This window comes from Oncorhynchus masou, chromosome 11 (assembly GCF_036934945.1).
Source record: "Oncorhynchus masou masou isolate Uvic2021 chromosome 11, UVic_Omas_1.1, whole genome shotgun sequence".
NCBI classification, from domain to species: Eukaryota; Metazoa; Chordata; class Actinopteri; order Salmoniformes; family Salmonidae; genus Oncorhynchus; species Oncorhynchus masou.
The window spans coordinates 19,856,711-19,928,799 of record NC_088222.1 but is presented as its reverse complement, the minus strand read 5'-3'; the positions used below and the strand labels follow the sequence as shown (position 1 = coordinate 19,928,799).

The 72,089-nt window shown below is 41.2% G+C and overlaps 1 protein-coding gene across 1 annotated transcript; it reads left to right on the top strand.

The window, feature by feature from the left end:
• The first annotated feature begins 42,730 nt into the window (after positions 1-42,730).
• Positions 42,731-66,140, top strand: LOC135547920 (fibroblast growth factor 10-like). Its single transcript, XM_064977128.1, has 3 exons — positions 42,731-43,942; positions 63,985-64,088; positions 65,249-66,140. The coding sequence occupies exons 1-3, from the start codon at positions 43,618-43,620 to the stop codon at positions 65,438-65,440; spliced, it is 621 nt and encodes a 206-aa protein (XP_064833200.1). The 5' UTR covers positions 42,731-43,617; the 3' UTR covers positions 65,441-66,140.
• The last annotated feature ends 5,949 nt before the right edge of the window (positions 66,141-72,089 follow it).

Below are 72,089 nucleotides of genomic sequence, written 5' to 3'. Positions count from 1 at the left end.
GATCCTGATTAACATGATAAACATCCCCTGCCTCCTTCACAAATCCCTATTAACATGTCTAACCCCCTCTGCATACTTCACAAAAACCATTAACATGTCTAACCCCATCTGCACACTTCACATATCTGCAAAAACATGTGTAACTCCCTCTGCACACTTCACAGATCACCATTAACATGTCTAACACCTTCTACATACTTCGTACCTTCTTCCACCATTAAACATCCCAAAGACCCAAAGACTGCTTTCATGGTTGTGACTGAACGCATGGACATATATAAATACTGAAACAAGCCAACATGCTGTGTCCCTGTTGTTAGCAGTTGATGTTATTCGTCAGTAACACAGACCCTAAAGCGAATCAGGGGGAGGAAAATAGGTTTATTCAAAGAGAACAAATCATGTGGGAAGGTAGATGGTAGATGTTCATGCTCCCCTGTCCTCAGTGATTCTCTCCACAGAACAAAGGGACAGGATGTCGTTTTATAACCCAGCCCTAGCCTGTGGTTGACCAATTAGAATTCCTTGCAATAAAACTAGGCCAATGACCAAATAAAAAGGATATTATTTCAGCTTCAAAGTATAAACAATTTGGACCAATGAGAACTTGCCATGTAGCTATGACTCCCGGACTGAAATTCCTCCTATGTCTCTGACCCATTGATATTACAGGAAAACACTATTTCCATTGATAATTAGTACTCTATTGACCTCTTGTCCTCTGCGTTGTGTATTTATCTTCAAAATAGTCTTACACTGTCCATAAAGTGAATGCAGTGCACGCTAAGGTTAAATAAGCATGTTTCTTTAGCCATGTGCATTGGGCTAATCTGTCAGGAGACTGACCTGAGAGCGTCAAAGGTGAGTTTAGACCAAAGTCTCCATATGGACGTAGCCTATATATGCGATGACTCACAGGAAGTTGGTGGCACCTTAATTATTTGGAAGGACAGGCTCCTGGTAATGGCTAGTGCGGAATCAGTGGAATGATATCAAATACATCAAACACATGGTTTGATGCCATTCCATTCACTCCGTTATTATGAGCCGTCCTCCCCTCAGCAGCCCCCTCCCCCCTGCTGTGACTAAATCAAATCAAATTTTATTGGTCACATACACATGGTTAGCCAATGTTAATGTGAGTGTAGCAAAATGCCTGTGCTTCTAGTTCCGACAGTGCAGTAATATCTAACAAGTAATCTAACAATTCCACAACAGCTACCTAACACAGAACCCAAACCGTGCGCTATCGTGCATAAATGTATTTTGTTCCCCTACACCAAACGTGATCACGACACGCAGGTTAAAATAACAAAACAAACTCTGAACCAATTACATTAATTTGGGGACAGGTCCAAAAGCATTAACTTCTTTGGGGTAGGGGGCAGTATTTTCACGTCTGAAAGAATAGCATGCCCAGAGTAAACTGCCTGCTACAAAGGCATAAAAGCTAGAATATGCATATTATTAGTAGATTTGGATATAAAACACTCTGGAGTTTCTAAAACTGTTTGAATGATGTCTGTGAGTATAACAGAACTCATAAGGCAGGCAAAAACCTGAGAAAAAATCCAACCAGGAAGTGTGAAATCTGAGGTTGGTCGATTTTCAACTCAGCTCCTATTGAAGATACAGTGGGATATTGGTAATGTTGCACATCCTAAGGCTTCCACTAGATGTTAACAGTCTTTAGAAGCTTGTCTGATGCTTCTACTGTGAAGTGGGGCCGAAGGAGAAGGGAATGAGTAAGGTCTGCCATGAGCTGACCATGCTCTGACTATGCACGTTCACATAAGAGGGAGCTCTGTTCCATCACACTTCTGAATACAATGGAATTCTCTGGTTGGAATATTATTGAAGATTCGTGTTAAAAACATCCTAAAGATTGATTCAATACATCGTTTGACATGTTACTGACTGTTACGGAACTTATTGACATTTTGTCTGCTTTTAGTGAACGCACGTCGTGACTTTGGATTTGTTTACCAAACGCGCTAACAAAAGTAACTATTTGGACATAAATTCTGGTGGAAGTGGGAGTCCTGGGAGTGCATTCCGACGAAGATCAGCAAAGGTAAGTGAAGATTTATAATGCTATTTATGACTTTTGTTGACTGCATCATGTGGCAGATATATTTGTGTCTTGATTGGGCTCTGAGCAAACGACTCAGATTATTGCATGGTTTGCTTTTTCTGTAAAGCTTTTTTGAAATCTGACACAATTTGATGCACTTCTATTAAGTGCATCTAAAATTCCATGCATAACAGTTGTATCTTTTAGCAATGTTTATTATGAGTATTCCTGTAAATTGATGTGGCTCTCTGCAAAATCAAAGAATGTTTTGGAACTTCTGAACGTAAGGCGCCAATGTAAACTTAGATTTTTGCATATAAATATGAACTTTACCAAACAAAACATACATGTATTGTATTGTGTAACATTAAGTCCTATGAGTGTCATCTGATGAAGATCATCAAAGGTTAGTGATTAATTTGATCTATATTTCTGCTTTTTGTGAATCCTCTCTTTGGCTGGAAAAAATGGCTGTGTTATTCTGTGAATAGGCACTCACCTAACATAATCGTTTGGTTTGCTTTTGCCGTAAAGCCTTTTTGAAATCGGACACTGTGGCTGGATTTACAACAAGTGTATATTTAAAATGGTGTAAAATACATGTATGTTTGAGGAACTTTAATTATGGGATTTCTGTTGTTTTGAATTTGGCACCCTGCAGTTTCACTGGCTGTTGAAGAGGTGGGACGCTACCGTCTCACGTACCCTAGAGAGGTTAAACATGTATGGCAATTTAGCTAGTTAGCTTGCACTTGCTAGCTAATTTGTCCTATTTAGCTAGCTTGCTGTTGCTAGCTAATTTTTCCTGGGATATAAACATTGAGTTGTTATTTTACCTGAAATGCACAAGCTCCTCTACTCCGTCAATTAATCCACACATAAAACGGCCAACTGAATCGTTTCTAGTCATCTCTCCTCCTTCCAGGCTTTTTCATCTTTGAACTTATATGGTGATTAGCATCTAAACTTTCATAGTATTACCACGACAACCAGCAAAACAGTTAGTCTTTCAATCACCCACTTTGTTATAACCAATGAGGAGATGGCACGTGGGTACAATGAGAAGATGGGAGAGGCAGGACTTTCAGTGCGATCTGCATCAGAGATAGGCATGACTTATATTTTAGCCCTTGGCATCGCAGACGCATGTTGGCGTGCGCGAGCAGTGTGGGTGCAATAATTGAATAACATGGATTTCTAAATGTATTTTGCGACGCTCGCACATGCAACGTGTCCGGTGTGGTCAGCAGTACATATAAATAAATGGATGAGCGATGACCAAGCGACATTGGCAAGATGCAATAGATGGTATAAAATATAAAATATACATATGAGATGAGTTTGTAAGAAATGTAAACATTATTAAAGTGGCATTATTAAAGTGACTTGTGATCCATTTATTAAAGTGGACAATGATTTTGAGTCTGTATGTAGGCAGCAACCTCTCTGTGTTAGTGATAGCTTTTTAACAGTGATGGCCTTGAGATAGAAGCTGTTTTTCAGTCTCTCGGTTCCAGCTTTGATGAACCTGTACTGACCTCGTCTTCTGGATGGTAACGGGGTGAACAGGCAGTGGCTCGGGTAGTTGTTGTCCTTGATGATATTTTTGGCCTTCCTGTAGGTGCTGTAGGAGTCCTGGAGGGCAGGTAGCTTGCCCCCAGTGATGCGTTTGTTACAGACCGCACCACCCTCTGGAGAGCCTTGCGGTTGTGGGCGGTGCAGTTGCCGTACCAGGACGCTCTCAATTGTGCATCTGTAAAGGTTTGTGAGGGTTTTAGGTGACAAGCCAAAATTCTTCAGCCACCTGAAGTTGAAGAGGCACTGTTGCGCCATCTTCACCACACAGTCTGTGTGGGTAGACCAAACTTTCCACCTTTTCCACTGTTGTCCCTTCAAGATGGATAGGGGGATGCTCCCTCTGTTGTTTCCTGAAGTCCACAATCATCTCCTTTGTTTTGTTGACGTTGAGTGTGAGGTTATTTTCCTGACACCACACTCCAAGGGCCCTCACCTCCTCCCTGTAGGCCATCTCGTCATTGTTGGTAATCAGGCCTACCACTCTAGTGTCATCTGCAAACTTGATGATTGAGTTGGAGGCGTGCATGGCCACGCAGTCGTGGGTGAACAGGGAGTACAGGAGAGGGCTCAGAACACACCCTTGTGGGGCCTCAGTGTTGAGGATTAGCGGGGTGGAGATGTTGTTGCCTACCCTCACCCCCTGGGGGTTGCCCGTCAGGAAGTCCAGTACCAAGTTGCACAGGGCGGGGTCGAGACACAGGGTCTCAAGCTTGATGACGAGTTTGGAGGGTACTTTGGTGTTAAATGCTGAGCAGTAGTCAATGAACAGTATTCTCACATAGGTAGTCCTCTTGTCCAGATGGTGTTAGGGCAGTGTGCAGTGTGGTTGCGATTGCGTCGTCTGTGGACCTATTGGGGCGGAAAGCAAATTGGAGTGGGTCTAGGGTGTCAGGTAGGGTGGAGGTGAAATGGTCCTTGACTAGTCTCTCAAAGCACTTCATGATGACGGAAGTGAGTGCTACGGGGCGGTAGTCGTTTAGCTCAGTTACCTTAGCTTTCTTGGGAACAGGAACAATGGTGGCCCTTTTGAAGCATGTGGGAACAGCAGACTGGGATAAGGATTGATTGAATATGTCCGTAACCACACCAGCCAGCTGGTCTGCGCATGCGCTGAGGACGCGGCTGGGGATGCCGTTTGGGCCTGCAGCCTTGCGAGGGTTAACACGTTTAAATGTTTTACTCACGTTGGCTGCAGTGAAAGAGAGTCCGCAGGTTTTGGTAGCGGGCCGTGTCAGTGGCACTGTATTGTCCTCAAAGCGAGCAAAGAAGTTGTTTAGTCTGTCTGGGAGCAAGACATCCTGGTCCACGACGGGGCTGGTTTTCGTTTTGTAATCCGTAATTGACTGTAGACCCTGCCACATACCTCGTGTCTGAGCCGTTGAATTGCGACTCTACTTTGTCTCTATACTGACACTTAGCCTGTTTGATTGCCTTGCGGAGGGAATAGCTACACTGTTTCTATTCGGTCATGTTTCCGGTCACCTTGCCCTGGTTAAAAGCAGTGTTTTGCATGAATGCTGCCATCAATCCACGGTTTCTGGTTGGGGAATGTTTTAATAGTTGCTGTGGGTACGACATCGCCAATGCACTTGCTAATGAACTCTCTCACCGAATCAGCGTATTCTTCAATGTTGTTGTTTGACGCAATGCGGAACATATCCCAATCCACATGATCGAAGCAATCTTGAAGTGTGAAATCAGATTGGTCGGACCAGTGTTGAACAGACCTGAGAGCGGTAGCTTCCTGTTTTAGTTTCTGTCTATAGGCTGGAAGCAAGGAGGGCGGTGGAGGGCCTTATATGCGTCGTGGAAGTTAGAATAACAATGATCCAGGGTTTTACCAGCCCTGGTAGCACAATCGATATGCTGATATAATTTAGGGAGTCTTGTTTTCAGATTAGCCTTGTTAAAATTCCCAGCTACAATGAATGCAGCCTCAGGATTTGTTGTTTTGCAGTTTCCAAGAACGAAAGCAATGGACCTTGTGAAGATGCTGGAGGAAACAGGTACAAAAGTATCTATTTCCACAGTAAAATGATTCCTATATTGACATAACATGAAAGGCCGCTCAGCAAGGAAGAAGCCGCTGCTCCAAAACTGCCATAAAAAAGACAAACTACAGTTTGCATCTGCACATGGGGACAAAGATCGTACATGTTGGAGAAATGTCCTCTGGTCTGATGAAACAAAAATAGAACTGTTTGGCCATAATGACCATCGTTATGTTTGGAGGGAAAAGGGGGAGACTTGCAAGCCGAAGAACACCATCCCAACTGTAAAGCACGGGGGTGGCAACATTATGTTGTGGGGGTGCTTTGCTGCAATAGGGACTGATGCACTTCACAAAATAGATGGCGTCATGAGGAAGGAAAATAATGTGGATATATTGAAGCAGCATCTCAAGACATCAATCAAGAAGTTAAAGCTTGGTCGCACATGGGTCTTCCAAATGGACAATGACCCCAAGCATACTTCCAAAGTTGTGGCAAAATGGCTTAACTGTATATACTGTATCTAATACTCCACTCGTATGCAGAGTGGAGAAACCTATGCACCATAAACCTGCATATTCCTGGAGTAACTCCTTGTCAGAGAGACTGGTTAGAGGGTTTTGCCGGAGGCCCTGGGACAATGGGAGGTCAGGGGTGAGGGCTTAAGGGTCAGAGGGAGTGAGGAGAAAGTTACAAACAGGAAGATACAACTTGAACCACAGAGTAAGGCTACCTTCAAAACAAAATGTATTAAATGCATGTCCAATGCATTTGTTTCACTCTTTTCATTTATTGATGCATAGACATTGAAAACCATTGAGTTTCTGCATCTTTTACACATCCATTTGCCTGAATGGAAAGCACCCTTATAGTCCTCAATAATCAACAATGTAAACGTTAACTCTTTTGCTCTCTTTCAAGAGCATTCAGTACCCCTATCCATCTCTCTACAGGTGCTAGAAACAGACTGGTCCAAGGACCCCCAGAGCCTTCTGACCAACTACCTGTGATCTCTCCAGAGCCCAGAGAAGTAAACTCCAGTAAACTCTTACCAGTATACCTGATGCACTATGTAAACCTCCTTCACTATGGCAGTCTGCTTGTATGATGCTAACATATTGTCAAGGGCCACTGGTTGGATTTGATTTACTGTACTGACTCCAGAACTTATGCGCTCTTCTCACACTTAAAGTCTCCCAGACTTTTATAAAAACTATTGTGTCCGTCCCTCTATTCCCGGGTCATTATGCTGGGCCATGGAACTTTAGAGCAGCACATCAAAAAACGTGCCACCCTGTTGTCAGCTATCAGTCAGTTCATTGAGGAAGGATACAACTATCAAGGCTTTAAATTGTCAAATTTGGGGGGATGACCACCAAATTCAATAAAGTTTTGTATAAACTACTAACCCTAAGACTGAAGAATAGGACAAATAGGCTGTGTTTAGATAGGCAGCCCTGGGCCTCCCGAGTGTTGCAACGGTCTAAGGCACTGCATCGCAGTGCTAGAGGCGTCACTACAGATCCGGGTTCGATCCCGGGCTGTGTAGCAGCCGGGAGACCCATTAGGCAGCGCACAATTGGCCCAGCATCAGGACGGGGGGAGGGTTTGGCCGACTGGGATGTCCTTGTCCCATCGCACTCTCGCGACTCCTTGTGGTGACCGGGGGCATACATGCTGACTTCGGTTGCCAGCTGTACTGTACAGTGTTACCTCCAACACATTGGTGAGGCTGGTTTCCGAGCAGTGTGAAGAAGCAGTGCGGCTTTGCGGGGTCTTGTTCCGGTGGAATGGGAGTTGTAGTGATGGGACAAGACTAACTACCAATTGGATATCACGAAGTTGGGGAGAAAATGGGGTAAAAACAACAACAACAAAAAAATAGATAGGCAGCCCAAGTCAAATCTTTTTTTCACTAATTGTTGACTAATCAGATCAGCTCTGAAAAAGAGCTGATGTGAAAAGATTGCTGTGATTTGTCAAAAGAACAATTAGTGGAAAAATGATCAGAATTGCATTTCCTGTCTAAACGCAGCCAGGGACAAGTGAATATAAGCCAGTTCTTGTGTTTGTAGCAGTTTAAGTGAATTTGAGTGGCTACATACTGTACATGTCAAATGGCTGTGAGACAGATAAGGAGACAGATAAGTGAAGGTACCACTGAAGGCCCTAGTATTCAGGCAGGCAGCTTGAAGTAGACGTGTGTCACCATCCAGGCCCTTGTCACAGCATGCAATGGTCTGATAGGGAGATGACAATAACTACATTATGTACATTTCAATGGGCATTTCACATACAACATCCAGTTCATAAGCATTGACTGTAATACCTCTAGGGTCTTGTAGTGGTCTGGCAGCATACTGCTTTGTAGTGATCTTACTCCCTCTCCACGTGAAATGCAATAACAAAAACATGAAAAACAATAAGCCTAGTCAGTCAGTAACTTGGCTAACTAGGCTAATTAAACACTCATGTAAATGTTCACATCAGCCAAATGATATGCAACCAATTGAGTCTAGTAGTCAATTTGCAGTTCAGTTGGGAGTGACATTTTTCTTGCCAACTTTTTCAGGCAACATTTAGTCAATAAACAGGCAGGGGAATGCAGTAGTTTGACAAGTGTACAAAAGTCAGTAAGAAGTCTTTAAGATATAGCTAGCAAATATTTACAGTGGGGAACAAAAGTATTGAGATAAACTTTTGTTATTGACCAAATACTTATTTTCCACCATAATTTGCAAATAAATTCATTAAAAATCCTACAATGTGATTTTCTGGATTTTTTTTCTCATTTTGTCTGTCATAGTTGAAGTGTACCTATGATGAAAATTACAGGCCTCTCATCTTTTTAAGTGGGAGAACTTGCACAATTGGTGGCTGACTAAATACTTTTGTGCCCCACTGTATATATTATCCAGCCACTGCTTTCCCCCAACAGTTTAAATGTAGCTAGGTATCTAGCTAGCTAATGGCATTCATAATCAATCAGATGGTTAACTAGCAAAAATATTAGTTTTCCCCGCGCATCTAAATCTGCCTGATAAAGCTAACCAGTTGATAGCTAGCTAGCCAGTCAAAGCTAGCCAGCTATGATGAATGTCTGAAGCCCGCTAGCTAACGCAATAGAGGCTGTCAATGCAATGGCTGGTCTAAAGTTCGTCTGAAATGTACCATTATATTTCACATGATAATCAAACTACTATAATGCATTTTCAGAAAAAAATATATAGATAAACACAGATAAAATAAACAAATACTTTCAAGGAGTTTTGCATTTATTTACGTCATCCTCTCTTGTTTATGTGGGTAGCTACTTCCTGAGATTTGATTCATGGCATAATCCAGCCAATGGATAGGCGGCTGTGGTTTTGGCATGGGGAACTGATTGGTCAAGAGTAAAAGGTCCTTCCCTAGATGGCAAATCAAATGTTTACTTGCAAATTTCTTTCTGCAAACGTTCAACACTCTTTTTGCGAGTTTACAAATATTTTGTTAACGTGACAAGAGTGACAGAACTCCAAATGTACGCAGATTCAAAATCTGCAAGAGTATTTTTGATTCACAGAAGAATATTCATACTCGTAAATGGACTTGTAATAATTGAGAAAATAGATTATACCTGCATATTTTATTGAATGTATTCAAATGTCAAGTTACAAGTCTGTGACCGTTGTTAAATCTTTCACACCTCATGATACAAGCTCGCAAAGTTAAATGACATTTGCTAATAGTACTTGCAACCACGAATCTCAATGTGCAACCACGAAATTCAAAATACAACTCACGTAGTTCTGTCATTATTATAATCCCATATATATACATTTTCAGAATATTGAAACACTTTTTTTGTTTTAAATAGATTGGTGTGTATTTTCACTTTCTAATTATGGCATGGGGTTGTTCAGTTACAAACACGTATTTGTTTAAAAGCTATCACTTGATGGTTTCATTTCAGAGATAAATAATCACATTTGTTGCTAAACAAAATATATCCATCTCTGCAAGGTTATACACAGTTAAATTTGACAAAAATAAGATTGTTTAATAAAGAACTGTACAAATCATACATTTGTGATGTCATTATTTAAAAAGTTTATATATTTACAAATTAACCAATACAATAATATGAGATTTGAGCTCTGGTCAAAAGTAGTGCAGTATGTAGGGAATAGGGTCTAACTCTAACCAAACACTAAAGTAATATTTTAAACACATATGAAGATACCCATAAGAAATCATTTCTGATGATAAAACAGAAATTTGAGAAGTTGATGGATATCGCATTTTGGAAATAAACTCTCCATATGCATTCATCATGTCTCGGCCCAACTACCTAAATAACATGATAAATTGCATTGCAGTGTTATAAATAATTGAATTTTGGCCATAGCGGAGCAGCAATTAATCAAGTACTAATCAGAAAAATCTGTTACTAATCAGCTACTGTATATGAGGTAAAAGTGAAGTTAAACAGATGCAGCTATTTATGGCTCCCTTGCTGACTTGTTAATCAATTGCATTTCTCTGAAATGAATCTGTTCCTAATTGCGGTTTACTGATGACTGTGCAAATTCACACATTTCTGAAATTCGCAGGCTGGTGACCAGATCATTGGTTCTGCCATTTGGAGTTAACATTGTTTTCCTCACTGACCATGTTTTCAGACTGGGTGAAACTCAAACTGCGTGGCTGTGAAATATCAACACTCCAGCTGGATGTCTTTCCACACTGAGAGTTTGCCATGGCCTGTTAATGTTGTTTCATTTCCCTCAAGCCCGGAGATGGTCAGTCGGAGAAGATATGATGGAGTGGATGAATGATTTGATAAAAACAACATATGAAATTATGTTAGCTGGAGAAAAATAATACAGATTCCAAAAAGATTCCTAAAGGGCACATAAAATAATTATACTAGCATGGCCATAATAATATCAGGAAAGCAATCTCCCTATGTATTTGTGTTTTTGCTATGTTCTGTTTAATTTGTTTGTTTTGTGCTTAAGATGGAAAAATTTAAATTTATACAAAAAAAGTGTTGAGTGAATGACTATCATCTTATGCCTGTCTCTGGGCCTGTACACAGTGCAATCACCATCCCCGAGCTTCCAACAATAGTTATTTATCCCATTATACTGTCTTCAGCTAGGGATTAAAATCCTAATGAGACGGGATTTGATCAGGTTTTTAATTGATAGCCCACTGAAATATGACCATAATCCAGCTATGTTGGGGGATCATCAGAACCTCATTGTTTTATTTTACTCACAGTGGGTCTTAGGTTATGGGGCTCCAATCTAGCATGCAAACACTAATTGTATTAAATCTGTTGCTATATGAAATATGTTTTTGTAAATTATGTATTGGAGAAATACTGATGGAAAAATATTAGTCCTCACAATCTCTCAATAAAAATGGAATGGACATTTCAATGTATTTACAAGTATTGATACAACCCACAGATTAAACATAAATTGTATGGTGAACCCTCAGAGTATATTAGTCTTGTCATACCCAGTAGCTGTGCATGGATAAAATCACGGAGGAAGCCAAGCCAGTAAAAAAAGCCATATTACAACATGTGTTGTGATAATTGCATTGTTTGCTCTATAACCCATTAGTTCATACACCACTGTGATATACAAAAAGGCCATGACAATAAAAAGTTAACAGTCAAGTGGCGGAATAAATTCAACTACACATCATTTTTGTTTCATCACAAAACTGGAGAGCAACATCTGTCCAGTGAACTCGACAAAGCAAATATTGCATGTAGAGTGCATTTGGAAAGTATTCAAGACCCCTTGACCTTTTCCACATTTTGTTATGTTACAGGCTTATTCTAAAATTAATTTAAAAAATAATGTTCCTCATCAATCTAGACACAATACACCTTAATGACATAGTGAAAACCGTTTTTTTTTAAACATTTTTGCAAATTTATGACAAATAAAAACAGATATTTTATTTACATAAGTCTTCAGAACGTATGAGACTCAAAAATTGAGCTCAGGTTCATGCTGTTTCCATTGAACATCCATTAGATGTTTCTACAACTTGAATGGAGTCCACCTGTGTTAAATTCAATTGATTGGACATGATTTGGAATGGCATATACATGTCTATATACAGTTGAAGTCGGAAGCTTACATACACCCTAGCCAAATACATTTAAACTCAGTTTTTCACAATTCCTGACATTTAATCCGAGTAAACATTCCCTGTCTTAGGTCAGTTAGGATCAACACTTTATTTTAACAATGTGAAATGTCCGAATAATAGTAGAGAGAATGATTTGTTTCAGCTTTAATTTCTTTCATCACATTCCCAGTGGGTCAGAAGTTTACATACACTCAATTAATATTTGGTAGCATTGCCTTTAAATTGTTTTACTTGGGTTAAACGTTTCGGGTAGCCTTCCACAAGCTTCCCACATGAAGTTGGGTAAATTTTGGCCCATTCCTCCTCACAGAGCTGGTGTATCTGAGTCAGGTTTGTAGGCCTCCTTGCTCGCACATGCTTTTTCATTTTGCCACAACTTTGGAAGTATGCTTGGGGTCATTGTCCATTTGGAAGAGTCATTTGCAACCAAGCTTTAACTTCCTGACTGATGTCTTGAAATGTTGCTTCAATATACCCACATAATTTTCATCCCTCAAGATGCCATCTATATTGTGAAGGGCACCAGTCCCTCCTGCAGTCGATATAGGACTTGTTTTACTGTGGAAATGGATACTTTTGTAGCTGTTTCCTCCAGCATCTTCACAAGGTCCTTTGCTGTTGTTCTGGGATTGATTGCACTCTTCTTACCAAAGGACGTTCATCTCTAGGAGACAGAACACATCTCCTACCTGAGCGGTATGGCGGCTGTGTGGTCCCATGATGTTTATACTTGTTTATACTCACTATTGTTTGTACAGATGAAAGTGGTACCTTCAGGCTTTTGGAAATTGCTCCTGAGGATGAACCAGACTTGTGGAGGTCTACAATTTTTTTTCTGAGGATTTGGCTGATTTCTTTTGATTTCCCATGTTGCCAAGCAAATAGGCACTGAGTTTGAAGGTAGCCCTTGAAATTCATTCACAGGTACACCTCCAATTGACTCAAATTATGTCAATTAGCCTATCAGCAGCTTCTAAAGCCATGACATCATTTTCTGGAATGTTCCAAGCTGTTTAAAGTTACAGTCAACTTAGTGTAAACTTCTGACCCACTGGAATTGTGATACAGTGAATTATAAATAAAATAATCTTCTGTAAACATTTGTTGGAAAAATTACTTGTGTCAAGCACAAATTCGATGTCCTAACCGACTTGCCAAAACTATAGTGTGTTAACAAGAAATTTGTTGAGTGGTTGAAAAACAAGTTTGAATGACTCCAACCTAAGTGTATGCAAACTTCCGACTTCAACTGTATTTAAATTTGATATTTCAGTAGATAAATAGATTTTTATTTTGTCATAATGAGGTATTGTGTGTAGATTGATGAGAAATAAAAACAATTTAATACATTTTAGAAAAAGGTTGTAACGTAACAAAATGTGGAAAATGTCGAGGGGTCTGAATACTTTCCTATTGCACTGTAAAAAACAGATGCATCACCTGCAGCATAGTCAAGCAAGTTAATGTTTTTGACAGTTTACTAAAGAACAACTGATTTAGAACCACGGAGTTACCGCAAATCAGCACAAAGACAACAGGAGCACTGCCTCCGCTATTCCAGCTCCATTTCAACAAACATTTAAACATCATCAAATCAACAAGACCATATATGCTTAGTTTAATAGACTGAAAGCAAACTTAAAGATACCAAAAACTATTTAGTCCGATCAATGTTGCTAAATATAATGTGGCTGTCCGTGGGACAGATTTCTGTGAGTGCGCACACAAGTATAATAGTTCGTTAGCCTACTAGGCCACATCTAGTCTACATATTGAACTTCAATCGTCTCAGGCCATTGGCACAACATATACATTTTTGGCTCGATCAGAATCACTGTCATAATCATTGGCCTGCACAGAGAATTAATTCTATACCACAAGTCCAAATCCCCATCTCCAACCATGACTTAGGAAAGGTCGGATTTATCAAACTAGCTACTGCATTACATCAACACAAGCAGACCAGAAACAGACACGTTTTTCTGAAAATGTGGTTTTGCTTAGGAAGTGATTTGATTGGTGTGAAGTCAACTGCAAACTGGCCTCCCTTGGGGGGAGTTTTGCCGCACCAGGACAACCCACAAATGGGAGAGGGTCAGGGATGGGGGCTGCTGAGGGGGGAGGGGGGCTGGGCTGGGCTGTGGGCTGATGGAGGGGTTGGGAGAGGGGTGGGTTGGGAGAGGGGCGGGGGTATGGATGTAAGGGAGTTGGCAAGGAGGTAGGCTCAGGGCCTCCCTGATGGTACCAGGCAGAGGGGGTCAGCACGGGGAAGCCATGTAGCTGAAGGATGGTTCCTGGAGTAATGAGCTCTGTGGTAGAGGAGGAGGCAGGCTAGCGCCTGTCAGAATGAGCAACAGTCCAGTCTTCATGAGACTTGCCAGCGCTCCCACTATCACCAGACAGGATTCTCTTTCCCTCAACAACCCAAATCACATGCAGCAACTAGAGCCGATTGATTGTTCAGACAACAAAAAGGGGTCCCATAGGGGACTAGGAGGACTGGGATAGAGTGACATCATGGGAAGGGGGAGACATGTTGACGGCATGACTTGAGCTCATCATTCTGCATAAAGGGTTATTTCTCTTTGCCTGGCTACCCAAACTCCTTGCTCCGGCCAAACACTTAGCCACTCCTACAGACGTTAGTTTCTTCTCCACAATGAGTCTGGATCTGAGTACCTCCCGGACGATTTCAAGAATGGCAAAAACCTTCTAACCGTTCTGATTGTTCCTAGAATCCGATGGGTTAGGCCAGAGCCAGAACACACGTGGGTAAAGCAGTGGTTTGAAAATGTGTCATTGGCTTTTATACACTGATAGGTTAGAAATGTTCCAATCACTGTTTACTTTGTTTAGTACAACACCCCTCATTTTGGCATCACTACAAACAAATTAAATGATGGCAGTTTCAGACGATAGAGCAGTCTGAGTCATCAGGCAATATTTCTCTTGGGAGAAGACCTACTTGTCTCAATACAAACCGGATGCTAAATCCTACTGTTCCAGTGTTAGTCAGTAATCCAGGACCATTTCAAGGTGGTATGCCAAGAAACAGATATCAGATGGATATATCTCCTTTGACATATGGCAGGGGCCCATTGGGTGGCAGCGTAGCTTAGTGGTTAGAGCTTTGGACTAGTAACTGAAAGGTTGCAAGATCGAATCCCCGAGTTGACAAGGTACAAATCTGTTGTTCTGCCCCTGAACAAGGCAGTTAACCCACTGTTCCTAGGCCGTCATTGAAAATAAGAATGTTTTCTTAACTGACTTGCCTAGTTAAATAAAGGTAAAATAAAAACTAAAATAAATATTCCTGGAGTGATAGGTATCTGCATATGGCTCATAGATAATGTGTGAGCCATTTTACAAGCCTTTCAGTGGTGTCCAGATAACCCCAGTAGATTATGTTGGAGGATCCAGACTTGTTTATAATGGTAGCATGTGTAGCCCACCCGGAAGCCCCGTGTTGGTTTAACTACAACCCTCACTGACAGGACACTTTCCACTGGTATTGACCCTAACGGATTCTTTAAGTGGTGTCTATAATAAAAAGGCTTTGTTTCTTCATAGCAAATGGAATAAAATGTTTACAATAATAAATAATCTTTTTCTGATTTATAGACCATTTGCAAATTAATAATAAACAGTCTATAACCTACATATGAACCCTTTACAAATCCTTTAGAAAGGCTACTTTAAAGTGGTAACAGGTTTGCTAATGCAATACTATGACTCAGCATCTGAGTTCTGCTCATTGCTTAGTCACCCTCTGATGCCTTTGCAGATGTAGGATCTTAATTTGATCACCCTGTTTCAGGAGAACAGGACATTTTAGATGTGTAGTGTATTTGACGTTTAAAAAGGCTTCTGAAGTTTGTAATTTCCACTTTGAACGGAAAATGTATCAACCACTGCAAAAATGTCAATTAATTATAATCCACATAATAATCCACATTTCCTGTTGCTGCAGGATTATTTTTCTGATCCTACATCTGTAGCTTGGACAGCAACCAGGCATTGACTTGTGACTCATAATAATTGTTTTTATGTTTTGTAGTGCACAGTCATTTTCAATAAAAAAAAATTATGTTAGGAACATGATACAACTAATTAACCAAGGAGTTGTGCAATCATTGGATGAGGCAGCACTGCTGTGAAATCCACTCCTCAGAACATCAGCCCTGAGTCATTACTGAGGGAACTGCCATTTGTACTGCAGCACCAGTCAAGTTGGGGGAGGCAGAGAACATCGATGCACACAGAACAGAAACTGAGACCAGGAGAAGTTTCAACGTCTCTGTTGTGAAGAATCTTGGATTGATCACCAAAGGAAACATGCTGCCTCAATGTCTTTCTCTCTGCTCTGTCATTGCTAATCATTGCGGTATGAATGTTTGATGTCTGTGTTCTGCTTATTTCAAGGTGTCCGATTCTCTTGATGAGGCTATTGGGCCTTGTCATGTTCCATTGGGTTTGATATGTGTTTTTGACTTTCCTCAAGTCACAGAAGCTTACATTATAACAAGGTGCTGAAGCAAGGATCAATGTCAGAGTGAGAGAGAATTAACTTACAGGTCATGCAGCACAGGTTTTGTATACTCGCACAACCCAAGTGTCTTTCATTTGGTTAGCGAGAAAACCTTTCCACTGGCTACTACTGTTTACCTCATTTCACCAAAGTCTTCTGTGCAGCCTGCACCAATGCCCACATCACAGACAAACAAACAAACAATAAACCACTTTTGCCTGTACAAACATGCACGTAACATGTGTTTGTATGTTATAAATCACGCCTGTGTTATTAAGTTCCATGTTTCTTTATCACAATTATTTGCTATCCATAATGTCTGTCATGTGGTTTGCATATGAACATCAAAGCGCAATGTGTTTCCCTCCATGTGGGGAATTTGGCCACCGTCAATACATTCTTGCTAAAGGACATCACAGTTGCAGTGAAAATGTCCCCGATATGACCCGTCTTTGAAATTCACGCAAATATGTGAGTGGTGGCTTTTACCCCTTTATTAATACCATTGTAGCAACAGGACCCTTTCAAGGAATTACCAAAAGTCTGTTGTCTGTCTGCCTAAATCAAATCAAATCAAATGTTATTGGTCCCCAACACGTGTTTAGCAGATGTTGTTGCGGGTGTAGCAAAATGCTTGTGTTCCTAGCTCCAACAGTGCAGTAATATCTACAGTACACAACAATACACACCAATCTAAAAGTAAAAGAATGGATTTAAGAAATATAGAAATATTAGGATGAGCCATGTCTGAGTCCGGAGTATATATCTACAGTACCAGCCAAAAGTTTGGACAAAAGTTTGGACCTACTCATTCAAGGGTTTTGCTTTCTTTAAAAAACAACAACAACAACTTTATTCTACAATAATAGGGAAGACATCAAAACTATGAAATAACACACATGGAACCATGTAGTAATCAGATAAGTGTTAAACAAATCTAAATATATTTTATATTTGAGATTCTTCAAAGTAGCCACCCTGTTCCTTGATGACAGCTTTGCACACTTTTGGTATTCTCAACCAGCTTCATGGGGTAGTCAACTGGAATGCATAAACAGGTGTGCCTTGTTAACAGTTAATTTGTGGAATTTCTTTCCTTCCAAAGCATTTGATCCAATCAGTTGTGTTGTGACAAAGTAGTGGTGGTATACAGAAGATAGCCCTATTTGGTAGAAGACCAAGTACATATTATTACAAAAACAGCTCAAATAAGCAAGCAAAGAGAAACGACAGTCCATCATTACTTTAAGACATGAAAGTCAATCTGGAAAATGTCAAGGCCGTTTAAAGTGTCTTCAAGTGCAGTGGCAAAAACTATCAATGATGAAACTGGCTCTCATGAGGACCGCCACAGGAAAGGAAGACCCAGAGTTACCTCTACTGCAGAGGATAGGTTCATTAGAGATACCAGCCACAGATTGCAGCCCAAATAAATGCTTCACATAGTTCAAGTAAAAGACACAGCTCAACAGCAACTGTTCAGAGGAGACTACGTGAATCAGGCCTTCACGGTCGAATTTATCTATCTATCTATCTATCTATCTATCTATCTATCTATCTATCTATCTATCTATCTATCTATCTATCTGGGGGTGTGGACACAGAGCTAGGGTTGGGGTTCTGTCTGTCTGTCTGTCTGTCTGTCTGTCTGTCTGTCTGTCTAGGAATGTTTGGCCCTATTGTGCTGTTGACATAAAACCCTTGAAACTACAAAGAAAATTGACATAGGGAGGTGGTGAGTTGTTTGATTGGACTTCTCTGGCGATGGGGTTGAGAGAAGGGAGGTGGGGATTGTCTTTGGAGCTCCTGATGACTTGATGGTGGTGGGATGTGATGAGGGGAAAGTCTGACAGACAGTAAACCCTTACCCCGAGATAACAGAGTCTCACTGACACCAAGGGCTATAGCCAAGACAAGAGGGAAAGTGCCAGAGAGCAGCAAGTGAGCTTGCATTTGATTCCATAAGGGGAAAATAATGACATAAACCATCCAAACACAGGCACATGGTCTAGGAGTAACAACACCACCCCATTATCAGCAAACTATTTAGTTGGTGAACTAACGCTTTCATCTGAGTGTATCCTAATGTGGTGTTGTTATAGTTACGACTTAATAGTTGTTGTGTCCATATGCTTTGTTTTGCGTTTGTTGTGGCCTTGGTTGCTTTCATGCAGAATGTTTGCTATCTGAGAGTAGTGGTTTATCGTTTACAACTACAGTTAAACATATTCTCCGGTACTTTTTTACACTTTTTAGATCTGAAAGTAGCGCTCATGAGTCAAAGGTGGTCCCCGGAAATTGCGTACTATGTTACAAATGTGCAGATATGTGCACCACATCATTGCTTTCTCTCTGCTGTGTGTGTGTCTTGCTAGCTGTCACTCAAATGGTGAGCAGTTGAAGCTCATTGGCTGAAACTCGAAATGCTAGGGGGCTGGCCCATGTGGGGGTAAATGTTGGGAAAATGAACAACACGTTAACACATTCATCCCAAATAAATAGGTTTAAAAAAAGACTTACTAGCCGCCAAAGTACCGGAGCATGTCTTTAATGAGAAAACATTTGTTGTTAACTGGAGCAGGCATTGATGGAATTATGTGTATAAACTGAATGAAAGAATGATATTACGCAAAGATTTTGTATTAATCTTGATTATCTTCCTTGTTTGAATCCATACTGTGCAGACAGACTAGACTACTGTACTGTACAGCTGGGCCTTGAGTCCATGGGCCATTGTTTGTAGGCCTACCTCAGAAATGTTACAAACCACTTCACAGGCCTCAGGCTCTTCTGATCATTTCAGGAATTCTCATTTCCATACCATTCAACTTCTTTGTCTTTTCTACCTGCAAAGATAGTTATAAGAGGAAAGACTGTAAGAAAAGATGATGAAAAGAGCCTCTGGGTAATTTGTTCTTAGTGTTCCACCCCACTTGCGCAGGGAGAGACTGTCTGTGTGATTCCAGTTTACCCCCAACATGAAAAGAGAAATGTACTGTGCCGAAGGACGCATTTAAGAGGAGCACAGATCTGAAACTGAGTCGTATAGTGAAGAGTCTCAGAGCCTGGGATAACAATAGCTTTTTCTAGCCTCTGTCCTGTGTTCTAGAGGATTTGATATTGGTGGATGAATGGAAACTGGACACCTCCTCTGCTACCAGCTCACGTCGGTTTGCAGCACAGCAACAGGGCAGAAGTTGCAATCAAAGATGTGTGTGATGCGATCCTCTCTAGACCTGGGGGTTTGAGGGTTTGACATGGTGTCCCACGCTAACTCAAATGGCTCCTCTTCAATGGCCCGCCCTATTCACAATGCTGCTTGTAGCTGAGAAAACAAAAAGGAAGATTGTAGACAAAGCGCAGTGAAAAGGCGAGCTACATGTTATTGTCTGTGATGAACTTGGTAATGGAAGGAGTGGAATAGGGCAATTCCATAGGGTATATTTAGTTTGCAAAAATGCCAGGGACAGCTGATCAAATCTGGGTAATCATACTGTCTAACATGTAGAGTAGATAGTGGATACAATGCAGCAATGGGGAATACTTCTTAAGAAGAATATGGGAGGCATCATAAATAATCCCATACTAGGCCACATCATCCCCTTATATTCAACCCATTAGCCAAAATGTCCCTCAAACAGACTATACTGTAGGAAGATGGTACCTTGTAGAGTCGCAAGTGTGATACTGGATACTGCTGTATATCAATGGATACCTAGGTTGTACTGAGTGGTACACGATTCAGTTCACAATTCCATTTTTTATTTTCTCTTTTACACGGGTGTCCTGCCTCTTTTTCTGTTCTGTTTTTACACAAGTTGTCTGTGTTTATAACAACAGTCTTCATTGCCGGTTTAGTTGCCAAATTTGAGAGACTGTGTTTACAAGGGAGATGTTCTGTTCTATCTTATTAAATTGCCACTCCTTTTCAATAAAAGGTCTGTATACAGTACTTCAATTGTTCTATCAATAGTGTTTCCAGTACTACACACAGCAATATTGATTTCAATGAAAACAGCTGAGGATTAACTTCATGCATATATTCCACTTTTCTGAGAATCAAAATCAGTTCAGAAAAGTAGTGTTTTGTCTTTAAATGTGTATTTACAACCCCAGTAAACCCTCAATTGAATACATAGTTTTAAAAAACACACACATATTCAGTATTTGGTATTAAACATAATGTACTTGAACATACAGTATATAATAAGAATAACAGAATAAATAATTGTATGAACTGACTAGGAATGTGTATAGTGCAGTATCATGTATTTATTCAATGTCTTTCTGAGAAAGGTTACATTGGATAAACCTTTGTACTGAGAGGCCCAGCTGGTTTCCATCATGTTATAGGGGCTTGGGTATAATCCTGACAAGGCTATTAATATTAGCAACATATTTACCTTGTCACAATTAACAGCTTAATTGTACTAAAATGTACTAATCAGCTTTATTATACTGTAATAATAAGTCCCTAAATTCCAGAGACAGGTTTGAAATGTTACTGTAACTTGCAGTTGTGTAAAGTACATAAGTAAAAATACTTTAAAGTACTACTTACTTAAGTCATTTTTTTGAGTATCTGTACTTTACTTTACTATTTATATTTTTACTTTTACTTCACTACATTCCTAAAGAAAATTATGTGCTTTTTACTCCATAAATTTTCCCTGACACCCAAAAGTACTTGTAAAATTTTGAATGCTTAACAGGACAGGAAATGGTCCAACTTACACACTTATCAAGATAACATCCCTGGTCATCCTTATTGCCTCTGATCTGGTGGACTCAACAAACACAAACGCTTTATTTGTAAATGGCGTCTGACTGTTGGAGTGTGGCCCTGGATATCAATTATTTAAAAATAATAATAATATAAGGAATTGGAAATTATTTATACTTTTACTTTAACTTTTGATACTTAAGTATATTTTGGCAATTACATTTACCTTTGATACTTAAGTACATTTAAAACCAAATACTTTTAGACTTTTTACTCTTTTACTGAGTCATTTTCTATTAAGGTATCTTAATTTTTACTCAGGTATGACAATTGAGTACTTTTCCACCACTGGTAACTTATGATATTGAAAGCATGAAACGATTTCATGAAGTGCAAAGTTTTTGCCATTTGGTATACAGCTATGTGATGTGCTGAACAAAATGTAGTGTGGTCTGTCAGCCGACCTAAAGAAGTCTGGCCCAGTTTAACCTGATCCCTGAAACAGAGCCTAACAACTCTACGGAGGAAAGAAGGGTGTCTGGTTTCACCTGAGAGATGATAAGGATGTGAGGGGTTGGGTCGTGGAACACTGGAACACTTGCACAATTTAGCTCAGCTCTGTGTGTGTTTGAGAGAGAAGCTGTGTTCGAATATTCATACTAACCGCACTAACCGTATTATTTGTGACGTGAATTGAGTATATAGTATGCTTATTGGTCATAGTATGGATATAGTTAGTATGCCAAATGTCGTACTAAATTCGCCAAAATATAAAGTATACACACAGAGGACACTATTTCCATACTTTATGGCCCATGATGCAATTCTTCAGGAAATGGGTGTGGCTTCACATCATTTCCAGATTTGAAAAAAAATGCTGGAAAATATGCAGTAAAAGTAAGACAAGAGCGGATACAAATTCATTGCTTTAACTAATTATGACAAATGTTAAGAAAATGCTGAGAAATGTAATAAAGTAATGACTTTTCAAATAAGTTAACTCACACATAATATCGGCTGATAATTTGTTAGCTATGCTGTGCTTACAAACCACATAGTGTATCATTACAGCTGTATGAACCGGTATGTTGTTAGCTAGCTACCTAACGCTCGTTAGCTACTTATACATCAAACTTGCCAGTATATTAACTATAAGCTATCCAACTAACTATCCAATGTTTATTGACTTGATTATTCCCGTAATTCTTAGCTTAGCTAAATGGTATAGTTGTTGTGCATTCTCAATGGACATTCGGGTGCTTTCATAAATTCGCTCTGGCTATCTACTCCGAGTGTACCAGAGCTCAGAATAATTTATTTACTCGCGCTCAATACCCATTGAATATGGTCGGTGTCAGTAAACGTTGGTAAAAGAGCGGAATTAAATTGTTGTCAGCATCACTGTTACAGTCACCTACGTTCTGGATAACATGACAACTGCCTAACTAGCTCTGCAAGGGGGAGTAAATGGTCAGAGTGGTCACATTGGTGACTGGAAGTAGCTAGTAAGCTAGCCAACGTTAGCTTGGGTGCTTGACTGCCGTTGTAAGGTCAGAACGCTCAAATCAACCATACTCATCAGCCCGAGCATCCAGTGTGCGCTCCGAGAGCAATACGCTCTGAATTTACAAACTGGGAAAGAGAGAGAGAGACAGTGAGAGAGATAGAGATGGATACTTCTCCACATTAGTACAGCAGAGCAGTTAACCCTAAAAATGGTCTATCTACACACTCATTAGAAGAGATAGGGGCTAAGCACAATGAGGTAAACTGTTCAGGTTCTATGAAATAGACATCTGGAGCGGTATCAGCAACTTCAAATGATTGAGCACTGAGCAAATAGAATAGTTTTATTTGTAACTGATTAACTCGAGATTAACGAATATGGTGCAACTTGAAATACATAACAATAATATTGTAATAGTTGAAGAGTCTACACCAGGGGTGTCAAACTCATTTCCCCCCGGGGCTGCATTCGGTCTTCAACATGGTTTGGAGGACTGCACTGATTTAAAAATATATATATTTTCCTCACTGTCAAAATTAGCAAAAAATAGTCTTCTATTCATTGTTTTGGGAGTTTTCAATGATCCCTGACTGTCTAGGACAGCAGAGTCAATCACCACCTTCCGGAGACACCTGAAACCCCACCTCTTCAAGGAATACCTAGGATAGGATAAGTAATCCTTCTCACCCCCCCCTTAAATGATTTAGATGCACTATTGTAAAGTGGCTGTTCCACTGGATGTCAGAAGGTGAATTCACCAATTTGTAAGTCGCTCTGGATAAGAGCGTCTGCTAAATGACTTAAATGTAATGTAAATGTCTAGCTTTCTTTTAGGAGATTTTTGACGAGCTGGAGACTGTCAATAAATTGTATGGAAGTAGGTCCATTATTATTTCTACACAGTTTAGATTTGGTTTTAAGCATTTTAAAGTATATTGAGTTTATTTCCCCATCCCGAATAGTTCTTTTCAAAAAATCTTTTATTTTTTATTATTTTGTTATTTGACTCAAATCACCCGTGGGCCAGATTGGACCCCCGGCCGGATCCAACCCATGATCCATATGTTTGACACCGCTGGTCTACATGTTTGAAATGTGACCCAGAGAGGTTAAGAGTTGACTGTACTGCAGTTGAACCCTTCAACCTTGAATGCTGATAAATAATTGGAGTGAGGACACAGCAGCCATGTGCGTCAGTAACCCTAGGCAGGCACTGATAGAGCTTCCTGTGTGTCCCCATCCATCCCCCCTCCTCCCCCCTGGCCCTCAACAGGGCCACCAACACCAGGGTGACAAAGAGCCAAGACCTCCCGAGACAATGATTCCATTACCACATGCCTCAGATTTCCGTTGACTCAGGAGGGCTTTGTTCTGACAGAAATAACCCACAGTCCACTGTGTAAAGGTGTCCAATAGGATCGGCTGCTGGAGGAAATGTACTGTATTATTAAGATGTTGAATACTAGATATCTGTGCCTGACATACGACTTGTTACCTATGAAGTGAACTCATGGCTCCCATCTATTGAATCTGACCTATAGGAGGTCTCCTTATTCCAGAGGGCCTGTGAGTGTTTTGGCCTAATTGCCCCTAGCCTCTTCCCACTTACGCACACCTGGCGCTCATTTAAGAGCTTCCGTTCCTAGGACTCCATATATGCCATAGAAGAGCTGGACATCAGTTAAATCCACGTAGGGGAGGTGAAGCTTGCACATGACGGCTGACGCAATGATTAATCACAGAACCTAGAGTCCGATAGGAATGCCATGTCTGCCTCCCACAGCTTAAACACTCCACCACCTCCCACAATTAAAGTACATTTTCTTGAACTGTACCCAACCTCTGGACCAATGTTAAAGGGATAGTGTCCTCAAAATACAAGTGTACATGATGTTTCACTTATCTCGGCTCTAGGCGATGCCTAGAGACAATTTTGGGATATTTAGTTATCTTCCTGAGATACCGTACTATATAGTCATTGCACGGGTTCCGATCACTTTGAAAATATATATAAAACATCTTACAAACAAGCTAATTCAAATGTTATCATAGGTAAGTAGACATTGCTTTTTTTGAAGGTAATCTTCAGGCAGGAAGCAGAACTTGAAACAGAAAAACAGTTCTCTGTAGCAACAGCCTTCTAGGGGATAGGGGTGTGAGTGTATATTAACATTTCTAAAGCTCTTTATTATCCTATCAGCATCACTTCAGACATTCCCCGTGACTTTGAAGGCAACAGTCAGTCAGACCTTTATGAGTCACATAAAATTATATGAAAGTTATTTGAAAGGTCTCACTCTGCTCACTTTTTAATGATATCACCGATGATTGGTTACAGCCTTTTGCTTTGAACTTTCCACTTAGTGAAATAAACAATGGTACCAAGAATAAAAACAATCAACACATGTTTTATTTTCATAGTTAAAAAAAAGAAATAAAATAGATACCACAACCCCTTGCCTACATGACTTTTATGGTCCTGTAAAAGTCCTGGAAAGTATATATGCTGATTAAACCACAAAGTCTGTCCATCGCCTCTCCCGATTCCCTGAAATTGAGGAATGGCTTTGTACAATGATTAATTAATCTGCTCACTCGCTTTCCCTGAAACTAGAACTAATCCTGCCAATGTTACGTGCCTCCTAGAAGGAGGGAGATGCAGGAATCAGGAGCAGGAGAGCAAGGAAGTCCCAGTGGCACAATAGTTTATTCAGAAGTCCCAACTCAACAACAACATGGGGGGGAATACGCCCAAACGAGGTCGCCACACACAGGGAAATAAACGCTACACACGGAGGAGAAAACTCTACTCCAAAACATATACCAAAACGGTACAACTGCTGTGAGAAAGAAAACCCTGTGGTGCAGACTCGCACCCCTAACAAAGTAACCACAGCAAACAATCCCGCACAAAGACTAGCAGGCAACGGAGGTTAATAAACCCACCGAAATCAACTAATAGGACACAGGTGTAAACAAAACAGACAGACACAAACGAAAATTGGATCGGTGGCAGCTAGTAGGCCGGTGATGACGACCGTGGATTATTCACCAATAACCAACACTTCCACCATGAATATTTCAGCACTGCCCATCTAATGTTTTTCTCGTGAGGTTTTAGATCACTTATTGGTATGAGATAGAGATGGAAGGTTCATAGAATCTGTGTGTTATTTTAATCCCAGGAAGTAGAAAAGTGACCACTCATCCTTGAATATTTTCCCGGTGTTTACAAATGTTCCATCCCGAGAATAAATCACTGTTCTCCCAGGTAACCCGGTATTTCCCGCCAAACCCGTAAGTGTCATTCAAAAGAATTATAAAGCATATAAATGTCTGGATTAGATTAGAGCTTTGATCAGCATGAAAATTCAAATCTAATGTTACCTGAACCTGATGAGCCATATATTAAATACATTTTGTGAGCCCTACATTAACCACATTGAATGAGCCCAAGCCCCAAAAAGCCCAAATGATTGTGCCATTATCCAATAGATATATGATATAGGCTACTGCACATTACACATGACAGAAAAACATAAAAGCCCATAGATGTAGCTAGCTATATGCTCTCTTGGTTAAATAAATTAAACTCGCTCCAGTAGGCTAATCTTTTTGAGCGTGAACTGTATTACTGTACTGTATTGTATTATGCTGTATTATGGAATTACGCACATCGTAATTTTTATTTATTTATTTTTATTTCACCTTTATTTAACCAGGTAGGCTAGTTCTCATTTCCAACTTCGACCTGGCCAAGATAAAGCATAGCAGTGTGAACAGACAACAACACAGAGTTACACATGGAGTAAACAATAAACAAGTCTATAATATAGTAGGAAAAAAATAATATATATACATTGTGTGCAAACCATGATAACGCAGAAGAGAACATGTGATTCTGGTGCAGCACATGTGTCCCTTAAAGTTACAAGCATAGGCTAGCAAATTTGATTTGAATTTTGAAATATAATAGGTCCTATTTGTATAATTAGTAGGCTGAGACATATTTATTCTACCTTTCATAATATTTCCCCTAATGTTATTAACCTATACCTCGTATTTCTCTCTCTATTATTGCTTCATTCCTCCCTCACTTTTGACAGTTAAATGAAATAAGTTTTGTTGTCCTTATCTTCATCCTTCCAATGTCATCCTTGAATAATATAGGAGTAGAATTAGATGCAGAAGGCTTTCACTTCTGTTCACGAAGATTGAATGGTTATGGGTCTGAAAGAATAACTGCTATAGCCTACCGCCATTGCGTGTTCGCTCTTCATTCAATCTACCCGGGAGTTCTATTCACTGCTGTAATTAATATTCAGCAAAAAAGAGCTTGTGTCCCTCTTTAAATAGTCTATTGGTATAAAAAAAAGTATGTCCAACAAACTTTTCTAGTCTAACTTTTCCTGCATGGGACTCCAAGAGCTAAGGAGCTATTTTTAAGGAGAGGCCAGGAGAGCACAGGTGCTTACATATCGCACATGAGATAGAGGCTAAAAGTTATAAGCTTATTATGCATAACCCATCATCAATTAGCTAAATATAAGGCTAATACTGCATTGGATTTATAACCTGAACGAGGTAGGCTAAGACATATATATATATAAGGCTATATATCAATCTAAAATTGGATCCAATTTCAATGGAGTTGATAGAGAGAGAGAAAGACTGCTAGAGAGTGCTCGCACGTGCACTGATTTAAAGCAATGATATTCAAGAGATAAGCTGTTTTAAAACTCTGGAGCTGCAATTAAAACAATTATAATCTTAAAAAACAAGGTGACCCCTGAAAGCTGGATGGAGCTGGGTAAATTAGACTCGCATTCAGTCTTTATATTACTGTAGCGTAGGCTATGCTGCAGCAAATGTAGGCCTACCGGTTACAAGATAAAAAGTTACCATGATGAGATGAAAGGTCTACATGCATTGTGAATTGACTCCATACTGAGATGAACTGTCTGTTCCCACCCTGAGCGTTGATTCATCATGCAGAGGCCGTAGGGAAGACAGATTTAAACATTGCATAGAATTTAACAGTTCCATTTCACGCCATGCTGTTCATATAAATAATTTATTATAATTTACTGGTTTCTCACAGTTACTTTTCCCGGGAAAGGTGAGTAGTTTTGGGCGGTAAATCCTGGTGAATCTCGGTAACTGGGTCCCCGCCAATCAACCCTAATCATTACATCTATTTCAGGACAGTTTACATAAATAGAAAATTATTTTAGATCAATAGCAGTGTTTTAGAAGCTGATTTATACCTCATGCTTCCTCTTTCTCTGGTGTTTATGTTTTGAGCTTGCTATTGTTTGACTGTATGGATTAGTGTAATAACTCTGTTAGTATATGGATACCAAGACAGATGTCATTGAATCATGTCTTTGTAACAGATGTCTTTGCATCACATATATAATTAAGACCATTATAACCTCATTTTGAGTCATAATTCTCAATATAACTTATATAATTAACTCACTTTACCAGATATAAGGAATAAATATTCCTGTCATCACAAAACTCAATTGAGCACTAAGTAGCCTTGTTGATAATAGAACTGGGTTGGACGCTACTCTTACCATTTTTGTGGTTTAGTTATACAGGTCTAGGCCTTGGGGACCAGTCATAACTAACAGTCATCTGTTTTGAGCTGGTGAAGGACAATAGTACATGCTTTGTCATCCTATGAATAATTGTCAATAGCTATGGCCAACATAGTGTATGTACTCATGAGGGAATTGCTGAGATAGTCCAAAGTTATGGGAACACACACTGCAGTTGGTTGACTTCAATCTTACTGCTCACTGGCCGCAGCAAATGAGGAAATGATCAAAAACATTTAGCAGCATTAGGCGTATCAGGATCAGATGATGGGAGAGTCTCTGAAGACAGAGAGCAGTAATTCACCATTCACAGGTCCCCAGGAGAGGAGGAAGAGAGGAGGAGGGAGGGAACATTGGAGAGAGAGAGAAAGAGAGAGAGATTGCGAGGGGGTGGGGGTGCGGGGTTAGACAGAGCGAGAGAGTTAGGGAGAGAGTGTTATCTTAAGATGACTGCACTAATGTAAGTCGCTCTGGATAAATGCATCTGCTAAATGACAAAAATGTCAACCTCGTCTCAGAACATTTCATATTATTCTTGAGGTAATTCCGAGACACTCCATTTAGTATGATATGTTATGTTTCGTATGGTATGTATTAACTTGTGGATGTCCATCACCCATTTCGAATGATAGGAGAGATTAGATGGAAAGACAGGCAGAGTAATCATAGAAGACCAAGGGGCATGCAGTGTGATAAGTGGAAATGACCAAAACAGCCAATGTTAAGTAGCCTGTCTCAATTAGATAAAAATATGTAATAACAAATTCTTGAGAACTAATCTTACTGCAGTGTTTCTCTGCACCTTAGAAAATGAAATATATGTTACAAGACTTCACTAGATGTTCTATAGTCAGAATAAGAACCAGATTCCTTCCTTATACTTTATCACCTAAAGTTCAGCTCATAACATTGAATGACATTTACCGATGTAATGTTTTCTTAAGACTCAGTTTTAACTTTGACTTTAACCATTCTGTGATTTGTAACTCACATATGGAAATGGCAGAACATATTTTCTTCACGTTAACCTACTAAAACCTTTTGGGATTTCAGTACTGGATCACATACCTATAATGCTCTATTCATACCCATTTAACATTTAATAACATCATGTTTGGTTTTCTAATGGAGGACAGGAAGCTGAATGTACATATAATAACTTCATCGTCATGGCAGAACATGTCTTTTTTTTAACTACCCCCCCTGTTTACTGTTTCTTAAAGGAGGTAAAGTTATATAAACAATCATTGAAATTGGTTGAATCCAAACAACCCCTAGATTTTCATAATCATTTCTGTAATTTGATTCCTGAATAGACCAACCTATGTATTTGTGTTTTTTTAACTTATTATTTATTTCATTTTTATTTGTACAAGGTTGCTCAGTCTGTGTATAGAAATACATGTTACTGCTATATAGTGCGTTCAGAAAGTGGTCAGACCCCTTGACATTTTCCACATTTTGTTACATTACAGTTGTAGAAACATCTCAAGGATAATCAATGGAAACAGGATGTACCTGAGCTCAATTTCAAATCTCATAGCTAAGTGTTTGAATACTTATGCAAATAAAGTATTTGTGTTTTTTATTTTTTATAAATGTGCCAACATTTCTTAGAACCTGTTTCGCTTTTATCATTATGGGGTATTGTGTGTAGATTGATTAGGAAATTTATTTAATCAATTTTAGACATTTTAGAATAAAGCTGGAATGTAACAAAATGTGGTAAAAAGGGAAGGGATCTGAATACTTTCCAAATGCACTTGGCATGGGTCCTCAGATCTTCAAAAGGTTCTACAGCTGCCTAATCGAGAGCATCCTGACTGGTTGCATCGCTGTCTGGTATGACAACTGCTCGGCCTCTGATCGCAAGGCACTACAGAGAGTAGTGCGCACGGCCCAGTACATCACTGGGGCCAAGCTTCCTGCCATCCAGGACTTGTATACCAGTTGGTGTCAGAGGAAGGCCCTAAAAATTGTCAAAGACTCCAGCCACCCTAGTCACGGACTGTTCTCTCTGCTACCGCATGGCAAGCGGTACCAGAGCACCAAGTCTAGGTCCAAGATGCTTCTAAACTGCTTCTAAATTTCTACTATTATTTATTTTTTCTATTTAAAAAAAAAAAAAAAAAAGTATTTTTCTTAAAACTGCATTGTTGGTTAAGGGCTTGTAAGTATGCATTTCACAGTAAGGTGAACCTGTTGTATTCGGTGCATGTGACAAATACAATTTGATTTGATTTTGATTTGATGTGAATTATGCCTGTTTGATTTTTGAAAATGTCCCCCCCCCCCAAAGAAAATCGAAGACTTAATAAATAAAAAATATATAATTACGTAGCCTGCCTCAAAGGAAAGATTTGTTTATCTCATTTGGAGCACATTTTTAATTGTGAAGACCACATCCTTGCACATCCTTCCTTATCTTCTGAAGCTATTTCAAAATCTAATTTACTATGTTTCCAATTCAGAGACTCATATGCATTGGGGTTAAAGTGGGTGGATGTTTGCTGGCTTTCCAAGTGGGATGTGATGCGGCCTGGTTTGATTGGTTTGTCAGAATTCTTTAGCTAAGTGAATCTCAGGAAACGTTCCGTTCCAAGTACTTGATCGCTAGAAAAAGCATGCAATATAAGTATATTACTACAACAAGTCTGGGGTTGATAAGGAAAACAAATTAAATCAACAAGATAAACTGTGGGAGATATTGTCTCTGATGGACTTGAATGTCAATTAGACCATCCTTAACCACTTAGTCAGGGACCCTTTCACAGTAACTTAACCTAAATCCCATTGACTGTCCCTTGTTACTGTACTGTTGATGTACTACATTTAAGCTTGAATCTATATGCCATTACAATAGCAGACTGTAGGCTTCAACTTCATTTAACTGCTTGGCTGAACTGCTATGAAATAATTAGACCCAATTATGTCATTCAAGACATGACCTAGCCTTAAACGACATAACCTCCAGTAAAGAGACTATTTCAACAGTCAGTCAACTCTTACATATTAGGGTCTGATATTAAATATGAATCAAAAAGATGGGTGTGTAATTAATAAGGTATTTTATCAGCTATATTGGTATGCCTTTCAACTGGTACAAAAATCCATGAGAAGTGGTCAGTTTTATGAAGTGGCACTGCCTGAAACAGATTCTGTCTCTATAGCCAGAGTGGAACACCTGACAGAGGACCCACAGGAAGACCTGATCCAGGCTGGAAACCAGGTAGAATTTCACCCCCTCCTCTTTGAAGTAACAGAGACGGATTCAGACCCCTTATTATCCTGATACCATCTACACTTAGACATGTAAGTTAGCGATTCAAATCTATGGGGACAGATTGGATTGCGTTAAATAGTGCCATTTTATAGTTTTCTCAGGCTCTCCTGACTCTCTCAAACGGGCGCCGATAACAATGAGGAACAGAGCTGAACATTCAGTAGCAAAGACTGGCTGGGAAAAAGATATCCCTTTTTGACAGATCGTTTTTTGGGGTCGATGTTTCCATCATTCACTATGACGTGGTGGGTCTTTAGGACCAATATAGCAGACATGATATGGACAGAGGGTTCAAATGAATTACACTCACATAGTGTGAGAGTATTACAGAAGATTTGTTATGAATTATGTGCTTCATAAATATACTTTGTGTCCAGATGAAAACATTGGCTAACGTCATACAGTATGACCGCAGTAAGGGTTGACTGACAATGTGTATTAATGATGTTACACTGTATCTACCTCTGTGATTGTTTCCACGGTTTCCCTAAGCAGTATTGGAGGGGAAATCACATATCTGGTGTTTCAAAATATCCAACAAATTGTTCTCTTGTGTGACAAAAAGTGTTTTCATCAAGGATAATCAGACAGCAGACTACCAGAGAGGTAGTTGAAAACCTGACAGCCAGGGGGAAAGGAGGGGGAAGGGCATTTTATTAAGTGAGATGATAATCGGATTGTAGAAACAACCATGTAGGAAATGGGATTCAAAGGAATTTTTCGATGACTTAAGTTCTGTTTTGTTAGTTTTTAACCCTGTCGATAGGATTTATCTCACTAGAGGGACTCTGTGAAGTTTTATGTTATTCTTTATCACTCTATATCACTTTCTTTTTTTACTGTGATGGATAATCCTGCTAGCCATGTTACTCACAACATTGATTAACATGAGTGGTTCTGGAGACGCAGCCATGAACTAGAATCAGAACTGACCATAACTTAATGACTTCTAGAACCTATGCATGTGTGTATTCCTAGAAGTGCTACATCTACTCCAAACAATTGTGTAAATTTGCTTGTGAAAGCGATGTACTGCCATGTGTTGTCATTCTACACCAATGAATTTAGCACAGTGTGGTACAGAACAGATGTCCTCTCTCTCGCTGGTATCTCCCTTCTCCTGCCCCTCCCTCCACCCCCCTCCCCCAGAGTGCCTGCAATGTATCCCATGGTTTGTTTGGCCTCTCTCTCCTTGCTTGGTAAGAGTGGTAGGGATTCCAGCCGTCTTGGGGATGTTAGCGACACTCTGACGTGTCTGTAATGCAGGTATAGAAGTTACTCAAGATCTGAGCCAGATTCCCGTGTAGGTCAAAAGGCTGAAGTCCAAAAACACCACAACAAAAACCAGCAGTGTTGATTAAATAAAGTGTCAAATGTATTGATAACAAAAGTCCTTAAAGGCCTTAAAGGCCCCATTCGTCCCTGAGCAGTGTCAGGGTCTTGAGAGACATACATGACATTTCTTCGGCAGCAGTGGAAATGGCTTTAGCATGACCACCAAAACACAAGCTGTTTGATAGGTAGGAAAAGGACCGGAGATCAGGCTTTTGTCTGGCAATGTGAAAAGGAAATTAAACAACAAACGAACCAGACATGAGACCTAGATTCTTTGAAGGGTGAAATCGACTCACACACGGAAGGTCTACTTCAGGTTTTAAAAGCGTAGTAATTGACTTGTTTATAAAGTAATATATAGTGGAGTGTCTGTCTGTCCACATCTTTGTTGCTGAGTATCTCAACACCGTCCATACATCTGTACTGAGTTGAGTTGCGATGAGTGTCGGCGGAGTGTACCACCGACTACATCGAGTACCTATAAGTCGATACTGGTTGTTTAATGCCAACCATGTACCTATGTTTGTCCTGTGTAACTGAAAGCGTTTCTTTCGGTGCTGAAATCCATAGTTATTTATAAAAGTAGCATTTTACGTGACCTCTGCCAATGGAGCCGTTGGTTGTTAATTAACTTCTTATTGCTGCAGGGGCAGTATTGAGTAGCTTGGATGAAAGGTGCCCAGAGGTGCCCGGAGTAAACTGCCTGCTCTTCAGTCCCAGTTGCTAATATATGCATGGTATTATTAGTATTGGATAGAAAACACTCTGAAGTTTCTAAAACTGTTTGAATGATGTCTGTGAGTATAACAGAACTCATATGGCAGGCAAAAACCTGAGAAGAAATCCAAACAGGAAATGGGAAATCTGAGGTTAGTCGATTTTTAACCCAGCCCCTATTGAATACACAGTGGGATATTGGTTATGTTGCACTTCCTAAGGCTTCCACTAGATTTCACCCGTCTTTAGAAACTTGTTGGAGGATTCTACTGTGAAGTGGGACTGAATGAGAGAGGAATGAGTCAGAGGTCTGCCAGCAGTCACACCCTGGTCACGTGCATTTCACATGAGAGGTAGCTGCGTTCCTTTGCTTTTCTGAAGACAAAGGAATTCTCCGGTTGGAATATTATTGAAGTTTTATGTGAAAAACATCCTAAAGATTGATTCCGTACATTGTTTGACATGTTTCTACGGACAGTAACGGAACTTTTTGACATTTCGCCTGCAACTAGGGTACGCGCTTCATGACTTTGGATTTGTTTACCAAACGTGCTTACAAAAGTAGCTCTTTGGACAAATATTATGTACATTATCAAACAAATCAAACATTTAATGTGGAACTGGGATTCCTGTGAGTGCATTCTGATAAAGATTATCAAAGGTAAGTGAATATTTATAATGTTATATCGGAATTCTGTTGACTCCAACATGGCGGATATCTCTATTTGTTTTCTGAGCGCCGTTCTCAGATAATTGCATGGTTTGCTTTTTCTGTAAGGCTTTTAAAAAAAATCTGACACAGCTTTTGCATTAAGGAGAAGTGTATCTATATTTCCTTGTCTAACAATTGTATTTTCATCAACATTTACAATGAGTGTTTCTGTAAAATTATGTGGCTCTCTGCAATATCACCAGCTGTTTTTGGAACTAGTGAACATAACGCGCCAATGTATACTGAGATCTTTTGATATTAATATGCACTTTATCGATCAAAACATACATGTATTGTGTAACATGAAGTCCTATGAGTGTCATCTGATGAAGATCATCAAAGGTTAGTGATTCATTTTATCTCTATGTGTGCTTTTTGTGACTCCTCTCTGTCTGGAAAAATGGCTGTGTTTTTATGTGGCTTGGCTCTGACCTAACATAATCGTTTGTGGTTCTTTCGCTGTAAAGCCTATTTGAAATCAAACAAATCAAACAAATAAAACAAATTGTTAATTAGTGGGATTAACAACAAGATTACCTTTAAAATGGTATAAGATACATATATGTTTGAGGAAATGTTATTATGAGATTTCTGCTGTTTGAATTTGGCGCTCTGCACTTTCACTGGCTGTTGCCATATCAATCCCGTTAACGGGATTGCAGCCCTAAGAAGTTTTAACAGTGAAGGAGTAGCCCATCTTTGCACGGCTGATCATTTTTATAAAAAACTATGGATTCACTCTATGACAACTAGGACAAGCACAGGTACACAGTAAGCATTAAAGAATGGATATGTATAAAACAGTGGCGGTCGGTGACATTTAAGATGAGGGAGGAAGATTATTTTTTTTATGCGCATGGCCTTATTTCTATTACAGCATATTGGATGACTGTCATTCATATTCCATTCACCCAGCTCAATGCCACGTTGTTAGGTTTAGGCTACTACATGATGCTCAAATGTTTCCTACACCCATCATGCTACAACCTAACCAATGAATGAAAGTTTACAATGTAGGTACACAAGTCACTATCATTTTTTGATAGGTGATAGACAGTGACCCATTCAAGACTGCCTTGCACATGCTTGCCTGCATCTAGCAGATCTAGGGTGTAATCATTAGTCCAACAGTTACAAAATAAAATGTATATTGGACAAACCTTCATGTTATAACCACTGACCTCTACACACAGCCTACATCGTTGTCGCCATATTAGCTTATGTCATAGTCAACATAGCTACTAAAAATAATGTGTTAGTAAACCCGCTACAATCATGCAGTACAGTGTACAGTCAGAAAGCAGTTTAGCAGTTACACTGGTGGGCCCCAGTGGCAATAGATTAATAAAACCAAAAGCTTAACTTAATTTGGAAGAGTTCCAGTGTTGGATAGCCATAACCGGCTAGCTAACATAGCATCTCTCTGTGTTTGAGCCAGGTTTTTGAGTAGGCTAAACTAGCTAGCTGCATTCGCTAGTGCTTCTCCTTCATTTTGTAAAATAATAATTTGTTCAAAACTGTTCAGCTATTGTCTTTCTCTTTGAGTTATCAATTCACCACATTTTTGCTGAAGTGCTAGCTAACTGTAGCTTATGCTTTCAATACTATATTTATTATCTGATCCTTTGATTAGGTGGACAACAAATCAGTTCATTCTGTAAATGTTCTTATGGGTTGGAGGACGTCCTCCGGAAGTTGTCATAATTACTGTGTAAGTTTATGAAAGGGCAAATTTTTGGTATTTGATATTTTATTAGGATCCCCATTAGCTGTTCCATAAGCAGCAGCTGCTCTTCCTGGGGTCCACATAAAACATGAAACATAATACAGAATGGCATAATACAGAACATTATTAGACAAGAACAGCTCAAGAACAGAACTACATACAGTGCCTTGCGAAAGTATTCGGCCCCCTTGAACTTTGCAACCTTTTGCCACATTTCAGGCTTCAAACATAAAGATATAAAACTGTATTTTTTTGTGAAGAATCAACAACAAGTGGGACACAATCATGAAGTGGAACGACATTTATTGGATATTTCAAACTTTTTTAACAAATCAAAAACTGAAAAATTGGGCGTGCAAAATTATTCAGCCCCTTTACTTTCAGTGCAGCAAACTCTCTCCAGAAGTTCAGTGAGGATCTCTGAATGATCCAATGTTGACCTAAATGACTAATGATGATAAATACAATCCACCTGTGTGTAATCAAGTCTCCGTATAAATGCACCTGCACTGTGATAGTCTCAGAGGTCCGTTAAAAGTGCAGAGAGCATCATGAAGAACAAGGAACACACCAGGCAGGTCCGAGATACTGTTGTGAAGAAGTTTAAAGCCGGATTTGGATACAAAAAGATTTCCCAAGCTTTAAACATCCCAAGGAGCACTGTGCAAGTGATAATATTGAAATGGAAGGAGTATCAGACCACTGAAAATGTACCAAGACCTGGCCGTCCCTCTAAACTTTGAGCTCATACAAGGAGAAGACTGATCAGAGATGCAGCCAAGAGGCTCATGATCACTCTGGATGAACTGCAGAGATCTACAGCTGAGGTGGGAGACTCGTATATTGCACAAATCTGGCCTTTATGGAAGAGTGGCAAGAAGAAAGCCATTTCTTAAAGATATCCATAAAAAGTGTTGTTTAAAGTTTGCCACAAGCCACCTGGGAGACACACCAAACATGTGGAAGAAGGTGCTCTGGTCAGATGAAACCAAAATTGAACTTTTTGGCAACAATGCAAAACGTTATGTTTGTCATAAAAGCAACACAGCTCATCACCCTGACCACACCATCCACACTGTCAAACATGGTGGTGGCAGCATCATGGTTTGGGCCTGCTTTTCTTCAGCAGGGACAGGGAAGATGGTTAAAATTGATGGGAAGATGGATGGAGCCAAATACAGGACCCTTCTGGAAGAAAACCTGATGGAGTCTGCAAAAGACCTTAGACTGGGACGGAGATTTGTCTTCCAACAAGACTATGATCCAAAACATAAAGCAAAATCTACAATGGAATGGTTCAAAAATAAGAACATATCCAGGTGTTAGAATGGCCAAGTCAAAGTCCAGACCTGAATCCAATCAAGAATCTGTGGAAAGAACTGAAAACTGCTGTTCACAAATGCTCTCCATCCAACCTCACTGAGCTCGAGCTGTTTTGCAAGATGAAATGGGAAAAAAATTCAGTCTCTCGATGTGCAAAACTGATAGAGACATACAGCTGTAATTGCAGCAAAAGGTGGCGCTACAAAGTATTAACTTAAGGGGGCTGAATCATTTTGAACGCCCAATTTTTCAGTTTTTGATTTGTTAAAAAAGTTTGAAATATCCAATAAATGTCGTTCCACTTCATGATTGTGCCCCACTTGTTGTTGATTCTTCACAAAAAAATACAGTTTTATATCTTTATGTTTGAAGCCTGAAATGTGGCAAAAGGTCGCAAAGTTCAAGGGGGCCGAATACTTTCACAAGGCACTGTATATTTTTTTAAAGGCACACATAGCTTACATATCAATGCATACACACAAACTATCTAGGTCAAATAGGGGAGAGATGTTGTGCCGTGAGGTGTTGCTTTATCTGTTTTTTGAAACCAGGTTTGCTGTATATTTGAGCAACATGAGATGGAAGGAAGTTCCATGCAATAAGGGCTCTACATAATACTGTATATTTTCTTGAATTTGTTTTGGATGTGGGGACTATGAAAAGGCCCCTGGTGGCATGTCTGGTGGGATAAGTGTGTGTGTCAGAGAACCATAAGGCTCCTAGGTTTTGTATTGTAGTTAATGTACTCAGAGGAGGACAGCAAATAGCTGTCCTCCGGCTACACCATGGTGCTACCTACAGAGTGCTGTTGAGGCTAAGACCAAGTCCATATTATGGCAAGAACAGCTCAAAAAAGCAAAGAGAAACAAAAGTCCATCTTTACTTTAAGAACTTTGAAAGTTTCTTCAAGTGCAGTCACAAAAACCATCAAAAACCACCATATGATGAAATTGGCTCTCATGAGGACCGCCACAGGAAAGGAAGACCCAGAGTTACCTCTGCTGCGGAGGACAAGTTCATTAGAGTTACCAGCCTCAGAAATTGCAGCCCAAATAAATGTTTTACAGAGTTCAAGTAACAGACACATCTCAACATCAACTGTTTTAAAGGCTCCTAACCAACTGTGCTATTTTTTTTCTCACGTTGTTCGTAACTCATTTTGTACATAATGTTGCGACCACCATCTCTTATGACCGAAAAGAGCTTCTGGCCATTAGAACAGAGATTACTCACCTCGAACTGGACAACAAAAAAATGTATTTAATGAGTTCGACATGAAGGATATACCGCTTTGTCAAGACAAGGCCAAAATCCCTGTCATCGGCGTGAAGAAAAGATGGAGGAAAACGGGGAGGAGGGTGGGTGCCTTGTAAGAATTCGCTGACGAGTAAGTAAACCACCACTTCCCTCCATACTATTGGCCAACGTGCAAACATTGGAAATCAAACTGGACGATCTACGATTAAGATTATACTACCAATGGGACATTAAAAACTGTAATGTCTTATGATTCACCAAGACGTGGCTGAATGACGACAAGGAAAATAAAGAGTTGGCTGGCTTCTCCGTGCATCAACAGGACAAAGCAGCTATGTCTGGTAAGACGAGGGGCGGGGGTGTGTGTCTATTTGTCAATAACTGCTGGTGCGCATTGTCTAATATGAAGAAGTCTCGAGGTATTGCTCCCCTGAGAATGAATAACTCATGATAAGCTGTAGACAACACTATCTACCAAGAGTTCTCATCTATATTACTCATAGCCATCTATTTACCACCACAAACCGATGCTGGCACTAAGACCGCAATCAATGAGCTGTATAAGGCCATAAGTAAGCAAGAAAATGCTGATCCAGAAGATGCTCATCCCAAATTTCCACCATCATGTCACATGTGCAACCAGATGGAAAAAAAACTCTGGACCACCTTTACTCCACACACAGAGACGCATACAAAGCTCTCGCTCGCCCTCCATTTGGTAAATCTGACCATAATTATATCCTCCTGATTCTTGCTTACAAGCAAAAACCAAAGCAGGAAGTATCTGTGACTCGCTCAATATGGAAGTGGTCAAATGACGCGGATGCTACGCTACAGGACAGTTTTGCTAGCACAGACTGGAATATGTTCCGGGAATCATCCAATGGCATTGAGGAGTACACCTCCACAGTCACAGTCATCAATAAGTGCATTGACAACGTCGTCCCCACAGTGACCGTACATACATTTTCCAACCAAAAGCCATGGATTACAGGCAATCTCCACCGAGCTAAAGGCTAGAGCTGCCGCTTTCAAGGAGCTGGAACCTAATTCGGACGCTTATAAGAAATTGTGCTATGCCATCAGAAGAAGCATCAAACAGGCAATGTGTCAATACAGGACTAAGATTGAATCCTACTATACCGGCTCTGACTCTCGTCAGATGTGGCAGGGATTGAAAAATATTAAAGACTACAAATGGAACCCAGACGACCTAAATGCCATGTAAGCTCGCTTCGAGGCAAGCAACATTGAAGCAAGCTTGAGAGCAACAGCTGTTCCGGGCGACTGTGTGATCCATAGACCATGTGAGCAAGAACTTCAAACAGGTCAACATTCACAAAGCTGTGCGGCCAGACAGATTACCATGACGTGTTCTCAAAGCATGCGCAGACCAATTGGCAAGTGTCTTCACTGATATTTTCAACCTCTCCCTGACTGGGTCTGTAATACCTACATGTTTCAAATAGACCACCATAGTCCCTGTGCACAAGAAAGCGAAGGTAACCTGCCTAAATGACTAGAGCACCATAGCACTCACATCGGTAGCCCTGAAGTGCTTTGAAAGGCTGGTCATGGCTCACAGCAACTCCATCATGCCGGAAACCTTAGATCCACTTCAATTCGCATACCGCACAACAGATCTCCAGATGATGCAATCTCAATCTCACTCCACACTGCCTTTTCACACCGGGACAAAAGGAGCACATATGTGAGAATGCTGTTCATTGGCTACAGTGCAGCATTCTACACCATATTGCCCACAAAGCTCATCACTAAGCTAAGGACCCTGGGACTAAACACCTCTTTCTGAAACTGGATCCTGGACTTCCTGACGAGCAGCCCCGAGTGGTAAGAGTAGGCAACAACACATCTGCCATGCTGATCCTTAACACGGGGGCCCCTTAGGGATGCGTGCTTAGTCCTGTACCCCCTGTTCTTCCATGACTGCGCGGCCAAGCACGACTCCAACATCATCATTAAGTTTGCTGACGACACAACAGTGGTAGGCCTGATCACCAACATTGATGAGACGGCCTATAGGGAGGAGGTCAGAGACCTGGCAGTGGGGTGCCAGGACAGCAACCTCTCCCTCAATGTGAGCAAGACAAAGGAGCTGATCGTGGAAAAGAAGGGCCGAACACCCCCCCCCCATTAACATTGAGGGAGAGACATTGACTGGGCTTAAGTGGAGCGGGTCGAGAGTTTCAAGTTCCTTGGTGTCCACATCACCAGTGAACTATCATGGTCCAAACACACCAAGACAGTTGTGAAGAGGGTACGACAACACCTTTTCCCCTCAGGAGACTGAAAGGATTTGACATGGGTCCCCAGATCCTCAAGAAGATAATTATATAGCTGCACCATCGAGAGCATCCTGACCGGTTGCATCACCGCCTGGTATGGCAACTGCTCGGCATCTGACTGTAAGGCGCTACAGAGGGTAGTGCATACGGCCCAGTACATCACTGGGGCCAAGCTTCCTGACATCCATGACCTGCATACTAGGAGGTATCAGAGGAAGGCCCAAAAAATTACCAAAGTCTCCAGTCACCCAAGTCATAGACTGTTCTCTCTGAAACTGCACGGCAACCGGTACAGGATCGTCAGGTCTAGGACCAAAAGGCTCCTTAACAGCTTCTACACCGAAGCCATAAAACTGTTGAACAATGAATCAAATGGCCACCCGGACTATATACATTGTTATTTTCTTGTGTTACCTTTTTAAAACTTTAGTTTATTTAGTAAATATTTTCTTAACTCTATTTCTTGAACTGCATTGTTCTTTAAGGGCTTGTAAGAAAGCATTTCACGGTAAGGTCTACGCTTGTTGTATTCGGAGCATCTGACAAAAACATTATTTAAAAAAATATATATAAATTCAGAGGAGACTGCATGAATCAGGCCTTCATGGTCGAATTGCTGCAAAGAAACAACTACTGAAGGACACCAATAATAAGAAGAGACTTGCTTGAGCCAAGAAACACGAGCAGGGAACATTTGACCAATTTAAATCTGTCCATTAGTCTGATGAATCCAAATTTTAGATTGTTGGTTCAAACCGATGTGTCTCTTTGTGAGACGCAGAGAGGTGAACAGATTGTTGGAAAAGGATTCCTCATGAAGCTGGTTGAGAGAATGCCAATGGTGTGCAACGCTATCATCAAGGCAAAGGGTGGACATTTTATATTCTTTGAAGACTCTAAAATCTAAAATATATTTTGATTTGTTAAACACTTTTTTGGTTACTACTACATGATTCCATATGTGTTATTTCATATTATTCTACAATAGTAAAATAAAGAAAAACCCTTGAATGAGTAGGTGTGTCCAAACTTTTGACTGGTACTGTTCAGTGGTACACTCCGCCCGACGCTCATAGCAACTCAACTCAGTAGAGATGTAGACATGGATGGAGTTAAGATACTCAGCAACATCTTTTCCTTACTTGGTTAGACTGTTTTGTTGTAATTTATGAGGAGGTTCCATTCAGTCTAGCCATGGTCAAGTATTAGATACTATTAGATACTACAGCACTAATAATGGATATTTTTGACAGTGTTTTTTCTTTGATCTGTATTAATATATGTATTTATTGTATAGGTCTTTCTTTTTCCTGTTGTTCATCACTCATGATGAAAGGATAAAGAGCAAACTCCTCAACAAATACTGCATCTATTTCTTAAAAGACATGAAGACAACTCTCCTAGCTTCACCCTTTATGGAAAATACCAGAAACTGCCAGATAAGACTGATGTTGAGAGAGACCTGACCTGTCTGGCAACACTTCCACCACTGAAAAAGGAAGACAGCGAAAGACAGGAAAATAGAGACATGTAAAAGAGGAAAGACGACATGTACATAAGATAGAGCGGTAGAGATGGTGTTAAGGGAATGGGAAGAGAGAGGAGAGAAGTTGAGGAGAGAGAGTTTCCACAATTCACTCCTAACCTGTTCTGAGGAACTGGTAGGGCTTGGAAGGGGAGGGAACAGGGTGAGAGGGAGGGGGTAGAGGAGAGAGAAAGAGAGTGAGAGAGAGAGAGAGAGAGAGGGGGGGGTGATAGGAGGGTAGAAAAAATGGCCTCACACACACACACACACACACACACACACACACACACACACACACACACACACACACACACACACACACACACACACACACACACACACACACACACACACACACACACACACAGAGATACAGACACACACAGGCAACTAAGCAACAGAGGAAGAAAAACTCACACACATAGATCTTCAAAGCCACAAGTTTCATAGACTGACAATTATCCTAAGAGATTACATCTGGGGGGATTGCGTCAGATAAATAAGGTGAGAAGAGGGGCAAGACTCAGTCACCTCAGCGCAGCAAGACAGACAGACAGACAGACAGACAGACAGACAGACAGGGATAGCAGCTCAGAGAAGAGAAAAGAAGCAGCACTCCACCACTCCACTCAAAGGGACTCGGCTCAGAGAAACGGAGAGAAGAGAAGGAGAGCTCCAGCTCACACTCTACTCTAACTCTCTCAGAGGGACCAAGGACACAGAAAGCCAGCGCTACTGCTCTCACTCCCTCACATAGAGGAGCACAGCACAGCAAAGAGAGAGAAAGATACACTCCAGCGAAGTGACTTCAGAGAAACAGCCAAAGAGAACAGAAGAAAACCGAGGATTACATGGGTCCCTTTTTCTCCCCTCCTTGGATTCTTCATTTTGATGAGAAAAAGCTTTAGTTTTTCTGTTTAGAAATTGTTTATTTTATTCATTTTTTGAAAAATTTTCCCGTCTCCCTGTCTCCTCTTCTAACTCTCCCCCTATCTCATCCTCTCCAGAGGTGGTAGAGGTAGTTTCTCATTTGTATTTAATGAGGAGAGTGAGCGGTGGAGGGCGAGAGGTGCTTGTTCCCCAGCAGAGGTGTTTTGAGTTGTGGACGTTGACACATTCCTTTGGAACACGAGAGGAATAAGCAGCAGCAGTGTTGTCGTCGTCAGCCGCCGGGGGTTTCGTCTCCCGCTCTCAGCCCTTCTCCCTCTCCCCTCTCCAGCATGGTCCTTTCTGTGAGCCTCTCTCCAGTCCTCCCAGCTCCAGTACAATGTCCAGATGGACAGTGACTAAGGGTGCCGCCGCCTGGTCCTGCATTCGTCTGTCCCTCATCTCCACAATGCTCGCCCTCCTGCTCTACCCGTTGCCCTCCACGTGTCATCACAATGCACCTGGGGTCGCCACTCACTCCATGCTGCGCTTGCCCAGTGTGGCCAACACCTCTTCAGCTACTGTTGTGGGGAGGCATGTGCGCAGCTATAACCATCTCCAAGGAGACGTGCGCAAGAGGAAACTCTACTCCTATCAGAAGTTCTTTCTCAGGATTGATAAAAATGGCAAAGTCAATGGCACCAAAAACAAAGACGATCTCTACAGTAAGTAACCCCATAAAATATGCACTTCCTCAGCTTATGTTCTGTGAGTTTGGCTTCTTTTCTCTCCCCTCTCACATGTGGGTCTCATAGAGTTTGTGGGGTGGTGGTTTTCCCCCATTGTTATGGCATTGCTCTCAGATTTTTCTCCACTGCACATTTACACATAACAGGAACCTTACCTGGTATTCTGGTGGGCAGCAGTGGTGGGCAGCAGTGGTGGGCAGCATAGATCATGTGTAGCCTGTGTTTCGTGTCTCTCTCTCTGCCTGGGCAGCATAAGGTTCTGGAAGCAGCATGTTTGTTGCCTCAGTTACTCAGTGTACTTTCCTTTAGAGCACGTCTACTGGAACCAATTAGAAATAGCCTGAAGAACCCTTTTGTCTCTGAGCAAATATCTAAAAAATCAACATCATCCCTGGGGCTCAGGGATCACATCCCTGTATGTTTTCTTTTGTGACTTATTATATCACTTTATTATAGGTCATAATACTAGTGATACTAGTGGCATATATGTTATCATTGTTTGAGGTTTTCATCAACCTCATCCCTTCCCAGTTGCCGTAGCCGTATCCTTTACCCTTTATGGGCACGGCTGACATGAATCTCTCTAAGTGCTTGTATCCATTCACACGCCCCTGCTAAGAATGACACCTCGGCTCCTTGTCATGCTGCTCAAAACGCTACAATTGCCTGCCTGGGTGCCGTAAAGTTTACTATGTGAGCAATACACCAGACACCCAGGACAACACTCGCAGCACCTGACCGCCACAGTCTCTCTGTCCAAACTGGCCATGCACTTTCTGTCAGCGAACTCTGAACACACTGTGGCCCTAATAAAAGAAGGCTTTGCCATATGGAGCCCATGTGGTGTGAGGCTTCTCCTCACTGACAGGTCCACTCAAATGCTGAGGCTGTGCAAGACATGGCTGAAGGAATGTCAATTAGCAGAGCTTCCTCTCGCCTTCAGCGCTCACAGTGCTCACAGTTCAACCATTAGAATCAGACGTGTCAAAAAACACCAAAAGTTCAAGCTTTGATATCAGGTCACCACATTAACACCCAGGCTTTGAATACTTAGATAGTTTGAAAGCCACTTTACAATATTCTATATGGGCGTCTTTCTTGTTTATTGAAAGATAGCGGTAGAAAAAACTAAAGAGAATATTGAGTGTCCAATGCATGCTGCATGTGAGTTGTTCCCGCCAATAGCCAACCACATGTGAATATAATGCGGTTGTCATTAGCTCCCAGAATGACCTTAGGCACAAGTCTGACTGGTAATAATGCTGAAACCAGATGCACAGAGCACTTCTTGGGGAATTCACATCCCATGCAGACCTAATACTGTCCCATCTGAAGTGTAGCTACACTGGGCCAGGAATGTCTGGGAGGGGGGTTACTCGCAACTTTTTTAGCCTCTAAGGAGATTTATACACACAAGCATCTTATATGAATCTAAAAGTAAAATGCCCACCAGGTTGCAGCAATGTACTGTGTCCCGCTGACTGGAACCCATCAGTTTGTGGTGAAAAGTCAAAGATGTGGCACCAGACGTGGTGATAAGCGCGTTTTGGTTTATTTATTCAGAAACTGTAGAAACTACAGTTTAAAAACCAGGTCTCCTGGTTTGGTCCTAGAAAGGGGGTCTTGTTGACTAGTTGAAATGTCTCATGGTAGCAGGAAGATAGAGAGCTGCAGCGTAATATTGCTATATGTTGGTGGTGATGATAAAGATGCTGGGGGAGCGATTGTTTTCTCCTTGCTCTGCAGTTTGTCCAGTCATAAACCCTGACACTGGGACAGCTGAAAAAGGATCCTAAGTCTTTATTGAGCAGTGGAAGGGAGATTGTTCTGAGTACATGTTCATCTAGCCTGTCACCTTCTCTTAGTCTATTTGTATCTTGCAGCATCATGGAATTCGTTTTCTTGTTCAAATTAACTGAGATGTGATGTTCTGTGCTGAAATAGGTTCACTTGGAGGGTCTCCAGAAAAATGTGTGAAAATGTGTCATACTTTGTGAGGAAAAGCAGATATTGAGTAGGTGTGTCTGTCTGTAAACTTAGATGTCATGGTAGGCTGATGCGTGGCAGAATATGGTGAAATTGGTTCTAATTACACAGTGTGGGACCAGTAGACATTGCCTGGCCAGGCCTCCACTGCCCACAGAATTGTAGCCTGTTAGGGTCTTTAGCCTCTGCAGCTTTGATGTGCCCATGTACGGAGGCTAAATGTTTACGTACGGTAGAATCAAAAGCCAAATGAATGAAAGATCTTCTAATTAAATGAAATTAAAAGTCTGATAACATATCTTTCTGGAGAATGATATGATAATTAGTGCTTTTGTTTATTTGTATAACCGTAGGTCAGTTTAAGCCAGACCTTTCAAGAATCATGGCACATTTCTTTAGGTGCAGGATGAGAGTTGGCCCTTAGTTAAATATTCTTGGTACAAATACCTAGGTAGGACACACTACTTGGGCACACACCTGGTTTCTTAGAGCCTCTTTGTGTGCTGTGCTGGTCAGGTCTGTGCTGCAGCCTGGCCAGTCTGTTACCCAGCCCCTTTCTCTCTCTCTCAGCCGGGCCCTCCACAAAAGACCCATCTATGCGCTGTTTGAAACCCAATCCAGCCCATATTGTGTGATTCCCTTTCAGAATCCATCTGCTCAGTATCACTTTGTCACACTGTGTTAGCAGATATTACTCTCCAGTATCAGAATAGTATAGCACTGCATGTGTGAACCAAACAAACAAGCTTATTTTCATACTGAATCTTCCAATATGTCCATTATTTTTTGTGTTTTTCGAATGTCACCAAGCAATAAGAAACTGTTTATAACAGATGGGCGTCTTTTTCCTTAGTCATTCTCTCGGATTTGACATCTGGACCCCTTTCCTCTCCTCTCCATTGCTTATCAATGAAACCAACTGGAATTGAATAAACACCCTCTAATATACTTAACTCACCCACAGTGGACTATGGTCTGAAGTTATATACTGGGGGATGCTGGGGAGGAAGGGGGCCTGCTAATGAGCATCATTAGACCCTGACAGTTTTGATTGAGGGGACTTAGCAGTTTAGGGTTCAACTGCAGGTTGGATTGTGAACTCCCCAGTCAGTCTCTTTCCAATCATGTTGTCAACTTTGTGGGGTGTACTTCACGGAGGGGACAGGCAAGTAGCCATCCATCCCCCTCTCACCCCATTCAGCCCTTGCTCAAATCTGATGCTGCTTAATTAGTATTACAGAGGATCCCTGCCAAAACGGGCTGTTCCGAAGCCAAACTCATTTGTTCGTGTCAAGTTCTAGGGCATTAAGAGAACATTGATGTGTTGTGCTCCCGGATGAGATGCTGGTGCATAGCAAACACCGTTTATTTGTAGTAGCAGCACTTCATCTGTCATGTCATGGTTCACTCCTTTCCTTATATATGGACCCTGTACATTGTGTTTTTTCATTTTATATTGCATCATTTGTTACAGCTACTGTACCTCTAGATCTGATATTCAACTTGCACCATGCACTTTTAACTGATGCCTTAATATACACTACTGGTCAAAAGTTTAAGAACACCTACCCATTCAAGGGTTTTTCTTTATTTTTTACTATTTTCTACATTGTAGAATAATAGTGAAGACATCAAAACTATTATAAAAATATTAATAATACAGAAAATATTATAAAAATCAAGGGCTTGTTTCGATTCAACCAAATTCAAAGATTGTTTATATAACTTTACCTCCTTTAAGAAACAGTAAACAGGGGGGTAGTTAAACAAAAAGACATGTTCTGCCATGATGATTAAGTTATTATATGTACATTCAGCTTCCTGTTCTCCATTAGAAAACCAAACATGATGTTATTAAATGTTAAATGGGTATGAATAGATCATTATAGGTACACAACAGGTCCAAAGTTATAGAACAACTACTCATTCAAGGGTTTTTCTTTTTTTACTATTTTCTACATTGTATAATAATAGTGAAGACATCAAAACTATGAAATAACACATATGGAGACATGTAGTAACCAAAAAAGCATTAAACAAATCAAAAAATATTTTATCATCAAGGCAATGGAGAATCTCAAATATAAAATGTATTTTGATTTTTTTGTTGATGTCTTCACTATTATCTTACAATGTAGAAAATAGTTTTTTTTAAAATAAAGGAAACCCCTTGAATGAACTGTTGTTCTAAAACTTTTGTCCAGTAATGTATATATTTTTATTTTATTTTCATTATTGCTATTTTTATACTGTCTGTGTGTGTTTGTCCTGTCTGATGCACCCTGTCATCCCTGAAAGAATTGCCCTTCTGGGAATAATAAAGTTATATTATATTGTACTGTATAGCCAAGGAAGTGAGACTTGACTGAATCTAAAGCTGACCCAAAGTGACCCTATAACTATCCAACCTTTAATAGTGGGTGCTATCCTCTGCTGGCCTGGCTGGTTGGATCTATCGCAGGATGCATCTCTTTCTGAGAAGATTTGTGAAAGGAAATGGTTCTGACAAGAGGTATCATCTTAAGTGTTGCAAAGTGTACAGAGTCTCAGTGTACAGCCCTCAAATTAAACTCTGGACCTCGAAGCCAGTTCCACTGCATTTTTTCATGGTTCCCCTCTTATCAGATTCAGATTGTTTAATAATCACATGTACAGGGTTGCAGATGTGATTGCAGGGTGCAGTAAAAATCTTAGGCTTCGAGATCCAACATCAGAGACTGATTGAGACCTGGGACACCAGGTGGGTGCAATTAATTACCAGGTAGAACAGCAGGCTCCGGACCTCGTAGGGTCAGAGTTCAATACCTCTGGCACAGAGGATGGGGGGACTAGGTAAATCTAGAACTTTTATGGTTCCACCAGATCCTGGATGATGGAGGATGCGGGCTCTGATGTTCCATGGCTCAGCATTAGAACCATGTCTTAGGAAAAGGGCAATGGAATAGGCTATAGACTAGTGGTACCTTTGAAAATGGACTAATATGATTGGTTGGTGATGATCAATCAAAAGGGGCGAGTGGAAGTTGTAGAAATATTAGTTTTCCTAATAGTTATGTGTTTATGTTCTCTTTTTCTCAGCCGATAATTACAGTTATTGTCTCTTACGTGCTTCTTCATGAGCTTCGTGGTGGTGTTGAAACACAAAGCTGTGTGTTCCCTCACTGGTTTGCATTCTCTTAGCAAGTGGAAGTGTGGTTGTGTGTCTCTTGATAATGTGTTTATGCGAGGATAGAAAGACACCATGATGTGAAATGTGTAAGTAAATGTATGTTGTAACAGCACCCGTCTGCACCACACGGATGGCACTTTCTCTTGAGTGTTCTCCTTCTGTCTGTGGTTATAGTGCACATTTATGGTTCTCCTGGGAAATCTTAACCACACAGGCAATAAAAGTGAGTTATGAGGAGTGTGTGGATGTACAAAAGGTTAGTGCCAGCGTTTATTTTTATTATATTTGACCTTCGTAGACTTTCTCTTTTCTGATTCATAAATAATGACCGACTGCTTGACCAGGGGTTTGGAGAATGTGCATTCCAGCAGTTCTGAATGATGTCTAATTTACTGTTACGTCCTGCCCTTTTATATTTAGTATTAGAAGCAACATGTTTAGGGATTATTTTATTCTAGACCAGGGGTGTCAAACATATGACCTGTGGGAAACAAACTCAATCTACTTTAAAATGACTGAAACCTAAACTGTGTAGAATGATAATGGACCTACATTCATACAGTTTCTTGACTGTGTCCATCTCGCTAATTATCACCTAAATGAAAGCTCGACATTCAGGGAGCATCAAACATTGCAAAAACGATAGATAGAGGACAATTTTTGTTTCCTTTTGAGGACGAGGAAATATTACCAATTTTCAGTGATGCCCTATGGACCTCGTTGAAGACCAAATGCCGCCCCCAGGGAAAAATGAGTTTGACCCTCCTGTTCAGGATTTAGGATAAATTATTACACAGGAGCAATTTTTTTGCGTTGCTTATGAAAACTGTTGTACAAACATTCTGAGTGTTTCCATATGTGTTATTTCATATGTGTCTTCACTTTTATTCTACAATGTTGAAAATAGTTTTTTTTTTATAAAGAAAACCCTTAAATTACATTTGACTGGTACTGTAGGTTCTGGATGGCAGGAAGCTTGACCCCAGTTATGTACTGGGCTGTATGCATTACCCTCTGTAGCACCTTGCGGTCGGATAGCAGGCAGTGATGCAACCGGTCAGGATGCTCTCGATGGTGCAGCTGTTGAACTTTTTGAGGATCTGGGGACCCATGCCATGTCTCCTGAGGGGGAATGGTGTTGTCATGCCCTCTTCAAGACTTTCTTGGTGTGTTTGGACCATGATAGTTTGTTGGTGATGTGGACACCAAGGAACTTAAAACGTTCAACCTGCTCCTCTACAGCCCCGTCGATTTGAATGGGGACTTGTTCGGCCCTCCTTTCCCTGTAGTCCACAATCATCTCCTTTGTCTTGCTCACATTGAGGGAGAGGTTGTTGTCCTGGAACCACACTGCCAGGTCTCTGACCTTCTCCCTATAGGCTGTCTCACGTGTCGGTTATCAGTCCTACCACCGTTGTCATCAGCAAACAACTATTTGTTGTGATATTTGTGTTGTTTGTTCTATAACCTATTAGTTCATATGCCTTGCCACCGTGATATATTTTTAATTTTTTTAATTTTTTAATTTTACCTTTATTTAACCAGGCAAGTCAGTTAAGAACAAATTCTTATTTTCAATGACGGCCTGGGAACAGTGGGTTAACTGCCTGTTCAGGGGCAGAACGACAGATTTGTACCTTGTCAGCTCGGGGGTTTGAACTTGCAACCTTCCGGTTACTAGTCCAACGCTCTAACCACTAGGCTACCCTGCCTAAAGCCAAGACAATAAGAAGGCAGAATAAATTCAACCACTCCTTTGTTTCATCACAAAACCAGAGAGCAACATCTGTCAGGTCCACAAAGCATATTGCATGTAACAAACATTTGTGCTCCCAAGTAGCGCAGCGGTCTAAGGCACTGCATTTCAGTGCAAGAGGAGTCACTACAGTCCCTGGTTTGAATACAGGCTGTATCCCATCCGGCCTTTATTAGGAGTCTCATTGGGCACAGTTGCCCAGCGTTGTCCAGGTTTGGCTGGACTAGGCCATCATTGTAAATAAGAATTTGTTCTTAACTGATTTTCCTACTTAAATAAAGATGAGATTCAAAAAGAAAGAAACCTACAGCATGGTCAATCAAGTTAATGTTTCCCACATTTTCGGACTACTAAACAACTATTGATATAGAATACCGGAGAGTTACCTTAAGTCGCAAAGAAAACCAGAGGTGCTTCCACTATTCTAGCACCATTTCAACTTCAACATTTCAAAATCACCTATGATTAGTCTACAGTGACAAATAAAAAACAAAAACAATTTAGTCCAATCAACGTAAGCTAAATATCAGGTGGCTGTCCATGGTACTGATTTCTGTCTGTGTGTGTGTGCGTGTGCGTGTGCGTGTGTGCGTGCGCTACTGGTGAAAAAGTACCCATTTGTCATACTTGAGTAAAAATACAGATACCTTAATAGCACAGATACCCAGTAAAATACTACTTGAGTAAAAGTCTAAAAGTATTTGTTTTTAAATATACTTAAGTATCAAAAAGAAATGGAATTGCTAAAATATACTTAAATATCAAAAGTAAAAGTATTGATAATTTTAATTTCCTTATATTCAGCAAACCAAACGGAACAATCTTCTCGTTTTTTTAATTGACGGATAGCAGGGGCACACTAACACTCAGACAGCATTTACAAACTAAGCATTCAAATGTTGTGTTCAGTGAGTCCGCCAGATCAGAGGCAGCAAGGATGACCAGGAATGTTCTTTTAATAAGTACTTTTGATAAGTACGAGTACTTTTGGGTGTCAGTGAAAATGTACGGATTAAAAAGTACATTATTTTCTTTAGGAATGTAGTGAAGTAAATGTAAAAGTTGTGAAAAATATAAATAGTTAAGTATAGATACCAAAAAAAACTACTGAAGTAGTACTTTAAAGTATGCTTACTTAAGTACTTTACACCACTGCCTCCTACACCCCTCCACCCCATACACCCTCTCCACCCCCTACACCTCCTCCACACCCTTACACCCCCTACACACCCAGGTCGACAGACTTGTGTTGACAATTTCTGACTTTAAACCTTTCAGCCAGTATCTCCCTTATCACAGAGGAAGATGGAACTGTTTAAAGAGGTTGTGCATTCACTTAGATTTGTGAAGGCCTATTACAGAAATCTGATTTGTTTATAGTGTAAGAGTTATGATTCATAGCGACATTGAAACTCAATGATTGAAAGCAAGCCAGGACATTACAAAGTTCAAACTTCATCATTTTGCTCATCTTCAACTAACCCCTCTTGAACCCTTCTCAGGAAAAAAAGGCTGATCAGGGTAGCTTAGCTTTGTCTTCAAAACATCTTCTTCTAGTTTCTGCCCCCTCATTTGCCCTATTTAGAGTTCAACATGGAGGTATGGCGGTCCAGATGTATGCCTAACCTTTAACCCCATTACTTAAAGAGAGGGTCATTTGTGCCAGGGTTAGTCTAAGGGGGAACACAACTGTCTCCTCACTATCATTGTGTCCTGTCTGTCTCTAACAAGCTGCAGTCAGAGAAAAACAGAAAGAGAGAGATGCGGTGCAGTGGTAGAAAATGGTGAAAATGATGATACCAAATTGTCATACTTGAGTAAAGTAAAAGATACCTTAATAGAAAGTTACTCAAGTAAAGGTAAATGTAAAAATAATTGCTCAAATATAGTTAAGTATCAAAAGTAAAAGTGTAAATCATTTAAAATTCCTTATATTAAGCAAAGCAGACGGCACAATTTTCTTGTTTTAAAAATGTCCGGACAGCCAGGGGCACACTGCAACTCTCAGACAATATTTACAAAAGATGAATTTATGTTTAGTGAGTCCACCAGACCAGAGGAAGTAGGGATCACGTGTTATCTTGATAAGTGCGTGAATTTGACAATATTCCTGTCCTGCTAAGCAATCAAAATGTAATGAGTACTTTTACAATATTTGCTTTATGAATGTAGTGAAGTAAAAGTTGTCAAAAATATAAAAAGTAAAGTACAGATACCCCCAGAAAAGTGTAGGAGTTAAAACTTGTGTTCGCGTTGTTTTGCAGTGGAAAAATGTTAGTTCACACAGGGGCCTTGACAACATGTGACAGCTAAACTCAGCTGAACCTCTTATTGATATCGCCACACATGAACCCCAATACATGGTTTGACTTCATGCAAGGCTGTTTAAAGGCCCAGTGCAGTCAAATCTCTGTTTTTCCTGTGTTTTATATTATATAGTACAACAGCTGATAAAACTAACACTGTAAAAGTGTGGGAAAAAATGGATATGTGTTATTTCCTGATAGTTGCTGGTTGAAAATACAATCTACACAGGACCTTCCATACAGTACATTTATTAATGCACCAACAATAAATTTTAAAACCTCTCTGCCATTAACAGCTCGTTTTCTGTTTTCCTCGCCACACTCTGACCACTCCCAGACAGTCCTAGCAAAATACTTGCTTGAGAAATATTTAGCAAAAAATGCGATTTTTCTCATTTGAATGGAAATCTATTACAGTAAGGTACTTAATTGTTACCCAGAAATGATTTGATATTGATATAAAATCGGCTGCATTGGGCCTTTAAGTACTGTTTCTACTCAAAATTCAAATAAGGAAAGCTAGCAGTCTATGTGGTGACTCTGACCAAATTCGCTGGGGATAAGGGGAAACTGAGACATGGCTCTAGGGGTCACAGTTTTCCTCTATTCTTTAAAAATCATTATTTAAGTATATTGTTTCAGCACTTTCCTGATATTCACCCATCAATTTACTCTTGTGTCAATCATTGACTCATCTGAACATGTTTGAAATAAGACACAGATTACGTGAATCGCATAGTCCTGCCACTAAACCATCTAGCCACCTCTTTATTCTGTGTCTTCCTGCAACCTCTCAGCCTTTTGTAAATTATCGATTATTTACCATGGAATTTGAAGTTGGCAATCTTTATTTTGATGAATATTCAATGTCTACCTTATTTGCTGAAATAGTGCAGATTCAAAACGCATTCAGACGTGCAGGAATTTACTTGTTCCTTAAACCAAACCAGAATGTCAAAGGCCCACAATTCATCAGAATGCTTCAACAGAAGAGCAACCTTTGAACATACTGTCAGCTCTGCAACAGTATGTTGTTGCCCAGAGCCCAGGATTGGTAAAGCTACATGGCAATTTCTCTTTTTTGGAAGATGCACTGCTAAGTCTAACTTGGATAGGCCAATGTAGTTGAATAGTAAGCTGTCCAGGGAGGGAAAAGTGAGCATGTTTCATGTGTCTGGTTGCTGCAATGTTACAAACATTCACTAGGTCAGGTCAAAGTTGCAAATCATCGAGAACCACAGACATCACAACACATTCAGAGATGTGTACACACGCACACACACACCGAGAGAGTGTGGTGGGACAGATGGAAGTTGGTGAGCGAGAGAGGAGAGAGAGTCTTAATGGAATCATCAAAGGTAGCGCAAGGAGACCAGTGCTCCGACCAGAGACGCATCTGGACGGTCGTGCCATTTTAAAGGAACAGGCAGGAATGCCAGCTAATTACCCATTGCATGCGTGAGAGGGGGGCTGTCCCTGGGCAACTCGTGGCTGGAGCAGGAGCCCTGGATCTTATCCGTCACAGATCCTATATCCCGATACCCACTGCTTTACTAGCTACTAATGCAACACGTTCCCACACTGGGCCAACACTGGTCCAACACTATCCCCATCCACATGGATGACTGCTCTCACATTTATAAGGGGGAACAGAGTGTGTGTGTGTGTGTGTGTGTGTGTGTGTGTGTGTGTGTGTGTGTGTGTGTGTGTGTGTGTGTGTGTGTGTGTGTGTGTGTGTGTGTGTGTGTGTGTGTGTGTGTGTGTGTGTGTGTGTGTGTGTGTGTGTGTGTGTGTGCGTGCGTTTTTGTGAATGTGTCATATACTCAATACCTGCCCTCAATCTGGAGGGATCTAAAACAACAAACAGAAAACTGTAACACAACAGACATAGGAAAAGCTGTTGATGCACTTTCAGGAGGAAATGTTGAAAGTTGTGGTGATAGGTCTGGAGCGGATTAGTTTGTTAGGCCTACTGCTTGAGTGCTGCAGTGTATGGGACTTTTCCCAGCAGTAAAAAGGCATCTGGACTTCAAAAACATGGCACCTTAAATCCCAATGACCCCAGGTTCACTACATAGCATAACATAAAGAGTCTATAAAATGTCCAGAACAATTGGAATCACAACATTATGTTTCCGCATGCATACCGTTTAGAAAATTCAAGAAAGGTTCTTAATTACATTGCCAGATCAAACCCATAAACACGCATGTGCCCAATGACATGTTTTGACATTACCAGCAAAGATTTGGTGCTATACCATGCTGCAGAACCAATAGCATTGGGTAAATCACATTATCTGAGAAGACTGCATTTTTTTCTAAAACCAGCGTGACTATCAGCATGCATTTAATTTGGTCTTCAATGTGCTTAAAACCACCATGACATAATACACAGGTACTATTACCCGGCATGGTAAACTGATCTCAAACCATGTGAATGTTCTGTCTCAGAGAAATCTAATGCTATCTGTTGGCTGGAAAACAGAGCTCTGTTATTTGAAACATCACATTTATACTCAGTACAGGTTAATATTTTCTTCCAAATATCTGGATTGTCTTTTAATCATGCTTTGGTGCCAGGTTTAAAATCACACACAGCTTGACAGTGTGGTGTCAATATTAGTCCCCCGTGTAATACTGCAGTGAATGCACGTTTCAGGCAAAGAAAACAATATTGACAGCAGGACGGATTGTATTAGAGAAGTATTAGATGTATAATTTCTGTGTGGAGATGGATCTAAAACACAAGTTGACTTGATTTGAAAGGCATCTCTAATGTTACTAAGCTAACTTAACTGTCGCTAGGTGAAGAAGCAGACAGTGAACAGGTGAAGTTTTTGATTCTATTTAGCACCAATACATTCACACCAGATCCATAACACACTGTCATGCTACCGCCAATCTACCACCCTGGATCAGTTACCGTCATACAGATTTAGCCAGTCACCAATGAGTTACTACCAATTTATAATCCCCATCGTTGTGTAAAATATCTGTCACAAGTCACTAATGAATAAAAATGTATTGAGTAGTCAATAGTCATGAATTACAATGACAGTGAATGGTGAAAACATCAGACAGTTTTCTTTGATATAAGCCTTTGAACGCCTTGTGCTTGTCTGGTTAGAGTGGGATATTTGTCCGGCTTTATCAACCCCAATACTTAATTCCTTATCAAGTATAAAATTCCCTCAACACCACAATAGCGTTTTTGTTTCCCAATGGATCTAGTGCTCCCTCTGCCCCTAATGCTGAAGCTGTTCCATGGACATGAACCCCTGTGCCATGGTGAATTTGACAGAGCATCAATCAGGCTGTCACCAGTTGTCAGAGGGAAGATCTCTCAGATGTTAGTCACTTTAACCTCAAGGAATGCATATCAAACTTGGAATTGTTGAAAAGTGAAAACAAAACCTGGAGTGTTTTTATACTGAAATCTAACGGTTTTACAATTAAAACGCAGACAAGTACCTTACCTTCTCACGCCCAGTTGTAGGCCATCCAATGGGAGCAGAGCAGCAATATAATCTTAGGAAGGGCCTAGAAGATAAACTGCGGAAACACTTTCACAGCCCTCCTTAACCTTAAAGTCCTGCTCCAGTCTCCTTTTCAGTTAATTTATCACCTGAGTTAGTTAACAACAGGCACATCTCAATAGGTGGTCAAGGTAAGCCATTACATTGCACAAATGGGGGAAAAGTAAAAAGCTGGAGTCACCACTAACCATGTTTAGGAGGCAGGGGGGAGTGTGTAGGGGAGGTGAAGGGTATAGAGGTGTTGAGGGGTGTAAAGGAGGTGAGGGGTGTAGAGGAGGTGGGTGTGTACAGGAGTTGAGGGGTATAGAGGTGGTGAGGGGTGTAAAGGTGATGAGGGGTGTAGAGGTGGTCGGCGGAGGAGAGCTGTGCTGCTCTGCAGTGTAATGAAGCCGGTCCTAAAGAGAGCCCAGACCCCTCTTCACTGATCTCTCAGGAGCCTGGGAGCCAGAGTCCTGTGGAGGCCAGATCAAAGGTGTGAAGCACTGCTGTCAGGAGCCAGCTCAGGGTCAACACCTGACCCCCAGCCCCACTCCTTGCCCTGCCACTACCCCAGTCCCACCTACTCAGCCCCTCCTTCCCAGCAACTACCCCAGACCCCTCCCCTGCCACTACCCCAGTCCCCCTGCCTGGCCTGCCACTACCCCAGTACCCTTCACTGCCACTACACCAGCCTCAGCCTCCCTGCCCTGCCCTGCCACTACCCCAGTCCCCCAACCTCCCTGCCCTGCCACTACCCCAGTCCCCTAGCCTCCCATCCCTCCCACTACACCAGCCCCAGCTCCATCCATGCCACTACACCAGCCCCAGTCACCTCCCTTGCCACGACACCAGACATAGCCCCCTCCCCTGCCATTGCCACTATACCTCCTACCACTGGCCCAGCCCAGCCCTAGCCCCTCCTACCTACTCCTGTAGAGTTGTGAACCAGCCCACTGATAATATGCTTCGCCAACAAGTTTCAGAACCAACCCCAAACCCCAACCCCAAACGGTGCCTCTTTAATAGGGCCTGAGCTGTCTCTACACCCCAGGATCTGGAAGGTTAATTGGAAAGACATGCCTGTCATGGGGGCAACAAGTTGGAGTTCCCAGGACAACTATGCACACAGTCTGGAGTGACAACATTGGTGGTCTTGTGGCATCTAAGCTGCTTGAACTTTAGTATAGAATTGGTGTCTGGTGTTGATGAGAAAATGTAAGGTTTCTCTCAGAATAGGACATGCGTTATATGTGCTGTAGTAGAGTCTAGGGGTAGAAATGGGGAGGCTTAGCAGTAAAGTCATCTGGATGAAGCTACAAATGTTGAGGTAATTATGACAAGATGTGATAATGTGAGTTCTGTCACCCTGCCAAGAAACCACGTCCCTCTGTGGAGATAGAGGGTCCGTGGGCAGGGACGGGACGGGAGGAGAGAGGCCACCTACAGAGCCTAGGGTATAAGGCAAGGCTGCTGCCAATGGGAGTCACACCAGGCAGATGACTCGACCACCCAATGGACAGTCAGTGAACAGAACTGAACTGAGCCACCAGCTGTCTGCTCTTCAGTAACCCTGTAATTAGCAGACCTGGCCTCTGCTAATGGTACTGTAGGAGAAACCCCAGACACACACATTACTCAAATACTGTGAACACATCAATCAATTGAGGTTGAAAGAGATAGAAGTCACAACTTACCTTATCCAAACCAAGATATTTCAGAAATGTTTTACCTGAGCTCATACAATATCCCGATACACCATACACACACTCCCCTTCTTGTGTGCAGTGTAAATTCCTTTAGTGAGGCAAGCAAACATTGGACCACAAATCTAGGTAGCATAAATACAGTTTCATACAGTGAAATGAGGCGGAAAACTGATTTTGGACTCTGTTAAAGTCTTGTCCATCTCTGGAACTAACCCTTCATTAGCAATGAAGAACGCAGTCGACTGTTACAGGACCTTGGAGCCTGGTTTTACTGAATCTGCAATATAAAACTAACACAGTCCTGCTATATACACAGGTGTTTTTCTTAGTAGTTTCAGAAAAATGTTGATGAATGTCAGCACCTTATTTTCTTGTTCATAAAGAAAACTCTGGTTATTACACTTTCAATTTTGGTCATAAAACTTAAAAGTCCACCCTCACAAAACAAAAATGTCAGTTTTGGTCAACGTGTCAACAACAGGGAGAAAAAAACAACTCCGCAAACATAAAAAGATAACAGATTGAGGAGGCAGGAACAGAGGGCAAAAGGAAGAGGAACAGACGTAGACTGTCATCCAATCATCCCTCCTTCTCATCCCCTGTTCATGAAGCTGAGGAAGGCAGAGGAGCAGATAGCAGCCCGATAGCCTTAACACCACTCAATAGCTGTGTGCAACCAGAGCACATACGGAAGGGGCTCTCTCAAGCCCGCCATGTATAGAGAAGCCTGTCTAATCTGTCTGTTGAATGGTGGCCACACTGCTTGTTTTGCCGGTTCACAGGTGCAGATGAAACCTCTCCGCCTTTTGAAATATGTCTATACATATGCAGGATCTTAATTTGAACCAGTTCCCTACAGCAGGAAAATAATCCTGCAGCAACATAAGGGAAAATCAAGTCTGAAATTTCAAAGTAGAAATCACAAACTTCAGGAGACTTTTAAAACCTCAAATACACCACAAGTGTAACATTTCCTGCATTGCAGGAAAGTTCTCCTGCAACAGTGTGACCAAATTAAGATCCTACATCTGTATGTTTTCACACTCCTCCTTTGGAAGTTTTTGTCTTTGACTGTAGAAGGAAAACTAGGGGATGGGAGTCTGACTAGAAGTCATGACCTTTGAGTAGAATCAACAGCTGTAGACTGTATTGGTTCAAAGGTGAAGTTAGTTTACATGGAAATCCCTGGCAGGGGTAGACTAGAGTCCCCAAGTGAGATACTCTTCCTAAAAACTGTTAACCATAACATATAACCCAGTACAGTACAGGGACAGAACACATATTCCAAAGAGGAAGATACCACTGATCAAAGAACCCTGCAACAGCCCTCCTTAAAGCAAATCAAATCAAATTGTATTGGTCACATACACGTGATTAGCATATGTTATTATGGGTGTAGCGAAATGCTTGTGTTGCGAGCTGCGACAGTGCAGTAATATCTAACAAGTAATAGCTAACAAATTACACAACAAATACCCAAATACACACAAATCTAAGTAGGAATGAATTAAGACTATATACAGTTTTGGCGAAAAGTTTTGAGAATGACGCAAATATTAATTTTCACAAAGTCTGCTGCCTCAGTTTGTATGATGACAATTTGCATATACTCCAGAAAGTTATGAAGAGTGATCAGATGAATTGCAAAGTCCTCCTTTGCCATGCAAATTAACTGAATCCCAAAAATACATGTCCACTGCATTTCAGCTCTGCCACAAAAGGACCAGCTGACATCATGTCAGTGATTCTCTCGTTAACACAGGTGTGAGTGTTGACGAGGACAAGGCTGGAGATTACTCTGTCATGCTGATTGAGTTAAAATAACAGACTGGAAGCTTCAAAAGGAGGGTGGTGCTTGGAATCATTGTTCTTCCTCTGTCAACCATGGTTACCTGCACGGAAACATTGGAAACATGGTTACCTGCCGTCATCATTAATTTACACAAAAAGGGCATCACAGGCAAGGATATTGCTGCCAGTAAGATTGCACCTAAATCAACCATTTATAGGATAATCAAGAACTTCAAGGAGAGTGGTTCAATTGTTGTGAAGAAGGCTTCAGGTCGCCCAAGAAAGTCCAGCAAGTGCCAGGATCTTCCCCTAAAGTTGATTCAGCTGCGGGATCGGGGCACCACCAGTACAGAGCTTGTTCAGGAATGACAGCAGACAGGTGTGAGTGCATCTGCATGCACAGTGAGGCGAAGACTTTTGGAGGATGGCCTGGTGTCAAGAAGGGCAGCAAAGAAGCCACTTCTCTCCAGGAAAAACATCAGGGACAGACTGATATTCTGCAAAAGGTACAGGGATTGGACTGCTGAGGACTGGGGTAAAGTCATTTTCTCTGATGAATCCCCTTTCTGATTGTTTGGGGCATCCGGAAAAAAAGCTTGTCCGGATGAGACAAGGTGAGCGCTACCATCAGCCCTGTGTCATGCCAACAGTAAAGCATCCTGAGACCATTCATGTGTGGGGTTGCTTCTCAGCCAAGGGAGTGGACTCACTCACAATATTTCCTAAGAACACAGCCATGAATAAAGAATGGTACCAACACATCCTCAGAGAACAACTTCTTCCAACCATCCAGGAACAGTTTGGTGATGAACAATGCCTTTTCCAGCATGATGGAGCACCTTGCCATAAGGCAAAAGTGATAACTAAGTGGCTCGGGGAACAAAACATGATATTTTAGGTCCATGGCCAGGAAACTCCCCAGACCTTAATCCCATTGAGAACTTGTGGTCAATCCTCAAGAGGCGGGTGGACAAACAAAAACCCACAAATTCTGACAAATTCCAAGCATTGATTATGCAAGAATGGGCTGTCATCAGCCAGGATGTGGCCCAGAAGTTAATTGACAGCATGCCAGGGTCAGATTGCAGAGGTCTTGAAAAAGAAGGGTCAACACTGCAAATATTGACTCTTTGGATCAACTTCATGTATTAGTCAATAAAAGCCTTTGACACTTATGAAATGCTTGTAATTATACTTCAGTATTCCATAGTAACAAAAATATCGAAAGTCACTGAAGCAGCAAACCTTGTGAAAATTAATATTTGTGTCACTCTCAAAACCTTTGGCCACTACTGTACTTTTGGCCACGACTGGACGAGCGATGTCAGAGCAGAACGGACTAAGATACAGTAGAATACCATAGAATACAGTATATACATATGAGATGAGTCATGGAATATATGTAAACATTATTAAGTGAATGAGATACAGTAGGATATTATACAAAACAGTATATACATATGAGATGAGTAATGCCAGATATGTAAACATTAAGTGACTAAGATACCGTAGAATAATATACAATACAGTATATACATATGAGATGAGTAATGGGCTGCCATCTGCCCATATATAAACTTCATAAAGTGACGAAGATACCGTAAAATAGTATAGAATGCAGTATATACATATGAGATGCCTACAGGCAGCAGCCTCTAATGTGTTAGTGATGGCTGTTTAACAGTCTGATGGCCTTGAGATAGAAGCTGCTTTTCAGTCTCTCGGTACCAGCATTGATACACCTGTACTGACCTCACCTTCTGGACGATAGAGGGGTGAACAGGCAGTGGCTCGGGTGGTTGATTTCCTTCCTGTGCTGTAAAGTAGGTGTCCTGGAGGTTGGGTGGTTTGCCCCGACCTCCAGGACACCGGGTGGTGTTGGGCTGACCGCACCACCTTCTGGAGAGCCTTGTGGTTGCGGGTGGTGCAGTTGCCGTACCAGACGGTGATACAGGCCGACAGGATGCTTTCAATTGTGCATCTGTAAAAGTTTGTGAGGGTTTTAGGTGACAAGCCAAATTTCTTTAGCCTCCTGAGGTTGAAGAGGCTCTGTTTTGCGCCTTCTTCATCACACTGTCAGTGTGGGTGGTCCATTTCAGTTTATCAGTGATGTGTACGCCAAGGAACTTGAAGCTTTCCACCTTCTTCACTACGGTCCCATCAATGTAGATAGGGAGGTGCACTCTGATGTTTCTGATGATTATCTCCTTTGTTTTCTTGACATTGAGTGAGAGGTTGTTTTCCAGGCACCACACTCCCAGAGCCCTCACCCCCTAAAAGTGGTTCCCACCATGTCTCAGGCCGCCCATTAAATCACCCCAGAACGGCAGGATGTTAGAAATGTGTGTCCAAGGAGTGAGAAGAGGGATGGCTCAAATGAAAGTTGTCACTGGGGAGGAAGAGTGAAGGTCAATCAGTACCAACTGGTCCCATTAACTACCCTGACGAGCCTGTCAAAGGCCACCTTATGAGACAATATCTCCTCTCACCTGACCCAGGCTAGGAGGCTCCACACTGGGCCAGACCAGCCACCAAGGCCCTGCCTCCTTGCTTGATACAAAGACCCACTTCCACCAAAATTGGTTCTGAGCTAATCCCCTCTAACCCATGATAGCTTTATGGGTTTATGCAACTGACTTCAGGATGAAGGCGTGGGGAAAAGGAGACTGGTTACCACAGCTTTAATCAGTAATTGATTCAAGAAACATTTAGACTGCAAACTGATACTTACATTTCAGCTTTCCCCAATGTGCAGCTCCGCTCCGAAAACAAACAAAAGTGGAGAATTTTTTTCCAAGGCTTAGCCCTGGCCAACACCTTCCACTCAGGATTTATGGCCCGTTAGCATAGGTATGAAATGTCGGCTCAGGCTCAGCCTGTCTGTTTTCCATGACTGGCACAGAGACACACAGTCAGGCAGCCAATTAGGAGTCTGTGGTTTTCTGAGAGGGATCAAGCAAAGATGACAGTGATTATTTAAAACATGGGTAGGGTTAACAGGCAGCGATAACAGTGTTAGTCGACCCCCGGTGTGGCTTAGATGGGATTCTGTAGTGTAGATGACTCAATAGGTTCAGTAAACATACTGGAAAGAACTACCTTCAGTAACTTACAACATCATGGACAACAACATACTGTATCCGATTACAGATGTAGGATCTGTATTTAACCTTTATTTAACTAGGCAAGTCAGTTAAGAACAAATAAGATGATGGCCTACCCCGGACGACGCTGGGCCATTGTTTCACCACCCTATGGGACTCCCAATCAAGGCCAGATGTGATACAGCTAGATTCAAACCAGGGACTGTAGTGACGCCTTAGACCGCTGTGCCACTCGGGAGCCCAATCTTAATTCAAGCCAGTTTGCTACAGGAAGAAAATAATCCTGCAGCAACAGGAAATGTGAATTATTATGTTAATTATAATTCATGGATATTTTTGTTGGGGTTGAGGTTGGGCAAATCAAGTCTGAAATTTCTAAGTGGAAATCACAAACTTTAGAAGCCTTTTAAAAACTTAAAGACACTACAAGTTTGCATTTCATGCTTTGCAGGATCATTTTCTGCAACAAAATAGTGATCAAATAAAGATCCTACATCTACAGTATACATTAACTGGCCTGCCTGCATGCTACAACAGAAAATAAACATGTGAGCCTAACAACTCTATGCAGTCAAAACAGAGACACTGCTGGCTTTTTCAAGCATTTCAATGACTCAATGACTTCTATCACGTCAGTTTATTGGCCTGGTATAACTAACTTAGAATGTCTCTGTGTGTCTGTCAGGTGTGCTGGAGATCAAGTCAGTGGATGTTGGGATCGTGGCCATCAAGGGGCTCAGCAGTAACTTTTACCTGGCAATCAGCAAGAAAGGAGAGCTGTACGGCGCGGTAAGTTTAGCCTGTCATGAAATTCACACACAGAATAACAATATCCCTAACAAAAACTGGAGCTAATTATTTGGTTGACTATACAACCTTCCCATTAGACTGATTCAGTGTTCAGAACACTCACTAGTTAGATGCCAGCTAGTGTTTTCACACTGCCATTCTACTGCTGAAATCAAGTCTCCTTTGATGTTGTGTGAGAGCTCTTCTCTCTCCTGTCTTCAGGCCCTTAGAGAAGCCTAGGTTTGTTTTAAAGGACAGTTTCCCTCCACCGCCCATAAATAATCCCCAAGCACAAGTCGGCCGGGCCAAAAGAGAAGAAAGTAAGGCGAGGCACCCCTATCACCCCTCTCTCCCAAACACACAGATACACCATGCTTGTGCTCCGCTTTATTCAGACCAGAGAAACACAATGCAACAGCCTCTCCATTCTACTAAAAGCCCTTAAGGGCTACCGGCACTGTTTCATGTGCTCTCATACAACATTATCTGAAACATAACAGTGAAAGGCTGTTACTACGGCTCTCTCAATAGTGAAATCAGATTAAATGAGACACAAAAATAATTCTAGCTAGGAAAATAATTCCCAATGACGTATTCTACTATGTCACACTAAAGTACTGTCATTCATTCAGTAAAGCTTTGGTGGCTTGTCTGTCCCTCATTAAACAAGCATTACATTCTGATAAGCTTGTTCTAACTTCATATATGCCATTTGGTGGGAGATCATTTTCACACACGTTTCCATGAGAAAGAGGTAGCTGACGTGAGTTAAACACTAGGCAAAAAAAATATTCTTATATGCTTTGGGAACATTCACTTTACTTCTGGAACTAATTAGCTGTGGCCAAAAAGCATTTTGGGAAAGGAACATTCTTTACCGGATCACAACTGTATTCATTTTCGTGTCTAGTTAGTCAGAACACTGAATGACAAGAGCAGTCTGTTAGAAGCCTGATGGAACCCACTGCTGTCATGACTCTGTAAGTCTGCATTTACACTGTTGTTTAGCTTGCCTTATTGGAGCCAAACAACGTGGATATCTGGATGCGAACTTCTTCTTCATTAATAAATTGTACAAATGTGACCTCAGTTCCATTGCCTGTGCTGCCAAAGTTGTTGAATCACTCACTTACAATTTGTTTTTATTGTTTGTTCTCCAGAGGGACTTTGGTGTTGACTGTCGGTTGACCGAGCGGATTGAGGAGAACAGGTACAACACCTATGCCTCAGCAGAGTGGCGGAACAAGAAGAAGGCCATGTTCGTGGGGCTGAGCGCCAACGGCAAGCCCATGAGGGGCAAGAAAACACGAAGGAAAAACACTGCCACCCACTTCCTGCCCATAGTGGTGTAGCCACCTCATTGGACAGTTCCTTCCCCTGTGAATGTTTCACTGCACTGAGGAGAAAGACCGGAAACCTTCAAAGACATATAATGGAGTCATATGGAGTCAACGTTTGAACTCATTATCATGAAGTCTGACTGATGATGCCACATATTTGATTAAAGTTATGAGTCGGCACAAGAGAAAATGTTCAATATTTTCTGTGCCAAATCATTTTCAATTAATGAACTGTTGGAGACAAATCTCAATACTGAATAAGAGGACAAAAAAGGGACACTGATTCCAACAGCGTCACTGAAGACAGGGTCAAAGGGCAGAGTGTATCGTGTGTATTTGTCATTGTGATGATCTATCGATGCAGTTATTTATTCTGTAGTAACTGATACGAGAAACTGAAATTGACACTCAAGCTTTGTGACCCAGTGAAGGGCTAGATGTACAAACAGACAGACACATTACTGGAAGCACTTGGGTGACTAAGATGTGATGAAAGAGAAGCTGGGCCATGGAGTGAGTCAAATGCAGAGAATTTAGTCATGCAAGCACCATAGCATAAACAACCCTTACAAACATTATTAACATGCAAGTTCACTGTATTGGATATCTCTATTCCTCTACCTGACTGCTTTAAAATTAATTATTTATTTTATGTAATATTTAAAGAAACCAAAAAGACAAAAAAAAATGGATGAACAAATTCTTTTTTTAATCATATATGCTATTCTTTTTAAATACTAATCTATTGTTTAAACATGAATCAAATAAATATATTTCTCTTTACCATGTTGAATTGTCTCTTTCTATGTTTGCACCTATTTATATCACAATATCACAGCTTTACACAGCGCATGTTATGCACTGTAGGTCTATACTTAAGCAATAAGGCCCGAGGGAGTGTGGTATATGACCAATATACCACAGCTAATGGCTGTTCTTATCCACTATGCAACGCGGAGTGCCTGGATACAGCCCTTAGCTGTGGAATATTGAAATATATCACAAACATCCGAGGTGCCTTATTGCTACTATAAACTGGTTACCAACATAATTAGATTAGTAAAAACTAAATGTTTTGTCATACCCATGGTATTCAGCCAATCAGCATTTAGGGCTCGAAACACCCAGTTTGTAATCAAAACTAACATGCCTGTATCAACAGCAGATTAACAAATGAATGGAAATAGTGGTATGCTTGTTGTATGAATTTACAACTACCATCCCCTTAATGAATTAGTTGGGTACTGTAAGTACAACAGGAAGGAAAAACGTACAGGTCAGATTTCCTAGCAGCTTGACCAGAAGGAACGAGTTGTTTAGAAGCTGGTCACGATGCCAGAACATCAAATAAGTATTTAACAGCTTGTTCCTAAATTCTTTCATAACTCAGGGATTGACTTTGAGGTTCCACGGTGAAAAATGTTGACAAACAATCAAACCTCAAACGGGCATATTCTGTCCAAGATTCATGTGTCAGCCAGTGTTCTAAAGAAAACATGGAGCAGACTTTGATGAGCATGAGCATAGTATAAGCACTTTAGATTTGCATATAAAGGATCTGATTTACTGACGTCATAAAAAGAGAGTTTGCTAATTTGTGAGTATGTCAGTTGTTTTCAAATTTCAGCACTGTTAAGCAGATGGTATAAAGTGATGCTATGGAATTCTTCATTGTTTCAAATCAAATCAAATGTTATTGGTCACATACACATGGTTAGCAGGTGTTATTGCGAGTGTAGCAAAATTCCTATGCTTCTAAACTCAGCAAAAAAAGGAAGGTCCTCTCACTGTCAACTGCGTTTATTTTCAGCAAACATGAACATGTGTAAATATTTGTATGAACATAAGATTCAACAACTGAGACATAAACTGAACAAGTTCCACAGACATGTGACTAACAGAAATTGAATAATGTGTCTCTGAACAAAGAGGGGTTCAAAATCAAAGGTAACAATCAGTATCTGGTGTGGACACCAGCTGCATTAAGTTCTGCAGTGCATCTCCTCCTCATGGACTGCACCAGACTTGCCAGTTCTTGCTGTGAGATGTTACCCCCCTCTTCCACCAAGGCACCTGCAAGTTCCCGGACATTTCTGGGGGGAATGGCCCTAGCCCTCACCCGCCGATCCAAAAGGTCCCAGACGTGCTCAATGGGATTGAGATACGGCTCTTCGCTGGCCATGGCAGAACACGGACATTCCTGTCTTGCAGGAAATCATGCACAGAACGAGCAGTATGGCTGGTGGCATTGTCATGCTGGAGGGTCATGTCAGGATGAGCATGCAGGAAGGGTACTACATGAGGGAGGAGGATGTCTTCCCTGTAAAGCACAGCGATGAGATTGCCTGCAATGACAACAAGCTCAGTACAATGATGCCCCAGACCATGACGGACCCTCCACATCCAAATCGATCCCGCTCCATAGTACAGGCCTCGGTGTAATGCTCATTCCTCCGACGATAAATACAAATCCAACCATCACCCCTAGTGAGACAAAACCGCCACTCGTCAGTGAAGAGCACTTCCTGTCTGGTCCAGCAACGGTGGATTTGTGCCCATAGGCGACTTTGTTGCCGGTGAAGTCTGGTGAGGACCTGCCTTACAACAGGCCTACAAACCCTCAGTCCAGCCTCTCTCAGCCTATTGTGGACAGTCTCAGCACTGATGGAGGGACTGTGTGTTCCTGGTGTAACTCGGGCTGTTGTTGTTGCCATCCTGTACCTATCCATCAGGTGTGATGTTCGGATGTACCGATCCTGTGCAGGTGTTATTACAGTTGGTCTGCCACTGCGAGGATGATCAGCTGTCCGTCCTGTCTCCCTGTAGGGCTGTCTTAGGTGTCTCACAGTACTGCCCTGGCCACATCTGCAGTCCTCATGCCTCCTTGCAGCATGTCTAAGGCACGTTCACGCAGATGAGCGGGGACCCTGGGCATCTTTCTTTTGGTGTTTTTCAAAGTCAGTAGAAAGGCCTCTTAGTGTCCTAAGTTTTTATAACTGTGACCTTAATTGCATACCGTCTGTAAGCTGTTAGTGTCTTAACGACCGTTTCACAGGTGCATGTTCATTAATTGCTTATGGTTCATTGAACAAGCATGGGAAACAGTGTTTAAACCCTTTACAAGATCTGTGCAGTTATTTGGATTTGTACAAATTATCTTTGAAAGACAAGGTCCTGAAAAAGGGACATTTCTTTTTGTGCAGAGTTTAGATCTGACAGTGCAGCAGTATCTAACAGGTCATATCTAACAATTCCACAACAAAACCTAATATCTAACAAATTCTACAACAAAACCGAATACACACAATCTAGTAAAGGAATGGTATGAGAATATACAAGTTGAAAATAAATTGATGAGCAGTGACAGAGTGGCTAAGATGCAATAGATGAGTAATGTGAGATATAGTTGAAGTCGGAAGTTTACATACACCTTAGCCAAATACGTTTAAACTCAGTTTTTCACAATTACTAACATTTAATCCTAGTATAAATTCCCTGTCTTAGGTCAGTTAGGATCACCACTTTATTTTTTAGAATGTGAAATGTCAGAATAATAGTAGAGGGAATGATTTATTTCAGCTTTTATTTCTTTCATCACAATCCCAGTGGGTCAGAAGTTTACATACACTCAATTATTATTTGGTAGCATTGCCTTTAAATTGCTTAACTTGAGTCAAATGTTTCAGGTAGCCTTCCACAAGCTTCCCACAATAAGTTTATTGAATTTTGGTTGTTTCCTCCTGACTGAGCTGGTGTAACTGAATCAGGTTTGTAGTCCTCCTTGCCCGCACACGCTTTTTCAGTTCTGCCCACACATTTTCTATAGGATTGAAGTCAGGGCTTTGTGATGGCCACTCCAATATATTGACTTTGTTGTCTTTAAGCAATTTTGCCACAACTTTGGAAGTATGCTTGGGGTCATTGTCCATTTGGAAGACCCATTTGCGACCAAACTTAAACTCCCTGACTGATGTCTTGAGATGTTGCTTCAATATATCCACGTAATTTCCCTGCCTCGTGATGCCATCTATTTTGTGAAGTGAACCAGTCCCTCCTGCAGCAAAGCACCCCCAAAACATGATGCTGCCACCCCTGTGCATCACGGTTGGGATGGTGTTCTTCAACTTGCAAGACCTTTTTTCTCCTAACATAACGATGGTCATTACGGCCAAACAGTTCTATTTTTGTTTCATCAGACCAGAGGACATTTCACCAAAAAAGTACGATCTTTGTCCCCATGTGCAGATGCAAACCGACATCTGGATTTTTTTATGGCGGTTTTGGAGCAGTGGCTTCTTCCTTGCTGAGCGGCCTTTCAGGTTATGTCGATTTAGGCCTCGTTTTACTGTGAATATAGATACTTTTGTACCTGCTTCCTCTAGCATATTTACAAGGTAATTTGGTGTTGTTCTGGGATTGGTTTGCACTTTTCGCACCGACGTACGTTCATCTCTAGAAGACAGAACACGTCTCATTCCTGATTCCATGATGTTTATACTTGCGTACTATTGTTTGTACAGATGAACGTGGCACCTTCAGGCATTTAGAAATTGCTCAGACTTGACCCAGACTTGTGGAGGTCTACAAAATAAATTTGGAGGTCTAGGCTGATTTTCCCATGATGTCAAGCTAAGAGGCACTGCGTTTGGCCATTGAGTGTCAAGGTAGGCCTTGAAATACATCCACAGGTACACCTCCAATTGACTCAAATGAGGTCAATTAGCCTATCAGGAGCTTCTAAAGCCATGACATTTTCTGGAATTTTCCAAGCTGTTTAAAGGCACAGTCAACTTAGTGTATGTAAACTTCTGGCCCACAGGAATTATGATACCGGGAATTATCAGTGAAATAATCTGTCTGTAAACAATTGTTGGAAAATTTCTTAGTAGATGTCCTAACCGACTTGACAAAAGTTTGCTAACAAATAATTTGTGGAGTGGTTGAAAAACAAGTTTTAATGACTCCAGCCTGTGTGTATGTAAACTTCCGACTTCAACTGTATGTAAACATTCTTAAAGTGGCATTATTAAAGTGACTTTTGTTCCATTTATTAAAGTATGTAGGTAGGCAGCCCCCTCTCTGTGCTAGTGGTGTCTGTTTAACAATCTGATGGCTTTGAAATAGAAGCTGTTTTTCAATCTCTCTCTCCCAGCTCTGACACGCCTGTACTGACCTTGCCTTCTGGATGGATTCGAGGTGAACAGGTAGTGGCTCTGGTGGTTATTATCCTTGATGATCTTTTTTTCCTTCCTGTGACATCGGGTGTTGTTGGTGTCCTGGAGGGCAGGTAGTTTCAAATCAAATCAAATTATATTTAGTCACATGCGCCAAATACAACAAGACCTTACAACAGACCTTACAATGAAATGCTTACTTACGAGCCCCCAACCAACACTGCAGTTTAAAAAAATACGGACAAGAATAAGAGATAAAAGTAACAAGTAATTAAAGAGCAGCAGTAAAAACACATAAACAAGACTATGTACAGGGTGATATCGGTTCAGAGTCAATGTGCGGGGTCACCGGTTAGTTGAGGTAGTATGTGCATGTAGGTAAAGTTATTGACGTGACTATGCATAGATGAAATCAACAAAGAGTAGCAGAGGTGTAAAGAAGGGGTGGGAGCAATGCAAATAGTCTGGGTAGCCATTTTATTTTTTGTTCAGGAGGCTTATGGCTTGGGGCTAGACTTGGCGCTCCGGTACCGCTTGACGTGCATTAGCATAGAGAACAGTCTATGACTAGAGTGGCTGGATTCAATTTTTAGGGCCTTCCTCTGACACCGCTTGGAATAGAGGTCCTGGATGGCAGGAAGCTTGGCCCCAGTGATGTACTGGGCTGTACGCACTACCCTCTGTAGGGCCTTGCGGTCGAAGGCTGAGCAGTTTCCATACCAGGCAGTGATACAAACAGTCAGGATGCTCTCGATGGTGCAGCTGTAGAACCTTTTCAGGATCAGAGGACCCATGCCAAATCTTTTCAGTCTCCTGAGGGGGAATAGGTTTTGTTGTGCCCTCCTCACAACTGTCTTGGTGTGCTTGGACCATGTTAGTTTGTTGGTGATGTGGACACCAATGAACTTGAAGCTCTCAACTGGCTCCACTACAGCCCTGTCAATGAGAATGGGGGCGTGCTCGGTCCTCTTTTTCCTGTAGTCCACAATCATCTCCTTTGTCTTGATCAAGTTGAGGGAGAGATTGTTGTCCTGGCACCAGATGGCTAGGTCTTTGACCTCCTCCCTATAGGCCGTCTCGACGTTGTCGGTGATCAGGCCTACCACTGTTGTGTCATTGGCAAAATTAGTGATGGTGTTGGAGTCGTGCCTGGCCGTGCAGTCATGAGTGAACAGGGAGTACAGGGGGGGACTGAGCACGCACCCCTGAGGGGCCCCATGTGTTGAGGATTAGTGTGGCGGATGTGTTGTTACCTACCCTTACCACCTGGGTGCGGCCCATCAGGAAGTCTAGGATCCAGGTGCAGAGGATGGTGTTTAGACCCAGGGTCGGGCCTTAACTTCTTGATGAGCTTTGAGGGCACTATCGTGTCGAACGCTGAGCTGTAATCAATGAATAGCATTCTCACATAGGTGTTCCTTTTGTCCAGGTGGTAAAGGGCAGAGTGGCGTGCAATAGAGATTGCATCATCTGTGGACCTGTTGGGG

Bases quoted from the DNA above. Each gene is read 5' to 3' on its own strand.
- LOC135547920 (XM_064977128.1), top strand. From the start codon at position 43,618: ATGTCCAGATGGACAGTGACTAAGGGTGCCGCCGCCTGGTCCTGCATT. The intron at 43,943-63,984 runs GTAAGTAACCCC...TGTGTCTGTCAG, and splicing joins AAACAAAGACGATCTCTACA to GTGTGCTGGAGATCAAGTCA. The intron at 64,089-65,248 runs GTAAGTTTAGCC...TTTGTTCTCCAG, and splicing joins AAGGAGAGCTGTACGGCGCG to AGGGACTTTGGTGTTGACTG.